Source organism: Erithacus rubecula (assembly GCF_903797595.1).
Source record: "Erithacus rubecula genome assembly, contig: SUPER_Z_unloc_2, whole genome shotgun sequence".
NCBI classification, from domain to species: Eukaryota; Metazoa; Chordata; class Aves; order Passeriformes; family Muscicapidae; genus Erithacus; species Erithacus rubecula.
This window is the reverse complement of record NW_027635860.1, coordinates 10,807,923-10,880,011: the sequence shown is the minus strand read 5'-3', so window position 1 is coordinate 10,880,011 and position 72,089 is coordinate 10,807,923. Positions and strand designations below refer to the sequence as shown.

Genomic DNA, 72,089 nt, shown 5'->3' with positions numbered 1-72,089 from the left:
GTTGATAGGACAAGGGCACAGGTAGTCTTTTCCTCAGTTCCTTTTGTGGCTGACATAAACAGTGAAAGGAATAGGAGAGTTCACATCATTAACAAGTGGCTCAAGGGTTGGTTGTCATCGGCAAAATTTCAGATTTTTTTATCATGGGGCAACTTTTATGGCATCTGCTCTGCTGGAACCAGATGGAATCCATCTCTTAGTTAAGGGCAAAAGGTTTCTAGCTCATGAACTGGCAGACCTTGTTGAGAGGGTTTTAAACCAGGTTTGAAGAGGGAAGAGGATGCAGCTGGGCTGTCTGAAAGCAGGCCCAAGGGGGATAAGATTGAGTTAGGGGTGAAATCAGTAGCCCAGCTGATGTGCATGTACACCAATGTACACAGCTTGGGTAATAAACAAGAAGAGCTGGAGGCCATGGTACAACAGCAGAGCTATGATGTAGTTGCCATCACAGAAACAGGGTGGGATGACTTACACAGCTGTAGCCCTGCACTGGATGGCTACAAGCTCTTAAGAAGAGACCGGAAAAGGAGAAGATGAGGAGAGGTGGCCCTTCATATTAGGGAGGCTTTTGATGCCATGGATGTTGAGACTGATGATGATGGAGTTGAATGCCTGTTGGTAAGAATTAAGGGGAAGGATAACAAGTCTGACATCCTACTGGGAGTCTGTTATCATCCACCCAACCAGGAAGAAGAGGTGGACAACCTATTCTACAAACAGCTGGAGAATGTTTCCAGATCACCAGCCCTTGTTCTTGTAGGTGATTTTAACCTGCTGGGCATCTGCTAAAAATGTAATACAGCAGAAAAAAAAGGCAGTCCAGGAAATTTTTAGAATGTATAGAGGACAACTTTTTGACGTAGCTGGTGGGTGAGCCTACGAGGGGAGAGACTATGTTAGATCTGTTGTTTGCAAATAGAGATGGATTGGTGGGAGATACCATGGTTGGAGGTTGCTTGGGGCATAGTGATTATGACATTATAGAATTTTCAATGTTTGGTGGTATCAGGAAGAACATCAGTAAGACTTGTACTTGGCTTCTGGTGGGCAGACTTTGGCCTACTTAGGAGACTTATTCAGAGAGTTCCTTAGGAAGCAGCCCTTAAAAACAAAGCAGTTCAGGAAAGGTGTGTATGCTTCAAAACAGAGATCTTGAGGGTACAGGAACAAACCTGTGCTGAAAGGTGAGTCGATGAGGCAAACGTCCAGCTTGAATGGGCAAGGAGGTTTTGGAGGAACTTGGGAACAAAAAGAGAATGTATCATCTTTGGAAGGAGGGTCAAGTCTCTCAAGAAGTATTTAAGGGAGTTGCTAGAGCACATAGGAAAAAAATTAGGGAGGCCAAAGCTCTGTTTGAACTAAAAACGGCGATTTCTGTAAAAGATAATAAGAAACGTTTTTACAAATATATTTATGGTAAAAGGAAGGGTAAGTCCAACCTTTGTTCTTTATTGGATGAGGGAGGGAGATTTGTAAGTGCAGATGAGGAGAAGGCAGAGGTACTTAATGTCTTCTTTGCTCAGTCTTTAATGGGAAGACAGCTTGTCCTCAGGACAACTGTCCTCCTGGGATGGTAGATGGTGTCAGCAAGTAGAATGGTCCCCCTGTTAAACAGGTGGAGGCAGTCAGAGAACTGCTGAGCAACTCAGATGTTCATAAATCTAGGGGACCAGATGGAATCCCACCCAGGTTGATGAGAGAACTGGCAGATGAGGTTGCGAAGCCACTCTCCATCATTTACCAACAGTCCTGGGTCATTGGCAAGGTTCCAGATGACTGGAAACTGGCCAATGTGACACCCATTCATAAAAAGGGTGGGAAAGATCATCCTGGTAACTATAGGCCAGCTAGCCTGACCTCAGTACCTGATAAGGTTATGGAACAGTTTATACTGAGTGCCATCACACAGCACTTACAGGATGGCCAGGGTATCAGACCCAGCCAGCATGGGTTTAGGAGGGGTAGGTCATGTTTGACAAACCTGATCTCCTTTTACAAACAAGCTGATCCATCTGGTGAATGCAGGAAGGGCTGTGGATGTTGGGTACTTGGACTTCAGCAAGGCCTTTCCCACTGTCTCCCACAGTGTACTCCTGGAAAAGCTGGCAGCCCATGGCTTGGGCAGGAACAGTCTTTGCTGGGTTGAGAACTGGCTGGATGGCCGAGCCCAGAGAGGGGTGGTGAATGGTGCTGCATCCAGCTGGTGACCAGTCACCAGTGGTGTCCCCCCAGGGGTCTGTGTTGGGGCCTGTTCTGTTCAGTGTTTTTATTGATGACATGAATGAGGGAATTGAGTCTTTCATTATAAGCTGGGAGAGTGTGTTGATCTACTGGAAGGTACGAGATCTCTGCAGAGTAACCTGGAATGGTTGGATGGATGGGCAGAGTCCAATGAGATGAAGTTTAACAAGTCCAAGTGTTGAGTCCTGCATTTTGGCCATAACCCCCTGCAGTGTTATAAGCTGAGGATGATGCGGCTGGACAGTGCCCAGGCAGGAAGGGACATGGGGGTACTGGCCGACAGTTGACTGAACATGAGGCAGGAATGTGCCCTGGTGGCCACAAAGGCCAAGGGCATCCTGGCCTGTATCAGGAATAGTGTGGCCAGCAGGAGCAGGGAGGTCATTCTTCCCCTGTACTCAGCACTGAGTGAGGCTGTACTTTGAGTGCTGTGTCTAGTTCTGGGCCACTCAGTTCAGGGAGGATGCTGAGATGCTTGAGCACATCCAGAGGAGAGCAATGAGGCTGGTGAGGGGCTTGGAACACAAACCCTGTGAGGAACGGCTGAGGGAGTTGGTGTTGTTTAGCCTGGAGAAAAGGAGACTCAGAGGTAACCTTATCACTCTCTACAACTTCCTGAAAGGTGGTTGTAGTCAGGTGGGGGTTGGTCTCTTTCACCAGGCAACAACTGACAGAACAAGAGGACACAGTCTCAAGCTGTCCCAGGGGAGATACAGGTTGAATATCAGGAAACAGTTTTTCATGGAAAGAATGATAAAGTACTGGAATGCTCTGCCCAGGGAGGTAGTGGAGTCACTATCCCCGGACGCGTTTAAAAAAAGAGTGGATATGGCACATGGTGCCATGGTTTAGTTGAGGTGTTAGGGCATGGGTTGGACTTGATGGTATTGAAGGTCTCTTCCAACCTAGTAATTCTGTGAATTCTCTGAAATTAAATTAATTTCCCTAAGTCTGTTTTACCCATGACAGTAACCAGCAAGTGATCGGTACCTTTCTTTATCTCACCCCCTGAAGCCTTTCATTGTATATTGTCTCCTCTGTCCAGCTGATAAGGAGAGTGAGTGGGTGAGTTTGTTGGGTATCTGGCATTCAGACAAAATCAAATCACCACATACTTTTATGGGAATTCTTTCTTCTTCCCACTATAAAGAATCCCTTAGCTATATGGCTGCCCCTATACTGACAAGGAAGTGTATATAGATAGCAAAGGGACTGGACTGGCTGAACAAGGACATTTGCAATGTTAGGACAGTATGGTAATATACATCACATGTGTTAAGAAAAGAGTACAATAAGCAGTTGTGTTGGGTTGGTGTGGCCAGAAATGTGTATTCTATCACAATCTGTTGAAGCTGCATGGGGTAGTGATTCATTATCTCCGTGGCATAAATTATCCGATAATGGGCCATCTTTAAGACTAGGTGGGGCAATCACCTTTATCTTTCCCATAACCTATCCTTCCTCCAGGAAGATATCGTTTGCTAATGGGCCACTAAGTCCCCCTGTATCACTGATAAAATTACATCATCTCATTGGGAGATGCTCCAGTCAGGGGGTGGAATCAAGTCTTTCCAGATAAAAAACTGAGATTTTGGTCAACAAGATACCATCTTTCCACTGGATTCCAGAGGAGAACTGGACCTTTTCCACATCATCCCTGGACTTTCAGAGGAAAACTACACCCTTCTACAGGAGCACTACTTCAACTGAACCACATCTGCCACTGCAGGAGGACTGCAGCTACCATTTAATGGGACTGACCCTGACTGAAAGGGTGTCAGGTTATATTCTGACTCTGTCAGGGTTGGGATTGCTCTTTGTAATACTGCATTTCTATTCTAATTTTCCTAGTAAAGAACTGTTATTCCTAATTCCCATATATTTGCCTGAGAGCTCCTTAATTCAAAATTATAATAATAATTTGGAGGGAGGGGGTTTACATTCTCCATTTCAAAGAGGATCTTCTGCCTTTATTGGCAGACACCTGTCCTTCAAACCAGGACAGCAGTCAGACAGTGATAGCAATAATTAGGTTATTTTGGAGAAAACACAGAGGAGAATATGAAAGAGTTGTACTATAAGTGACTTGAAATAGGTGAGAAATGACTGCTTACTTTAGTCCAACACAGTAATAATCAAAAGAGCATACTAGATGGCAGGTTCAAAGCAAAAACAATACTAGGGGAAAAAAAGCATGTTTTTTGCGAAATATCTTACAATTAAGCTGTGGAGTTCCTTGCTCCAGAATTCCGCAGATGCTAGAAATCAATGATTTTGAAAAAACACTCTTTTTTTTGAAGCCCTTTCCAGAAAAGATCATTGACTGTTAATACATGTGAATGTACCTCAAAGTACTCTGCAAATTACTGAAAGCAGGTCTAAGGAAGAACCCTTGCAATCTTTAACACCATGATACATATTTTTAGTGATTGCCGAAGAAGTAATGGATATCTTGGACTTTAAAAACTGAGTAAACACCAGCCTGAAAGTATTTCAAACTATCTTGAGAAAAGTAGAAGAATAGGAAATGACAACAGAATGACAGCAGCCTGGATGTAGCAATTGGAGTAACTATATTGAAGACATAATTGTGATTGGGTGGAACAAAACTATGGAAATTGTGTGTAAGATGATGAATAGTGAGAAAGAGAAGGCAGTGTAACAAGCTGGAATTCCGTCATAGGAATCAAGACTGCAGGCATAAGCAGAACCAGGAGACAGGCAAATTGTTTAAGCTACAAGATGATGTTTAAGATACAAGATGATGTTCCACCATGGCTACATTAAGGATATATGGACATGAATGTCAGTTTTTTTAGGATATCTGGTCAAGGACCTTTTTTAGTGCAGCAAATGAGAAAAGAAGGAAGTCATACATAGGAACATAGAGGGACACAAACCTGACCACCAAATGATAAGGAAGGTAGTGATGACAATCAGGTCTGGTTAGCCACATTAATTGATGAGGAGACATATGAGGGCACAGGAATGTTTATTTATATTTTACTGGGAATTGGTTGGTTGGCAAACCAAAGGAACAGTTGTAAGCCAGGAAGTAAAATATACTGATGCACACCGGACTAAGCAAACATGTCAACAGTGACAGTTAATTAACCTTGCCAGTAAACTAACCTAGCTGCTGAGCTGTCATAAAGCTACAGCCACCACTTTGTTGAAAACTCAACTGGAGTCTTCAGTTGGTCAGTCTGCAAACCCAGGGGTCCCCTGGTCATTCTGCAGAAGGGGTCCTCTGCTTGTTCTGCAAATCCAGGAGTCCTGAACCATGTGGAGTGAGGGAATCAACAAAGTTGTGGAGGGACAAGCCGGGAAAGGGAGAGCAAGGAGGAACAAAGATAGACAAAGAGGATTAAAAGGAGTCCAGTTGTCTGTAAAGTAGTGCCACTCAGTACATTCACCTGGCTTAGTCCTGCACCTGATGGCCACAGTCTGTTTCATCTTCTCACATCTTCTTATTAAAAATTCTCTTATCCTCCTCTGTACATTATCGTTTCCCCTGTCCATGCATGTGCATGCTGCAAGAACTCAGTGCCAGGTACCTGGGGCGACCTGCACATGCCCATGTATGAATGGAATGTCAATGGAAAGCCACTGGAGCAAACCTGGAAATGTAGGTGTCCCTGGCCTGTGGCAGCAGAGACTGGGGTGAGGAGGGGGATCCCAGCAAAAGCTACAAAGCAAGAAGGGGTGTCCCCTGTCACAGGCTGGAATAGCGCCTGTTTCCAAAACATATGCTGGATGGCACTTGCATGAGTGACCAAGGTCAACCCTGGTGGCTGGAGCAGGATCACAGGTCACAGGAGACAGAAGGTTAATATGATCAAAACAAAGAATTAACCCAGAGAAAAAGTGGTTTTATGAAACCTGCTTTGAAGATCTAAATCTATATCCCTGTATTGGTTCCACTATTTCCCACTGATATATTGAAAGTCCCCTTTTTTTTTCCCCAAAACAAGCAAAATTAGTTTCCCAGTTTTAAAATACACTTTAGTTTAAGGGAAGGCACCTTTTGAACTTGAAATAAGCTTCATTAAGATAATCATGATTAAAATAAAAAACAATTTGCAGGTATCATATAATTTCAGTTTGAAAAACAATGCTATTAGATATTTTTAATGTTTACTCTGGGCCTCAGAGAGTCTACAGAACAGGAAGAGTAACAACTATTTCAACTCAAATTTGTTGCAAATTACTTAACTGATCATGAGGAAGAACTTACAAGCCAGACACTGAGAGATTATTAAAACCACTTTTATTAATCAACCCTTATTAAACAATTCAAATACCAATTCAGCCATCACCTGAGAAATGTGAGAAACTAAATTAACTTCTAGAACTCAGGGAGCCATGCTTCCAAATTTATAAGCAATCATTTAAACACAAGTGCTTAACAAATGGAACCAAATTAGAACAGGGGAAAACTGAAAAAAACCAATAATGATTTGGAAAATAACTAGAAAATCTTCATCAGTCACAAAGCACATACAATAACCTTAACCATACTATCATAATCTTGCCTCATCCCTACTCTAGACACACTACTTCTCCTGTAGCCTTCCCAGTTTTTTAGGTTCTGGAGACTCCAGCAGATTAGTACACTATAAACATTCCCCATTTGAATTGCACTTTGGGCTAGGTCATTGAACAGATACATTTTTGGTGCCTTCATCTTTCCCCAACGAATCAAGATTAAGCAAGTTAGGCAAGGTGCAAGAGGGGAAAGTGAGGCAGTGGTCAGGCATTCAGTCTCACAGAGGAAGCAGCTGGGACCTTTCATAGCTGTGGTTGGGTTTTTTTTCCCATTTCTCTCTGCTCATGGATTCAGAGGAGGACGACTGCCACTGCTAGCCCCCACCACCCCTGCCTCCCAATGCTGGAGCCACCTTTTCTGCTGCCAGATCCCCCACACTGCTGCCTTCTCACTTCGCACTTCAGCCTGCTATCTCCAAGCACCCTGCTGAGTACCAGAACCGATACTGTGAGCAAAAGTCTCTCCTCCATCCCTTTCCCATCTGGGACTCCGCTATCACCCCCAGCACTCCTGCGGCTGTGCAGGATCTGCCCCTGCACAGCACTGGTGACTGCAGGGCAGGGAAGGGAGCCTGCAGCCAAGGACTGGGACTGGGTAACTGCTCTGTTTGTTGCGATTTCATAGTTGTCGTTGCTTTGTCTTGTTAGATATACTAGTAAAAAACTGTTATTCCTACCCTGATATCTTTGCCTGAAAGCCCCTTAATTTCAAAATTATACTAATTCAGAGGGAAGGGGTTTATTAGCTCTGTTTCAAGGGAAGGCTCTGCTCTTCCCTAGCACACCTGTCCTTTCAAACCAAGACAGGTCCTTTCTGAAAAGTCACTTTCTCTGTTGGTGCTTATGCCTTCCTGTTCTCCATATTGTTCATACTGGCCTCAAAATTTAATACAAGCATATTTATTAAAATTGAACACTCATCACCTCCCACTCTCACATCAGTTACTTGGGGAAAATTTGTTTAATAGATATCATATGACAGTTAGTTTTCCAGGAACATGTTCTGGGCATATTGGTATTGTGACATACCTCTTTTCTGTCAGACGCAGCATGTATTGCAGCACACTCTACAGCCAAAAGAAACTTCATGTTCAGCTGACTGAAGGCACTTTGAGTTGAAAGAATTTCTATCCTCCCTACTCTGTAGACTGCTGAAGTCCAGAGTTAGTATTAAAAACAGTATTTTGGGGTCTTTAACTGAAATTAACTGATACATGTAAATGGATTTTTTCATAGCAGAGACTGTCATACATCTTTATTACAGCTCTTTCCTACAACGCAGTAAAAACTCCCACCAAAAGGATTTAATCTCTTCAATACCAAGAAACTTATATTTAGACCAATGGATGCTTTGAATCAGACCTTTTAGCATTTTCCCAGTTGCTTCCCAGGGAGGACTATTTAGAAAGTAATCAGGGAGATACTTAGGGAAGACACTATGTGTATTGTTCAAAAGTCACTGTTTACAACACCAAAGGACACTATTACTGAATGCTGAAGTGCCAGATAATACTGATTTCTGCTTCCTTCATAACAACTTTGACTCCTTAAGACTAATCAAAATTTTATTTTGAAACTAAGAATTGAGAAAAGCATAGTCCATTATAATGTGCTAACCACAATGTACATAAGCTAAAATACACTAAAAACAATGCATTCACACATCCAGTATCTTACTTTTTTCACTTCCAATGAACAACTTAAAATCAGAGTTTCTTTTATATTTCACTCAGCACATCAAATCTGAAAAACAGAGCCCTCATGAAATATGGGTGGAATTCAGAGGTTAAGAATTAAGTGCAAGCCCAAATGAAGAACAAATCTTCTGTTACACTGTTACTGTTTCACTGAAAAGCATTAAAAATAGATAATTCATGTGAGTAACCTAGACCCAACAATAAAATGGGTAAAATCCAGATTCTTGCTCTAAAGAATCTGGATAATATAAATATAAAATATAAATAAATAATATAAATATAAATATAAAAACAATACAATTTTTAATAATTCTATTAACCTAAATGAGCTTTATTGGGGTATTTTTCAGACCAGTTTATGAACTCAAATAAAGAGATTGAGAAGGTAACTCAAGTGTACAACCATCTTACTGCTTGCAGACACTCCAACCACCTATTTTGCCCAATCACTGCAGTGCTCCCAATGGCACTTATGTACTTTCTTTACAGCACATGAAATTTTTCCTGAAGGCTACAGCATCAACTGAATAGCAGCATTCAGATGTTACTCCCTGACTGTTGTCCATAGCAATCAGAAAGCATTTTGAAAAGATTATCACTAGTCACTATCAACATGGACCCATCTCTTTCAGGATCAGAGCAAACCAATGATGCTGCATTAATTTCCATTCTCACACTGACGACCTCCGACTCCTGAAGCCTTGCAAACACACCTTTACCTCTCCACTACTGAAGAGCTAACAGACTCAGTCAGGTCAAATGAATACTGCCAGTACAGTCTTTATTTTCTACAAAATTCAAGAATCATGGCACAACTAAATCTAGCACCACTTTGACCTTCTCATGAGTATTACTTAGCTCTGGTTTACACCAAAGAAAAAAACAGCTTTTAAATCAAGTTACCATTACATACTTCCATTCTAAATAAACATCAAATTGCTCCTAGAAAATTCAGCTCAGTGATTTTTAAGTAGAGATCTACATATTTGCAAGAATTTGTAATCTTTTATCCAGCAAAGTAACTATATCTGTTAATAGAAACAAAATATTTTCAAACTCACAGGTTGGTGTGTTACAATTTTAAGGTCCTGTTCAATTTTTTATAGTTACTAGTATTTTAAACAAGGAGTACTAAGTTGCTTTTGGAAGGATGCACTGGGAGATGGCACAAATTCCACTATAAGTACTTAAAATCATGGTCCTTGGGAACTGCTGTTATGATGTCAGAACTTGAAGAGTGTATCCGACCATGAGCAAGATATGAAACCTGCTTCATTGTATTATTTATTCCCATTTATACATTACTAAACTTCTGCAATACTCTTGAATCAAAAATGACACTGCCCTTGAGTAACAGGTTATGTAGACTTATACATATATCTCTCTATAGGCTTATTGATATATATATATATATATATAGGTATCTCAAGCTAAAAGTCTATTGCTGAAACAGAACTTCATGAAGCTTCTGAGAGCCACATTTAAAAACAAGCTGATGACCAATCATTTTATTATTTGAATACAGTGGTGAATATCACAAATAAAGTATTGAAACAAAGATTCGTATGAGTTAGTTATTCATATTTAATACAAATCCATGTGGGAAAATCAGTAATGTAATACTGAAGGAAGAAGTGGATTTAATTTAACCTTTGCATTCTAACTTTAGGCGATTGGATAACTGCAATCTGTTTTGCAGGATTACCCTGTACAGTACAACACTTTTATTTTTACTTCTCAAAAGCTACGCCTTTTTTTCCCCTTTTCTATTTTTTAAGCACTCTCCAGGTGCAAAGGCATTAGGAAAGTTCCATGTTCATTTGTATAGGACTAATATAGCCACAATTTTCCAATGTTTTTCTTAGTGAGAGGAACGTTAATGTTTTTACAAAAAAATTGGTGGGTGAAGATATGGATGTTAATATCTTTGAAACTGGTGTTCATGTCTTTACTAACTTTGGGCAACAGGTTTGTCGCAGAGCCCAGACAGCGAGGTTCCTGACGGAGACAAGGGTCTGCACAAGGCTGATCCTCTGATCTTTGGGGTAAAATGACAGTAGGTTCAAGCGGGATATGTGGTAGGTGGTTTGGGAAGGCTGTACCTTCCTAGTACTTAGCAATGGGAAAAGGGAGCAGCCGGCGGGCGAGCGGGAGCTTGCGAAACTGCGAGAGAGAAAATCCCGAGGGCGTGCGCCTCGGTGGAGTCTCCCCCTTTATTCGAAAAAGGGTTGAAGGACTCCTCTTTTTGGATATAAACCTCTGGCGTTTGCGGAATTCTACTGACATCAGGCAGGACACACTTCTGGCTAATCACTTCGATTTCCCCGCTAACTCTTTTCTCCTGCCACGTCAGCTGCTGCACCTTCCTCACAATTACTTCCGCGTTCTGTTGCCCCCGTCCTTTGCCTTCTGCTAGGGCGGTGAAGCAGCGCTAAAAATCAATCTGATCGCTTCCCTATAACCACCGAGAATCCTGCCCGGCAGACAAAATGGATGCTTGCCCTTTAATCTATGCATCGACCCTGCTTCGCGGGCAGCAGCCCTCAGGGAACGACGGGCGATTCCTCCCTGGAAGCGCATCCCAAGCCCGGCTCCCGTCTGTGGGACGGCGCAGGGCAATGGCGCTCGGCACCGCTCGGGCAAGCCCGGCGCCCTTCGGGCCGCTTCGGTCCCGCTCGTTGTCTCTCGGGCTCGCGCCGGGGCGGGGCTTCCCCGCGGCGCTGCCGGCGCAGCGGGAGCGCGCGCGGGGCCTGGCTGCTCTGTGAGCCGTGCACGGTAACGGGGTCCCACCGTCAAGGGCGGGTCGCGGAAAGGAGTGGAGCGGGCCCTGGGGGAATAGAAGCTGTCGCTGTGTTGCGCAGCGGTCCCGCAATCAGTCTGTGTGTCTATATCTGTGTGTCAGTGTCTGCGTGATTTGGGTTTAGAAACCATGACGTGATTTTTTTCACTCTCGCATCCGTAGTGAAATCTTCTGATCCTTACGCTTCTTTAAAGCTGGTTTTAATTGTTAAATAAAGCTTCACTATGTTTGGAGATGGGTGGGACGAAGATTTGATTTGCGATAACAATATCACACCAATCACAAGTATTTGTCGTGCCTGTATTTTCGGTAATAACACTGATTTTCTCTAGACCATTAAAGTTTGGTCTTTTACGTCGGTCGCGTCAGCAGTGGCTGGGATGCCCCCAGGCATTTTTTATTTTCTCTGTTCTAAACCCAGCGGGCAGCATGGCCGGTTCTGGGAGCAGCCTGCGGCAGGACATGGTTTCGCAGCTGCACGGCTTGGCCGCCGCGGGAGACGCGCCCGGGCTGAGGGCGCTGCTGGCGCGCGCCCCCTCGCTGGTCAATGCGGCCGCGGGCAGCGGCTGGACCGCCCTCATGTTCGCCGCCAGAAATGGACACCTCGAGGCCGTGCAGGCCCTTCTTCAAGAAGGGTAAGCCGTTTAGTACACCGCATTCAAGAGCTCTTTTCACCCGCAATTTTTGCCCTTATCAGTTTTGTCTCAGAACTCTAAGCCTCTCTAAAGTTATTCCTTTGATATTCACGTTTCATAGAGGCCAACAGAATAGGACAAAGTTTTCACCTTAATTCCTACCACTGTGTTGAATATAAATTTTGTGTGTTTGATTTTTACACTAAAACTTTTTTCTCTAAACTTTATTTTTAATCTTTATTAGTGTACAATATTTACCGACTCTTCAGTGGGACATGATAGACTCACCTTTTCCAAAGTTATTTCAAATGGAAAGTTTTTTCAAACTAAGTTAGAATCAAATGTGTTTAACTGAGTTAAACATTAATCAAGCCTAAGCTGCTCCTTTCTGAGAAAAGTTATCTTACAGAGAAAAGCAAGTTTAGTTCATTCTGTAGTTAATTAATAACTTCAAGCACAGCATTCCACAGCCTCCAGTAATCATCCCACCTGTTTTTGATTTTTTTTCAGTCATACCCAAGACCTGTAGCCTCTTCTGGGGCTCAGAGTGGGGCCTTTTAGGTGAAACACTGGTTTCTACTACAATCAGTACATTCCAGTACATAAAGGAGAATCTCAGTGCCAGATGTACTGAGGAATCTTTTGACATGCTGGGGAATTTATCAGTTGGTAAACAGGCTAATAGTTTTTTAAGTTATGCATGTCATTAAAAAAAAAAAAAAAAAGTGAAAATTGCTTTTGAATGTTCTTTTCATGGTTGCTCTCTCAAGCAATATTTCATGAGATGATGCTGTGGCCTCACTAGTCTCCTTTTAGTTAATGCTTAGAGTAATTTTTTGACAGTTACATTCATTATATAAACATGACTGTCTGTGAAGATAATATTTCATAACACTACAGAGAATAGTTCTAGAAATGTAGTCAGTTGTTTTTTTATCCCAGAATTGTCAAATCATAGAATATCCTAAGCTGAAAGGGACACACAAGGATTAAGTCCGACTCAGAGTCCTGCACAGCACTGTCTTCAAGGATCACACCATGTGCCTGAGGGCACTGTGCAAAAACTTCTTGAGCTCTGTCAGGCTTGGTGCTGTGACCACTGCCCTGGGGAGCCTGCTCCAGTACCCAGCTTCTCTCTGGATAAAGAACATTTTCCTGATAGCCTACCTAAACCTCCCCTGGGAGAGCTTCATGCCATTGCCTTGAGTCCTTTTACTGGTCATGAGAGGAGTTGCTTTAGCAGCAAAAACTTGTACTTTTTGAATAGTTTGCTAAAATGTTATCAAATTCCTTCAAAAACTACTGAGTTTAATATAAAATCTCAAAATGGTCTTGTCTGTTGTACAGTTACCTGTGTATCAGCAACAGCTAATATTACTGGCATTCTCTGGTTGTAAAAACTGATGTGTGTAGTATTTATTTCATTATTTGTACTTGAGAGTAACATTTCTCTTTTACTTACTGATTTAGGTTATTTTGACCTCGCAATCAACCTCAGGCTCTTTAGGATTTGGGTTTCTCTTTGGTTTTAGTATTTAAATGTGTATGATGAGGCAACACTCCCTTATCTGTTTCACTTCACAGACATCTGGGTAACTAAAAGAACCCTACAGGAACCGACTTCTGTCAGTTGACAGAGGCTGTATTCTTGATTCTAATTTTATGGTAAATCATCAAATATCCTGAGTTAGAAGGGTCCCACAAGAATCAACTCCTGCAGCTGCACAGAACATCCCAAGAGTCCCACCATGTGCCCATGTGCCTGAGACCATTGTCTAAACACTCCTTGAGATCTGGCTTCATGTCACTGGTCACAAGAGTGAAAAGATCAGTACTTGCACCTCTGCCTTCCCTCATGAGGATGTTGGAGACCCCAGTGAAATCTCTCTTTTTCTCCAGGCTGAACAAGCCAATTGACCTCAATAAAATATTTTTTTGTAAATGTTTTGTTGCTGCTTCTGGTAGGTTCTAGAAAGTAATGCTTGTTGGTTTTTTGGGGTTTTTTGGGGTTTTTTTACCATTTTGATTACTATGTGGAAGTTATGTGTAAAGATTATCTTAGTATAGCCAGAGTGTCTAGAAGTTCTTGTACCTTAATAATGTCAGATGTATATGCTGTAAGTAAGAATAATACAGCATTATTAAGAACCCTTAATGAACTTATTTGCTCCTGTAATCTCAGCTCTTTTCTTTTTCTTTAGGTGTGACCGATCCATCATTAATAAATCAAGGCAGACAGCTCTGGACATTGCTAAATTTTGGGGGTACAAACACATAGCTAATTTGTTGGCAAATGTGAAAGGTGATCAGAAACCTAGTTTTTTGTCAAATGATGTAAAAGAATATGAAAATTATTTTGGTGTGACACTTCTGGATAGAAGGAGTGATAAAAGAACAGATTCCAAGTGGCTAAGTAAAAAACAAAGCCATCCAGACACAGTATACATCCTCTTCTCAAATCTAAGTCCCTTGGTTACTTCGGGTGGGGGAAGAGAGAGCTCACAGCAAGAAGAAGTAAAGCTTTGCAGGCTGTACCACAAGGATGTAGAACAGTACATGAACCAAACTGAAGAATTTACCTTGATTTTTCTTGGAGTGGAGCTTCAGTTTAATGTGAACCTGATGGCTGCTTGCCATGGAAGAGTTCAGCAAGAAGATGAAGAAGATGGGTTAGTTGCTTGGTTTGCTCTTAGCATAGATTCTGCTTCTGCTGAAAAATTTAAAGAGAAGCATGAGGGTTGTTACTTTCTTCACCCGCCGATGCCAGCACTACTGCAGTTACCTGAAAAAGAAGCTGGTAAGATGCATAAAATGCAGCAAGTACAAAAATGTATAGTCAGAAAAATACGCTTTGGTGTTCCCTGAGGTATAATTCAAAGAAAAGAGAAACCACTGCCAAGAAATCGTGTGTTTTCAATGGCTTTAGAAATATTTTTATTTTAAAAGCCTAGTAGTGCTTTTATAAAGAATTTCGTATGTAAGAACATGTGCATTTACAAAGGACTTATTTCTGCAATGACAGCATTAGACTCTAAAACCTGTTGATCATCATGGGTTTTAAACAGTAAGTGTTCATGCATGAATATTATTAACATAAAGCAAAGGGAAAAATCTGTCTTTACTGAGTTTTTTTCATTACTGAGTAATGAAATTATTAATAATTACAAGAGATGAGAGCCTAAGTCTTTTATAACAGTGTGTTGGATACTCATCTGACGAGGAAGTGTAGAAAAGTTAGGATGCCAAATTAAATTAGTTTTAGTAAGGACATTAACAACGAATGTTATTAGTGACTGCTGTTTTAGTGGTTTTGTTTTTACATAAGGATAAAGGGAAAGCTTGACTCGTACCTTAAGTTTAATGGAACCATACATTATTACATCAATATCTGTAGCCCTGAAACAGTAATCTGGAAAAGACTTGATACATGTAGTTTTGGCAGTTTGCCAAAAGAAAAGAGAGATAGGATACATTGATCTGGATAAATTTGTTTCTGAATGTGTCTAAATTGCTCTGTAGCTCTTTAATACCATGTTCTATTGCATTTTCTGTGCTGCAAGGTAAAAGGTCTGCATAACTCATACTGCTCGACTTCTCTTGTAGCCATGATTATAATTCAAACCACACTCCGACTTAGATTTTTTGTGTTAAACTTCACTGCTTGATTTTCCTATGCTGTTAAAAGCTTAACATGAACCAGTATTTGATTTTGGGCATTTTCAATGTATTGTTTTAAAGGAGTAATAGCCCAGGCGAGATCTGTTCTAGCATGGCACAACCGCTACCGATTCTGCCCAACATGTGGGAGTGCAACCAAGATTGAAGAAGGGGGTTACAAGAAAACTTGCTTAAAAGAAGATTGTCCCAGTCTCCAAGGAGTTCACAACACATCATATCCAAGAGTTGGTGAGAATATTCGCTCAGAAGGGGCTTGCTTATATTATATGCATGCAAATGAACTTATTTCTAGTTATTTCAGCTGCTTACTTCTTACTTAGGTTATATGTATCTCAGCTGTTTAAGGATTAAGTAGTTCAGGCTTCTCTTTCCTGCACTAGTCTGTGATACAGGATTGCTGTGACAATGCAAGCCTTGTTTCAACAATCAAAATCAATTAGGAATTCGAACAGTATAAATGAGATATCAGCAGTATATAAGGCATCACATTTTACTTTTTTACTTAAAACTAGATAACAATAAAAAGGGGAAAAGATCATGAGTTGATAGGGTTGCTTAGACCAATAGGAAAAAATACTAAGTTAGAAAGAAAAAGACACATACAATGACCAGAAATGAGAAAATTTATCAAAGTCCAACATCATGTAAGAAACTGATAGCAAAGAATAAACAAAGTCAAAGGTGGGAAGTAGTCAGTATTTAGTCAGTATTTGTATTGTCAGTGAAGTGTCTAGTTATTTGTTTAGTCAGAAAGACATTCTTCAGACCTCTGTGGTGAAGAGAAGGTAATAATAAATGAGTTTGCTGCAGAAACTGTTGATACATGCTGGATGCATAGCTAGGTTAGTACTGCTGGTGCTCTAAGAAGATTGTGTGCTTTGGTTACAGGTAATTCCTCCTACAGGTAATTTCCCACAGGTAATTTCAAGCCTTGGCTAGTAAACTGTTTCTACTAAGCATGTATGTTGCACAACCAAATAAGGAGCTACCTTGCATTGAGAGAAAACCCAAAGGGAAACAAAATAACAGCTTCCTCTGGGCATGCACACAATTATGATTTCAGTATTATTTTTGTCTTTATGTGCATTGGTGTGGAACAGACTGGAAGTTTTTACTGCATTTACATCCCTCAAATGTTGGAATATATTCGTTTCATGTCCTTTGTAGATCCTGTTGTGATAATGCAAGTTATCCATCCAGATGGGAACCATTGCCTTTTAGGTAGGCAAAAGAGGTTTCCCCCAGGAATGTTTACCTGCCTTGCTGGATTTGTCGAACCTGGTAATTTTATTTTCCTTTATCAAATGTATTTTCTCAATAAGAGTATTACACTTTTACAGGGAAATGTAATTCATGTTATCTCAAAGTTTTTTGCTTCCTGATAGATGAGTTGCTACAAGAAATATGCTTATTCTGTACTTTGCAGCTGTTGATTTTTTTAAAAAATGACAAAAATCAACTTGAGAAAATAAAAACACTAAAGTGTTTTCATATCATAGTCTTAAATCGCTACTTAAATTTAAAAAATAATTTTAAAACACATCACCTTGGTTGGTGATACTTAGCAAAGGATTTTAGCATTGGAAAAGTAAGTGTTAAAGTGAACATGAAGTTAAGCATATGCTTATGTGTTTACAGCCAGATTGATTCTATTTACATAATTACATAATTCTGAAAGAAAGAAAAATAGATATTTCAATAGCTATGTCAAGCAATAATAGTTAAAATTAGTTGCAGTTGTAAGTACCTGCAGAACAACCTGCAAAAACTTCTTATATTTGGAATAGATCTTTATCGCTAGTGAAATTATAGTGAATAAATATATTCATTAAATGTGTGCGGATTGTCATATAGTGATAATATCAACAAATCTATTCAGTTATCATTTGGAGTAAGTCTAGGTATTTATTTCTGATGGATGAACTGTGTCCTTTAATTACTCTGTAATCAGTGGTTATAGCACAATACATGTGTGCAGCTGTAGGCTGGTAACCATCATCATTCCACATCCATCCATCCACAGTTTTCTGTGGATATGGATGCAAAGCTTTCCATTGAAATTTCAATTTACAGTATTTTCTGCACATGTTAAGGCAATGAAGAATGAGTCAGGCAAAAGGAATAATACCATGCAGAAATGTGAGCAAGTATTCTAAATCTCTGTTTTCCTGCTATTGTAATTCTAAATACTGATTTTTTGGTTGTAGTTACATGGTGTTATAATCACACTGAAAATCCAGAAATAAGCACGGTGCTAGATACAAATGAATAGGTCAATGTTTCAAGAATAATTATAGTAATTATGCATTTTCCACCTAATTTTTTACATTTTAGGCCTACTGATAATGGTTTGTATGTATGATGAATTATCAATTCAGGAAATAAATGTTGCTATGGAAAAATTACGCACTTTATTTTCAAAGTTCCATTTTTTTTTTATGTTGACTGTTTTACCTTATTGGACTTCTGTGTCTTTGCCAAGGTCTTTGCCCTGATCTGTGAGCTAGATCTTTAGAGATAATTGCCTTGGGCAGTTTCAAATCTTTTGAGTCAATTCAAAGCACAGCATATGATTGTTGGAACTGATTGTTCTTTGCCCTTTTTGATTAGGCGAAACCATAGAAGATGCTGTTCGAAGAGAAGTAGAGGAGGAGGCTGGAATCAAAGTTTCCCATGTTCAGTACATCTCTTGTCAGCCATGGCCAATGCCCTCCTCCCTAATGATTGGCTGCTTAGCTTTTGCAGTGTCCACAGAAATTAAAGTTGACAAGAATGAAATAGAGGATGCCCGCTGGTTCACTAGAGAACAGGTAAAGTTCAATTTCATTTTCTTCTTCTATTGATTAGTCTCTTGATTAGAGTCTATTGATTAGACCGTTTTGGTTCTGGCATAAAAAAGATTGCTTGCATATCAGTTTTCATGGGTTTTCTCATAGGCAACTTAGGAGCTAAGCTTTTAATAACACTGGACATCTGCCTGGCAATTCCAAGTGTTTTGACTGTAAGTCAACTTGAAGACAAAGTTAGTCACCTGCAATCTCAGTGTGTTTCTCTTAACACTGGAAGCATTATTTTAAATGATTATCAGTTCCAAATACAACTAGTTATATGCAGAGTGACATAAAGCTGGAAATAAATATACTTCAAAAATGTGCTAAAAGTGTATTCACATATTACTTGCAACTGCTTCAGAAGATAAAAAACCGCATCTCTTTTAGCACTACATGAAAAAATTAAAAGAATAATTTTTGTCACAGTTTAGAGCACTGTCTGATGGTGTGTCCTGGTTTGGGACAAAATTAGAGGAAATAGTCTCCCAAAGGAGCCCCCCAGGAAACAAACCCCCCAGAACTCCTCCCCCTCCCACTACCGGGTTCGGGAAAGAACTTCCTCCGAGGGAAAAGTGGAAAAAAACTTGTTTATTTTATCAAACACACAAAAAAGAAACACTCCACAACACCAGGAAAAAAAAGGCACGGATGGCAAAGGAATTTGTCACCCGTCTGAGTAGGTGTAACTCTCAGAGCAGCTCCGATGTCGGGGAGGGCAGAACGCGTATGTCTTGCCACAACCGAGTCCAGGATCTTCTTGATGTTTCAGACCGGGTGGAGTCCAACTCGGGTTCGGGTGATATTTCCTAGCTAATAAGGAAAGAAAAATGCAAAAAGCAGCAAAAAAGCCAAGCAAAAGCAGGGAAGTGGCGGGGGAGAAAAGCAGCCAAGCGAGCAGCAAGCAGCTACCAAGCAGCCAAGCAGCGAAAGCCAGCAGTGGGGAGGGAGGGGGAAGGCCAGCGGGGAGGAGCACAGCAACCCCCAGCTAGCGGCGCCGGCAAGACACTAGCCAAAACAAACCTTCTAAGCATGGACAACACACGATTTGGGGATAACATCAACCCACGACATGGCGCCATAAAAAGGCTTCACAAAAACCTTAAATAGTATACTAGTAGTCTCCACAGTTCTGTTAGGAAAAAGGTATCCTTTGGGGTACATTAAGCTCAAAAATGTTGTAATTCACACAATGTGCATCTATCTTGGAGAATCTCTTAGTAACTCTTTAGTAGGTATAGCAATGGTAGACTGATAAATCATTGTAGGAAGATAATTTCTGCATAATACAATGTTAGATTCTATATAGTTTCTAATGCCGTCTTCTAAAGATATGAAAATCTGTTTTCATTGCAGGTTGTGGAAGTTATCATTAAAGGAAACCAGCATTCTTTCTTTGTACCACCAAATCGAGCAATTGCACACCAGTTGATAAAACATTGGATTGGAATGAATGCTAATCTTTAATTCAAATAATTGATTTCTTTAAGTTACTTCTTCTATTGAATGATTAGTTAGGAATAAATTAGAACTGTTTGTCTTGTGAATATGTAGCCAAGTGATTTTCTGAGCCTTTACATTGGTTCCAGAGCTCACCTATGCAAATTTTTGTAGGTGTTTTCCAACCTGAATTAGATTTGGACAAAACCCAATAATTATCCCAAGCAAGCAAGGAAGCAATAAATAAGTAGAATTGCTGCCTTGTTCAGTACAGGCTGTGCTTTTTGTTGTAAAATGAAATTATTATGCCTTTTGCTCTTACACTTTTTATGTTTCATTTGGTCTTCTCCCACTGGAAGGAGTGACAGCATTACAAAGAGGGCTGTCTGACCTTGCCTGCTGTTTGAATTCTCTACTTACATCTTCGTACTTGGCCTTAATTATTTCTTTCTCATTTTTACCTATCTCCATTCTTTAAATTTGACTTGTCACAGAAATCTGCATTCAGTACTGAAAGCCTTACCAGCCATAGTTGTTTTAAGGTTAATGGCATATGTAAATAGTGAATATGTGGTACTTTGTATCTTTTACATTAATGACCTAACTCATATTAATACTGTAAGCAGAGCATTTACTCATCCATTCTGACTGGGCCTGCACTAACCCAATTGCATGTCAGCCTGAATTTAAAGGTATAACACAATACTTTGTTTTTGAAAAGAATGTTGGAGAACCATCCTCGAAAGCCTAAATAGTAGTGTTTTTATAAGATAATAATGTAGTTACTGATGCTAGGCAATGAGTAATTTCATTCTCTGATAATTAAAAATGAAGTTATAAAGTAAGGGAGAAGGAAGAACAAGGCATATTTCAAAATATGCACATAGTTCTTTATGGAAATAGAGATGCTAAGATTGTTACTGCTATTAAGAATCTTGCAGTTGAAAGAAGTATATTAACTGCAGCTATAAGACTGGGATAGCAATATGTTGATTAAAATATTTATTTATGTGGTTTTAATGCTAGAGTTCAGATTTGTGCCTTAATTTATCAAGTTATTTAAGATAATGTTAATATTTTAAAAATAAAAGTATACTGTTTTATTATTAATTTCATTATGTAATACTTCATAGTCTGACATTCTGCAGTCATTGCAGTGATGTCAAAAGAAATGTAAACAATCTGAGGAAAATGCAATTATAGTGGCAAATGTAAACTTACTGTTACATGATTTGTTTATTTGGAGTAATTTAAATTGTTTTTAACAGTGAATGGTGTTGCATTTTTTTCCAAAATTCTCAGCAACCTGGAATCAGTAAAACTGTTGTACAAATCCTGATAGTTTTTTTTGTCTCCCATCTATGTTGCACTGTGCTCAGTGGTTTTCATGGTTTTTTGGTAAGGTATTACCTAAGCAGTACTTTAAGCATTCCTGACAGACTTGGAGTATTTGATATATTGTGTTGCTTCATTCTCTCCCTTTTTTCAGCCATACCTATGAATAAAGACAATCAGGTTATCTCTTGGGTGTCTGGCAAGGAGAAGGAAACAATACACTGCTTCTCTTAAAAATTGCTTTTACAGAGAAGGCAAGTTGTGGAAAGCTGTCATAGGCCATACATACCAGCAGGACTTCATGGTAACAGTGGCATTAATCAGCTACAGGTTGCTCATAGAGTAAAGGTGAATATTGGAAAGTATGCAAAAAGTGGTGGAAGCTAGGCAGTGAAAGGAAGTTTCAGCTCATACTGTGGTGATTACATTTAGAGAGATGAGCAACAAAGGAATGAGGAGCAGATGAAAGAGGGAAGATAAATCACAGAGCAAATATAGGTAGCTTACAAGTAAGTAGTTAATCACTTTGAGGTAATTAAATGTACATGACTAAGACCAATTGGAATGCTACTTTTTTGTGTAGAAAATTATGGTTCTAACAGTGAATCTCCAAATACAATATCCCTAACCTGACTAATTTTTTTTTTTTTTTGAGAATCTGTATAACAGTATATATCTGCAATTACAATGCTAGTAAGTAAACTGAAAAATCTTACTTTCCTACATGAAGAAAAACAGAAAAAAAATCTTATGACAAAGGGAACAATGCTTAAATAATCTCTGATTTTGAGAGTTATATTTTATGGATCTTTCAAATCTAATAACTTCAGTGTGTCAATGATTTTGATCTTTATACATTTTCAAAATCTAAGGCAGGCTTTTGAAAAAGCTTTTAAACTATTGTTTTTTTTTTTCCTCACCTATATAAGAACTGTTTGCAGGGAAGAATAGAAATCTCTCTTGCTTAAGAAAACTACTTAGATACATGTAATCCATTTAAGGATTTTTTTTTTTTTGTGGTTTTTTATTGCTTAATTTGCCCTGTTTGTAGGTCAGGGTTTGAATTTTAGTTTGAAGATTCCTATATATTTTCTGAAGGACAGTTACTGTTTGCAGTTTACAAAACAAATGTCAAATTGAAGAGCCAAATGCTGTGGTTGTCTGGCAACTATAGCAGTTTAAGAAAGTGCCAAATTAAATTTAGAAGCAATTGAACAGAGTGTAGTGGTTCTGACTGGAGTATTGTGTGGGCAACACCTCCAGAAGATCTCAGTTGTTTGATTTACCCAAAAGATAGCAGCAGTTTTGGAAGCAGGCTGTTTCTTGCCACAAAGTTAATGCCACACATTAAGAGAATATTGTTACTTACAAAACTGGTCTTTTCTGCACTGTGAAAAATGATCTCTCTCTTTTCTCCCTTGCTTGTACAAGGCTATCAGACCAAAAAGAGTACTCATGACATCAGATGTACAAGGCAGAAAATTCTGGAGATGCCTTTTATCCCAGTTTGCCTTTGTACTAAAGAGAACTACCTTCTATTCAGTACATAATTTGAAAATATTGCCTATTTTATCTATTTTTATAATTTATAGATATTAGAAATATCTATTTGATACACAAACCAAAATGGATTGAACACAAACCAAAATGGATTCTTTTAATGAAACTCTCTTCTCATACAATGTAATGGCATTTTATGTTAGTACTGGTTATCGTATTTTTACCAGCTTTGCATTTGTCTCAATAAACATACTTCTTTTAACTTGTTTTTCATTCTGGGTGTATGTAAACATGTGCAAAGTGTCATCATTCCAGTGCTGATTCTATAATTTGAATATTGTGTTTTCTATGGGAGCATTGGCAAGTCAGTAAATGATTACGTTGAAGTCTGGAACATGTGAGAGAGGAACGGGTGGATGTCAACAGGGTGATTAAAGGTAGACCAGTCATGATGCTTCATGGAATTAGATATACTAATCAGATTCTGAGCTTAGCAGACAGAAATAGAAAAAAGAAGTGGAACAAGACTGTGAACACTGCTCCCTCTTTTATCTTTAATTTTAATTAGGTAATCTGATTGATTAAGACTTTTCAGACAAAGCCAACATTTTGTAGCTGCTGGGCAACTGAGTTGTTTTTATTACCTGCTTTAGCTGTAAAGAGTTAAATAACTGGTAGTCCTTCGTTGCTACAGTGATTTGAAAGATATGTATATACTACATATCATTGCTGACTGGGTTTGACAGTACAGAAGGGGATAAATCTAAAGAAAGGAAAAAATTGAACTTGTTATCCTGTTAAGCTTTAGCAAGACAGCCAACCCGTCCTTCATGAGCTTAGAAAAGCAAACTGTTCTCAGACAGTCCATAACAGCAAGCATCTGAGGAAAATGTATATTGGCTTGTGGCAATGGTAAGTGTAAACCTTTTTTCTTTAAATTAGACTATTTTAGCTAGTATTCTGTAGCTATTAATTGTCACAATTTGTCAGAGCTTTTATTAAATATGAGAATTCTGCAGATTTTTTTCACAGTGAGAAAATAGGCTTTTACTAAATGATAGATATTTAAGCTGGGTGTTTGATTCCTAAGACTGTATAGGTTATCTTATTTTAGCATATAAATACTATAAATTTAGTGGTATATAATTTTGGAAATTAAAGCCTACCTGTATGAACTTGCATTTGTTGGAAGTATTCTGCAACCAGTATTTCACACTGGAATATGAGGAATGCTATGATAAGACTACAGAATTAGTAGTCAAGAAGGAGTATTACATGTTAAGAAGCTTGCATTTTCATTTTTCAGCACTTAAATAAGCCTGGATAGTAATTTTTTTCTCTCCTCCCATTTCATCCTCCTACAAACTAAGCTAGCTTTGGTGAAGTACATTCTTATTGCTTTCTAAGGAGAGAAGCATTCTAACATTCAGCTAAGAAATGAAGGTATTTTCTCAAGACCTCTGCCAAAGCTAAAAAAGAGTATATTAAATAAGTGCCTCAAATTCATTTGTCATTCTAAATCTAAATTACCCTTACTTATTTTGTGTAAATTGCTCATCTGGAGAAAGTGACCCTGGGAAGTGCATAGTCAGAAAATAGGGTGTCTTAGTTTTCCCATTTTACACACCAGAAATCAAATCCTAGAAGTTAGGATAGGCTGACAGGTTTTGCCCCTATTGCATTTTATAAAAACTGAAGATTTTTCATACATAATTATTATTTATAGTCCCAAATATTTTGAAAATAAAACTACCTCATTTTCAAAGTGCAATTTTATAGTGTGCAATTACTGTGCCAGGGATTTTTGGTGGGTTGAGTTTCAAGTATAAGCAAGTACTTTGAATTTACCTGATTTCTGTTAAGATGGATGAAGTTCTGAACCTCAAATGGGAATTCACGGACTGAGAAAGAATTACAGTATTTCACTGACAGTAACATCTTTGTCTATAGAAACTATGGTTCATTATTGGAAAAAATGGTTGTTATAGTTGTTAATATTAATGTGTGTTATAGAGAGATTTCTACTAATTTCATTATCAATTGCTGCATCACATTTGGAGGGTATTTCCCATACCTGCTGTAATTTTTGGTACTGACAAAGCACAAATTCCACAGATAGCACTCTAAATATCATAATGAAAAACTCACTGACAGGAACAGGCTAATCCAGCTGCTTCTCAGTTTAGGAGGTTTTCCTTTGGTCTCTAAAATAGGAATAGCAGAGGTCCAACAATGTAAATAGAAATGGCAGTTTATTGATTTATAAAACACATTTTCAGAGCTTTTGATAAAGAAAAGTTATTTTCTGGAGTAGAAAAGAGATGTCATGGACAATAAATTCTGTTCTCTGTTTATAAATATGTTTTTACTTATAATGAATACATGAACATCTATTGTAGTAAAGTTGAAATATCCATTATTTAGTAATTGTGTTATAATCATGGAATGTTTTATAGACCATTTACAGCACAGAGACACGTTACAGTACCTGTTTGTTGCAATGTAAGGCAGCTCACATTTTAAAATTAAGGTAAAATGAAATATGTTGCCACAGAAATTAAATATCTCCAACATCTAAAATAAATGTTTATATTTATTAATATATTATTTTGTCTTTTGTTGCAAAAGCTCAAAATAATTAACCAAAAAGTAAGATTGCTTAATAAGTAGGCAGAAGCTTTACAGGAAATGAGTTTTGCGTATGAATTTGCAGACTTTAAGAGCTGAAACTTGTGACTTCACTTCTCCCTAAAAGGGCAGAAATTCTTGTGTGTATACAGCCCATGACTGCTAATCTGTGTTTGAATACAACTTTGATGGTATCTGCATTCTCAGTGCTGAGTTAAAATAATCTTGAAACCATTTGGCTGGCTGCTATTTTAGTAGCATTTTCTAAATCTGAAGTGAAGAGTATCCTGCCTGCAGCTTTAATATATTGGAGAGAATAATATACCTATAATTTCTTTTCAAAGCATTCATCAAAATCTATTCAACACTTCATGTTGTGCCCATTTCTACTGGTAGAAAATTCAAAACTAATGCAGAATCTGGTTAAGTGGAGTTTGCTTTTCCTCAGTTTGCTGATTTATGGCATATGTGATAATCATAGCTGTTCAGGCAGTAACCTTACTTCTGAATCAGAACTGAAGAAATATTGACTGGTGTTTGCAATCTTTTCGTGGTTTGAAAAAAGAGGATGTTGATTTGCTCATTAAAAGTGGCCCAGAACAATTAATGAAGTGAAATTGTTGATTGATGGGTCCCAGTACAATACCTGTTGCAGGTTGATTTCACTGACCCATGTTTTTTCCGTTTCATTTGGATGCTCTGCTCTCAGAGGTAAGTGGATACTGGCATATATCCACTGAGTTCAATTTGATTGGAACCTGATCATTTGCAGACACAGAGTTCACATTTTTATTAATTTTACAAAGTGCTATGTGGTACTGTTCCAGTCCCTGTAAATGGCTGCCTGCTTCCTTTTCTCTAGATATTTTGCAGACTGTTTTAAAGACCAGTCTTTTCAGGAAAATACATGTGTGAAACTATAAGCAAGTGAAAATAGGATCCATTCCAGCTGAGACAAAGTGAAAAACACTGCTAAGACACTCATTTTTAATGGCACACTTTGTATGTGTTTCATTCTTTGATATGAAATATGTTTTGCAGTACTTCTGAAATGTGTGTTCAGAAATTATTCAGGTAAAATTCTAGTGGAAGCTTGATAAAAGGACAGAACTAGAAGGTTCTTCAATAAGATGTACTTCAATGAGATAAGTAAAAAGTAAATCAATTATGAGCTCTTTTTGCCTACTGTCTGTGAAACTCAAAACTCTCCTATACAACTCATCCTGATGACATTGTAAATTATCTGTGTGGTATCTACCCCAATGTATGAAATCTAAAGTAGGAAATGTGCCACAGACCACAATCAGTTCAGGAAATAAAAAGAAGAAATCAAGTAGTAAACTTTAGCATATGCCTAGAGATATTTGAGAATCACAGACAATTTTTGGATAATTCCATTTAGAGTTACTATGGTTTTAACTGTGTCAGTATGCACTGTGGGGCACTGAAACAGGTCCCTCAGAGAAGTTGCCCCATCCCTGGAGGTGCTCAAGGCCAAGCTGGATGGAGCTTTGAGCAACTTGGTCTAGTGGAAGGTGTCTCTGTCCATGGCAGGGTTGTTGGGATTAGATGATCTTCCAGCATAAGCCATTGAAAATTCAAACTTTAGTAATTAGAGAAGAAGAACTAAGCAGTGAGAGACTGCACCACACATGGCTGGTAACTTGAGAAGCAGTCAGAGTAATGATTACGATGGAATAGAAGAATATTGTGAAATAAAAAGAGACAAAATAGAAATAAATGAGAATGAAATTTAGTGTTATTAAGTTCATCTAGGGAAACAGGTACAAAACCTGGATTCTGTATCAAAAGAGTGGAAACAGATCAGAAGGGTTTAATGTTGAAACACAGAAGGATAGAGAAGTAAAATATTCTAGTTTGAGAGATGTATGCTGTGACATCGTTCTAAAGTCTATGCACACTGTAGAATTCAGTAGGTGTAGTATTCAGTGAGGTGCCACTGAATATATTGATAGCAAAATCTTCTACAACATAGGGTACTGAATTACAAGAAAGAGACTGTCTAAAAGGATAATTTATATTATCCTGAAAGAACTTAAAATATTTTACAAATTTATTATGTCATCACAGCATTCCAGTTCGGCATTAGCAGTTATATCCTGCATATTTTCCTTTCCTTTTTTTCTTTGTCTTTTCTGACAGTCTCATCTGTATAAGTTTGCTGAATATGGTTGTTTAGAAAATGAAAGAACACACATATTTTCATGTAAAATCACCACAATATAAATATATAAACATTAAGTAAAATAATTCCTGTATTTTCAAATTTACTTCCAAGTAAGTCAAGCACTAATCTATGTAGTAAGAATCATATAAAGAATTATGTCAATGGACATTGGCTTCCATCCAGGCAAATTCCAAATGTCTCTATTCCCAGCTAAACTAATTTGGCTCGTGTTCATCTAGTATCCTGCTGTGGACAAAATAGTTTCTAAGGCAAGTTCCTTACCATGCAGTCTTGATGCATATAACTAATCCTTACTCAGGTCAATAGGTCTACTCATGAGAAGGATTGAAGGTGATGGGACTCCTAATTCTCTTATCACACCTCAGCCTGGGGACCAATGACACAAGAATAAAAAAAGACAATGTGTGGGTAAAAGAAATGGAAAGCAAAGAACAGGTGCCTCTTCTGATATGGTAGACCTTAGAGAAGAATGGAGAAACTAACATATGGAAATGTAGTATGGGCAGAAAAACTATTTGCATCCTAAAGTTGTTTTCAATGGGTTTTTTTGAAATTTAAGGTATCAGGAATTTAACACACTACAGGTACCATAAAAGTAATATATAAATACTATAATTAATATTCAGGAATTGATAGAATTAATCATAACAACCTTAGAGCTGGAAAAATTAATCACAAGGGAATAGTGCAAATAATGATTATAATTTTGATCTACTTAATATAGAAATTATTTTTAAAAATGCAGCCTAATCATCCTGCTAACCTATATCATAAAGTTCATCTTCATCATCAATAAAGCAAAATCTGTAATCCTACCTCTGTAAACAACCATGACTTGTGGGTATTTCTGCTGGTGGTTTTACAGCTGCTTGCTCAGAGTTTTAAATTTTAGGAGATATTAGATAATTTCCCAAAACCCTGTCACATAGAGAATCAACACTATCTACCTTCAGTACTTTCATGACATCAAATACACATAAAATTGAATAGTAGTATAGCTACTTACCATCTCAGACAGAAAATTCCTGCGAAGTCAAGTTATATTCTACCATTACAAAACCTGGAAAAACTGGACATTTCAACTATGAGGAAAAACTGAAATGAATATGATTTTCTTTATAACTGATCCACAGTCCTTTCTATCTCCTTAATACTCAAGCATCTCTCTTGCAGTGATTCTTTCTGGTATTTAGGGTAGATTTTAATCTTCAATCCAAGTACACCTTATCCCCAAAGCCATCATAATTCAAATCCATTGCTAACTTGATTACACTGATTACAGATATGCCTAAAATTAATTCCTAAAAATAAGGCCTTAAACACTTCATGTAAAAATGTGTCTCTGTCCTTATCTTGCATTCAGCATTCAGTAAAATTTGAAATTTGTTTAAAGATGTAAAGATTTGAAAAATCTGTGGTGCGTACAACTGTAAAAGTAATCATCAAATGTAAAGAGAAACTGAAGTAAAACAGGCAGTGTTTTTGATCTGCAGATAGTTTTTAACAGCATTTGAAAAGTGACAATAGAAATTACATTTCCTATATTGAGATTAACCATTTCATTACTGACTATAGAAAAGGGGAAAAACCCCATGTGCAGCTTCCAGGGACTGAAGATTTTCCAGCCCCGGGCTGCTACGAGAGTCCAGATAGCTCAGAGAACTCTCGAGGCAGAGCTGCAGCCACTTGCTGGCAGAGACAGAGACTCAGACCTGTTGCAGAAGTTCCAAAGGTACCTTTATTTCTTCGAAGGGGGGGTCTGCACGCAAAGTCCGATTATACAATATAATAAGGGGTTTTTATAGCTTTCTGGAGGATTGAATTCCTAACCAATAAAAACTACAAATTACAAACTAACCAATTACCTTAAAATGATAAGTAAGAAAGGACCAATCACTTAACAACTTTAAAAACCAATAGGAATCCTAGGAGATAACAAGTTTTGGTAAGGAGAAGGGGAGCATCCTCTAAGGGCTTTCTTTGTCTTCAGGGCACCAGGGGGCCCTATTTGGGGGAAGTAACATCTTCCACATACATGGAATTCCTGGAGAAAAATTAGAAGTAATATAGCAAAAAGTAGTTGGAAATACAACAATGAAGGTTAAGAAGGTGAAGGGAAGGAACTGAATGTGTAGCATCTTCCTTTAGCTAAATGGAGGAAATTCCTAGAAGTAAAAACATTTTCTCAATTGCACCTTAATGAAATATAACTGAAACCTCAACCGTAACACTCATATTAGGGTTCTCTTAGTTCCTAAAGTTATGAATATGTACATCAATCTGCAGATCTTACATATGACACCTCAAATATGAGGTTGCTACTCATAGCATACTTATATATGTAACTCTTTCAGAGAATATTGACTTTTATGTGGAATTTCTAGGCACTCCCTCATGCTCTACACTACAAATAGGTGTCAGTCCTAGTTCTTGCCTCCGTGTCCGTTATAGGCTTGTATTTGATTTTAAGATCATACTTAATATTGAGAACAGAATTTAGTTGGTGGGTTTGGTTGTCTATCAGGCTTTGACTAAAGACTCCTGGAAAAAGCAGAGGTGTATACATATATTCATACTGAAACTGAGAGTGCAAATATTCAAAGTGCCTGCTGTAAAATAAGTACACCACTTTTGCAGTCTACTTGTATTGTCTTCCAAAAAGACAGAGGAGAATTGCTTGCATTTTACAGCCATTAAATGAATGTACACTGGCATATTCAGTCATTCAGACCTCACACAATTTTAAATTTTTCATAAGTAGAAATGACCGTGTCTTGAAAAAATTTCTTCTCAGTTGTTTGGCTAGCTGTGTATTGTGGCATACAGTGACATGTAACGTGTCAATATAATGATTTTTAAAGTTTTATCTTTATAATAAGATTTATAGATCTTCATTATACCAGGTAAGTCTGTGGCCTTAAAAATCCAGTCACACTCTTTTCACAATGATGTATTGCATGTTCTGATAAGCAAACATTAAAAGACTATTATGGCTAATAACACTTCTAATTAGTTTATTTTTTCCAGTCTGTTGATTTCCAAGACCATTCCTATGATTATGTATCAGTGTTCAAATACTTCACAAGAGAAGAAAACATTTTATTACCCATTTATTTTATTACACATATAAATAAGATTGAATTTGAAATGAATGTTTAAAACAAAATATAATCTCTAAAAATCTGAACCAGATAAAATCATACACGGTAAAAGGTCACCCATGGCTCAAAGCTTCCACAGACTTTAAAGGGTATTGGTTCAGGCCCTATAACTGAGACCGTGAGATCTCAATTCTAAGCGATTATTTGAAAATCTTCAGAAGTTGTTCCTAAATAATAAAAGAAGAAATAAATTAATTAGTACCCTCTATTTTTATTATAAGTTATAATAAAACAAGCTGGAAAACCTTAGAGGGCAAAACTATTCCAGAGAAGCTTTCTCATTATCCAATGTTTTCCCTCCCACACAGAAAACTAGAACACAGATGACCTTGGTTCATAGAAATGAGTAGAAAGAAAAGAAAAAGCTGCAAGAGCAGAAAGAGCTCTGATTCCAGAGAATGTAAGTTTGCAGAAATATTTAATACAAAGTAAAATAAACAGAAACATATGTGGCTATTTTTAATTTACTCATCAAAACAGAAATTCACCTTTGTGCCCAAAGCTGTTTATCAGATATTTACCCACTTAAGTGTGGGTAAATACAGGTAGTGTCTTGGTGAGGCTTTTAATTTTAATTAAACTGCTCTCCTGGCAATTTCTGGCTTTCTAATTATATGGTTGTTCAATTGCCCCAAAATGTCATATTCTTGGTGTAAATCTCAGTGTTGTCTTAGTTTAATAACTTGTTCTAATCCTGTTTAGGTAGATGTCACTATCACACTGTTTCTCTGTAATGCATATTACCTGTTCTGAAAAAAAAACAAAGCAAGACAGAATTTACAGAATTTTATGTCTTGTGAATGCCATGAAATCTTGTCTAATACAGCCAAGAAACATTATTTTATTCTACATAGATCAGGTGGCTGTGACTCATCTCCTGGCAATGAGCAACTGACCTGCTCTGTGATTGTGATCATATTAATTAATCCCTTTGTTTGCTCCTCTGTAACTGGATTATAAAAAACAATTTTCATGGAATTTACCCAAGCTGCAAGCAGGCAGTGGGATGTTGATTGATCCAGTGTGTTTACAGGAACAAAATATATACTGGGAGAAGTAATAAAATTTAAAATGTGTTTCTTATTATAAGCAAATAGAATACCTTATCCCCTAACAAAAGCAAACATTTATTTTTTTAAAAAGTGCAGATATTCTGAATTTCTCAAATCAGAGTGAATTAATATAGTCCACCCTGTTTATCTGATTTCACATTACTCATCAGATAACTATGACAAAAAAGTTAATATTGAAAAAAAAAAAATAATGTGGAAAATACACTAGATCTTAAAGACAGTATAGGCATTTTCTATAAAAACTGTCTCAAAGCTAATTACACATTTATGGTACTGCTTACCAAATCATAGGAAAATGTTTTTTCTTTTTTTTTTTTCGCCTTACATTAGATGCACAGTTGTCACCCATTTGTAAATGCCAGCAAAGTATAGGAAGCCTTGAAAATAAAGCACATGAGGCTCTGTCTCACTTCACAGAGCCACTGGATGTAAAAGGTGCTGAAGCAAATGGAAAAGATCATGAAAACAAGAATCAGAGTAGCTCAGATGCTTCTGAAGAGAGAGACCTAGATAATGTATCAGACAGTGAAAAAGAAGGGAAGAAGGAAAAGAACTGCCCTCCTAAAATGTTCTCACCTCAGCAAGATGAAATCCTAGCTACAGTAACTTTCAGTGAGTCAGAGGGCTCATCCAAAGGAAAAATTACACTGTGGGGCAAGCCAGATTCTTCAGACTCCATTAGCGTGGCCATTGGAAAAATTTCTGCAGAAGTAAAATATGGCTCCTTTAATGTGAAAGTAGAAATTAAGAATATTTCTTTGTTTGATTCTGGAACAAAAGTTGTGGATAAAAAAGGGAAAAGTTCAAAGAACAAGAAGCATCATGAAAGACAATGCCAGAAAAGTCAGTGTTCAAAATGTTCAAAGTACCAGTGCCCTTCAACTGACCATTCAGCAGAACACAGGGGGAAACATAAAGCATCCTCTAAACATAAAATTCAAACTGCCATCAATGAAAGTGCCTCCCTGGAAATGAACATTGAAACAAAAGACATTCAGGTGGAATATCACAGCAGAAAGAAAAATCTGAATGTTAGCATCAAAGCTGGTGAGCAGGCGCAGAGTAAGCCACTCAACAAGGAGCGCAGAGATACATATTGGAGTGAAACAGATTATCCTGTTACAGAGGCACCGTGTAACACAGACTGTGGCTCATCATTTAGCTTTAATGATAAATCAGATTATGCATTTTCAGATGGATATACACTTCTTCCCCCCCCCTAAAGAATTTGCTGATTGTGACAAAATGCATCTGGGTACAATTGCAGAAGGCATATCTTCGTATCCTGTTAATAGTGGAAAGGAATCTGACAATCTTACTACAGACTTGAGTATTTGGGGGGAAGAAAATTGTTTCTGTAAACTTAACACAGAGGACTATGAAGACCACACCAATGAAAAGGAAGATTTTTCAAAGGATCAAAAACTCTTCTCAAAAATAAATAATACTAATTGTCATATAGCTATTAATACCTTGCATAATCCAAACAATGGGAAAGAATATGTTAGTAAGAGAAATGTATTAGGTCAAGAAAAAAATAACTGTGACAAACACAGAGACGCAGGCCCAAAAACAGCAAGAAGGAAGTCTTTCCCAGATACTATCCTGGATGTACCATCACCAGTTCACCCTAGAAGGGATTCTGGCTTTTACTCGCTGCCATCCTTGAATGTATTGCTTAAGGAGACAAAAGCAGGAGATGTCTATAACAGGAACTCGCATATTCCTACCAAATATAAGGAACTTTGTAAGTGTCCTGACTTGACCTCCTCTCTGACAGAGCTTTGCAAGTATTCCAATTTGACATCCTCACTGAGAAATTTGAGAAGTCTTAAGTCTTCATATCAGTATGCCTTCACATCATTTGATCATAACACTACAATTTATCCATCTGAGCCTGAAGAAGACGTCTCTCTAGATGGCACTTGTTTACTGAATGATTATGCAGACTGTGTAGGGCAAGATGAAGAAACAGAAGAAACATTAATGGAGAGTCTTCATTCCAGCGTTACTATACATGACAAAAAAGAAAATGGTCATGAAGAGCCTCTGGGAAACCTACCCATGTGGAAAGAAGAGTCTGGGTGTACTGAAGCTGTAGATAAAGAAAAATCAGAGTATGACTCTATAGAAAAGCATATTGAATGGCAAAACAAAGCTTACCTGGTAGAAGCCTCTCCACTTTCTGCAAGCCCTTTGGGTGAATTTGTTAATGACAAAGAAAGTACTAATTATGCATCTACAGAAAGTATCCCAAAACAATGTTCAGTTTTACAGTTAAATATTCACTCACCTTATGCAGAGTCTGAGGTAACAAATAAAAGGAGAGACTCAGTACTAACTGACCCTCCAGTGATAACTGGAGAAGTAGAAGGAAGACTTGTTCAAGGCAACACTACATTGATACCAGAATGTTTTGGCTCTGCAGTAAAGAAAGAACCTAACCTTACCTGCAGTATACAAGAAGAATCCTTGCTGTCATCCTTGTTGTCAGATTGCAAAAAGCATGGCATGAATAAAGCATTGGAAAGCCTTGCTGAGGTACAGAACATATCTGGAGATATCCTTGTTGAATCTGATTGTCATAATAATTCAGCACAGCCTTCCATATTATCTACCTCTTCACTATGCACAGAAAGGAAAGAGAAATTCACAGAATGTTCAAGCATTAAGCAAAGATTGGAGAACTTTTGCATGAAACAGTCAATTGATGACAGTTTAAGGAAAGAGCCTGGAGCAAATCAACTATCTCTGTTAGTCAAGTCCAACTCTGAAGAAATTGAGTCAAATTTTAAAGTGAAAGAAGATTATTATGAGAATGCAGATATCTCATCATCAGTAAAACAGATTAGTCAGAAAGGTAGGTTCTACAAGACTTTTCAAGTTAGTATCACTTACACACTTTTGCATATGAGCTTTTGTGACATCTCTTTTCTTGGAAAATAAATGTATATTAAAAGTTTACAATGATGCTGTTGTGGTATATGTTTGGCCATGGGGTTATAAAATGCAGATATTCTGCTGAGGATTCTAAGAACCATCTTGTAGACCCAAGAAACTTAAATTTAATATAATAATAGTAAACTAATGCAGCTTTGATCAAGATGTTTCCTAAATTAAACTGCCCACCCATCCTATACATCTAGTGAGAGAAGCAAATACTGTAGCAAGAAGTAATAGTAAAAGCAGTTGCTATGTGGTGTAAATTCAGAGCATATCTGTGTTTAAAACTACATACATCTGGCTTTCAAATCCATTTGATCAATATGAATGCTGAGTGTATATGAATACTAAGTACATCTCAGTCTTAATTCTGGCTGAACATTCTCATACCTATTATCTCACTTTGGCCCTCTTTCGATCCAGAGTCATATTTTGATTTTCCGTCATTCCTAGCAATGCTGGTCTTACCTTAAATGAATAAACATGTACATCCAGAATAAATTTTACAACTCATTAATATGAATTAAAATCCACTTTTAGTTTGAGAATACCAGCCTACTTTGCCAAGACATTGGGCAGTGTGGGATTTATGGAGTTTAGTAACCCAGTGACACAAGAAAGCAAAGAGTGGGAACATCTAGAAAAAGAAGAGATGTCACTGTGGTGAACAGGGTGGGGGGAAAGGCAATCTAGAAGTGTCTGGGGACCTCATGATTATATCGAAGAGGAAAAGACCCATGCAATGGGCACTACAAGGGCACTGCAGGAAATAGGTTTCCTAACTCAGCAATAGTCTGGGATAGTGCCCTGGTATGCTCTTGCATCACCTTTTTCTGTGATGAAGATCTGGCTGAAGCCAGAAAAAGGCTGTACAGCCATGAGTGTACCAATGAGTGTACCAGAATCCTCCAGGGAGCATCTGGACCTTGGACTTTCTCCCTATATTCCCTTGCCAGTGGCTACAGTCACACTTTCAGAACAGAATATAACACAAGATCTGTTTTACAATTGTTTTATGTTAAGAAATAACACAAGTTTATTCTGACTTAACTAGAAAGAAATCTAAACCAGGAAAATCTTCATGCATTTCTTGCAAGATTATTAGTGTTCAAATAGGAGTGTGTATATCTGCCTATTGACCACTTAAAAAAATATATGATGTTAAACAAGATCCATGAGCAATTTGCAAGTTTCTGAATTAAAAAATGGCTATATAGGTATTTAACTAGAGATACTTCTACTTCTCACTGCATAAAGGCTTCAATTAATCTAAAATATATACTTTCTGAATATTTTCAGTATTATTTGGTATCTTCATTTATATGTTTGTTAGATTATTCTTGTATTTAGCGCAAATACTGAATAGTAAAATTACTTATACAAGTTGTGTCACATATTTCTCATAAACATCTGGTTATAACTTAGATTTGAAATCAGAGATGAATAAAACCAGAAAGTTACCTTTGAAGAACGACACCAGAGCAAGTGACAGCTCCCAGGAAGATGCAATAGACCAGTGGGCCAGAAGACGGAAACAGTTCAAAGATAGTAAAAAATGCAGTTCAACTGGAGGAAGTTCCATAAACAGCACAATCACTGAGGGATCAAGTGAGTACTTTGGTATTATACTTGGGATCTTTTCCCTTTGTGTGACTAGTACTATGACAGGGATTTTAGCTAAGGAAGTTGATCTCCATTTCACTATCTGCATATCTGTGTTAGTCATCATGAGTAACATGAAACATCCTTTCTCCTTGGTTAAGCAAGCAATCTGACTGAAAAAAAAGTTGATTCTACCATGCATAGTCATTGTAGAACACGTTCAAATAATGTGCTCAAATAATATTAAGACAAATTCTAGGCACAAACGTGTAATCACATGGCAGCAGGATTGAGGTTATAACAAAAATCATAATCCTGATATCTACTTATGTCAAAGCCATGTTGAGCTGGGAGTCTTTTCTCACAAAGGTAACCACCTGCACCAGTTTTAATGTAGGCTTGTTACCTAGACTGTTATTCAGTGTGACTCATAACAGTCTCTTTAAGAAATCTATCACCTTGCCACAGGAAAATTCACCAGCTTAAACTTCATGGGAAGGAGTTTTTACAATGAACTGCTTAGTGAATTTACATTTCAAGCAGATGGAGCCACTAAGCAAGGATTGCACCATCTACAGCGAACATATGTGGTACTTGTTACTTGACACGGCCTCACCTCCTATTTAGCTACTTTAGTAATACAAGAAATACTTTGTAGAGATGAAGAAATGTGCACTTACCTGTGGAAATATTTTGTGCTATGATGACTACTTTTGGTATAAGAAATTTTATTTTAGATATATAACCTCCTCTTTGAAGAAGGGAAAATGCAAACCTATAGAAGACTTTGAATCTAAGACTTCAGTTCAGGTCCAATAGATGATAAACTGTATGTTCTATGCCTGTAGCAAAGAGATAAATCCTACATCAATAGAGTCTCAATTCAATGCCTAAGCACAGATGTCAGTTGCCAGCTGGGATACCAAGAGGGACCTGAGGTATGCGAACCAGCAGGGAACCCAAGCCTTTTGGAAGTAGTAATTGAACAGCAAGCAGGATACCTGAGGTACCTAATATGGCACACGACACCTATGCTCAGGTAACTGAGCCAATCCCTAAGGTTTTAATGACTGTTAACAAAAAAGCAGACATGACTGATATATCACAGGAAAATAAAGAAACTCTTTGTTGGTAGCAGTTTTCATTGCTTGTCCCTAAAACAGATTGTAGGCCATTGTATTAAGACTAGAAAGTTAACATGTCCACCTGAGCTCAAAAAAACCTAATGGATGCTATACATACCAGGGTAAACTGTTTCTTGAGTTCAACAGTAATGTCTCTTGAATACAAAGCTGGACCGTAAATTTTACTAAGTCAGGCACGTGTTGGTTTCATAGAAAAAGCATATATGTATTTTTAAGAAATCAAGTCAAAAAAGAGCAAGTTGCAATACCTAGAATTGCTTTCCTTGAGACATAGTTTGGCCTAGCATATAGCATAAACCTAGGGTGGTCTCCAAAGCAGATGACTGGGCAGACAATTCTGTCAGAGATTCTCTGTTTTAGATGTTTTGTTACAGTCCTGAGACTTTTGTTGCTTTTAGTTTGACTGTTTCCCTGTGTTGGCAGACTTGAGACAACTCTGACTGACATGTGGAAGAAGCAGCTCCTTACATTCTTACTTCCAGCATCTGGGAAGAATTTAATCGCTCTTGTTTGTGACACCCCCAATTTAACATCTGTTCTGAAAACTGAAGGAGAAAAGAAATGCTTTGGCATAGTTCCATACTGTCAGTGTGGCAGTGCGTATAGTTTTGCCTCTTTTTCTCATTTTAACCTGCTCTAACTCTACTACAATTATAAAAATTTAGCATTAAACTGGCAAAATGCTGTGCTGTATTGAGTTGTCTGATGCTAGTCTTGGTTCGAATTTATGGCAGGAAGGCATTACTACCATAGTATGGCATTCATAATAGCCAAGGTGAAATGAGTTTTTAGCATATCAGCATAGTAGTATTTATTTCTTTATCTGTTTGCTATTAGCTTCTTATACAGTTAAGCATGTAATCTCATACTTTCTGCATATATGGGAGAGCCCAATGGATGTGGAGCATTTGTCTAGATAGACACAGCTGAGTACATTTTCTAAGTGATGAAAAGACTGTCACTTAGATTCAGGAAGTGACTTCCCTAAGAAATATGAGTTTAAATAAAGTTAAATTTTTATCTTCTCTGTTTTTAAACTGGGAATTATTTTACATCAAACATAGGATAAACAAAGCAAACAGATCCTGCCTCCTGCATTAAATCTAGCTGCATTATACTAGGCATTTCATACTGAAAGGTACGTGATGGGTTTTTCCTCTCAGAAAATCTATATTTTCAGTCTTTCTGTTAGTACAGCATCTGATGATGTATATTTATATATGACTTTCACCATTCAGTCTTAACTTCAAAGTTCCAGCTCCTGGGATGATGTCAGACACAGCTTTTTTATTTACATTCAGCTTGCTGCTTATAACCTGTCACAGCCAGCTGCCTGACATTCTTTTGCCTTGAGAGCCCTCAACTTTAGCAGAGAACTAGAGCACTCCTCCATCTCTGTGCAAACTCATTTCAAGACATTGTGAGTGTAAATTATTATAAAATATGAATTTGAAAATCCTCAGGGTAACACATCATGCAGACATTCAACAGACTATGAAGGAACTAGCCAGGAGCTCTATGGAAAAAGAAAAAAAAAAAAAAACAACTAACAAACAAAAACAAAAACAAACAAAAAAACCCCACCAAACTATTATTTCCTCACTTCCTTTTTAAAAAGACTTCACATGTCTGGAAGAGCTAAGATTAAGCAAACAGAAAACACGGTCATCAATACCCCTGTCATGGAGGATGCTTTTCATCTTCTCTTTTGTCTTCTGATATGCACTGAAGTCATACTAAATTTCTAGATTTGATTTCCTAATCAAATGAGTCACGTAAAATAGCTTAAGAACTAGCTAAAGCCAGATTTGTCTTAAGGAGTTGCAGCTCCTGTTTTGACCACTTGCATTAAGACTTCACTTCTTACTCAAATTCAGCGTGCATTAGCCTCCATTATTGTGATCCTATATTTGGAAATCCTTGCAGACTTCTCCTTTGACAGCACCAAAATTGAGAACTCAGTAAAAACATTATACACAGTTCATTAAGAAGCTTTTGGTGCTTCTGCCAGGATGAGGTTTCTTATTTTTCATGCTTTTTGCCTCCTGACATTGTTTTTATATGTTTTATCATCATGACAGTAAATTCAGAGGACACTCGATCAGTAGATCTGGGGCTATATTCTGAAAATGAGGACAGAGGTTTTTACACAGAAAACTTTCATTCTGCTTCCTGGGTTTTCAGAGGAGATGACGTCTCTCCAGATAACAGTCCTAGATGTCTCAGCAAAAGACCTAGACCAGTGGCAAGTAAGTTGGCTAAAGCAACAGGTAATAAATGTAAAAAAAAAATTATTTATTTTGGGCACTCTGATTATTTCAGGGGAATGAGATTTTGGAGAAGATGCTAGTCACTTATGCTAAAGACAGGAATAGGAGCAACCTAAGAATCTAAAAGATTATTTTAAAAAGAAATAGTTCATATTTAACTATTGTCTTGCAAAATATCATCATTACTTGACAAGCTGGTAAAAGTTTGTAACTAAATCTGATGATATAAGGGTGAAGACAATGTAATTGCAATTGCTTCTTCAAACATGGCAAGATAATATAGATGTTTATGGTCATAAAGTATTATAATGGACATAAAATCTGTTTTACATGCAACTTTCAGACATAATTGATCCAGAAAGAAAATGGTCATTTGCTATGACGGTTGTTCTATTTGTAGTTTAAATCTGTGTAAATAGATATAATAAATAACTTTTTATGGGGGATGGAAGGTTTTACTTCACTTCTCAGATGTTAGTCTTAGTTCAAAGAACTTAGTTCAAAGAACTAAGACAAACTGAAACACCCCTGTAGCTTTCCAAGAAATTGTTCTTTTTTGGAAGTCATAAATCCTTTGTTTGATATCATAAATCAGAATATGAGAGAAAATAAATGTCTTCTATAAATCTTCTGATATGAAAAATTCCCCTTAACACACATGAGAATATTCTGGGAAATTATTTTGGTCACTTCTTCTCTCAGGGGAGAGCTCAGAACTTCAGCAATATAGTTAAAGTCAGTATTGAAGTATCTACTTTGGACAGATAACATCAATTGGCCTTCTAGTAAAGCAACATTTAAAGCAATTTTTGTCTTCCAAATAGTGCAGAATTTGAAGACACATAACTCTCATAAATTCCTATTGAATTGACCTCCATTAAAAAAAAAAAAAAAACACACAGTAAAGTAGACAAATGATCAAAACCAGACTCCAAGAAATCAAATTTACACTGAAACCCTTCTAAAGCATAGGATTTGTGAAAGAACAAAGCCATTTAAGATAGAATAATAATAAAATTAGACCTTGAGAAAAATATAGAAGTAGGCAATTGGATCCTGATCTTCCTTTTTATTGAGGCTGATCCCTTTATGTTCAATTCTGCTGAGTTGAAAGAGATTTCAGCCCCTCTTGGAAGAAGATTCCAATGTGGCTAGGGAGGTTAGACTACAGGACTGGAAGGCAGTAAGGGAGTGTGGAGTGGAAGGATAAACAAAAGCCGAAGGAGCAACTATCCAAAAAATAGAGGCCTTCTGAAACATAAAAGGAATGGAACTACAAGAAACAGATTTAAAGCCATTTGAGAAGTGTTTGAGAAACAAAAATACTTTCTATTTGAAGCACAGAGGTCTGACACAGAGAGCACGAGTCTTTTCCTCTCCCAGAACACCATCAGTAGAGTGGAATACCTGAATGCTTCAGCTGTACGTTAAAAAGTCCAGGCACTTAGTTTAAACTGCTGTCTGCCAGTGCCTTAACATGAGTGATATTTGATCTGTTGCAGTGTGAGGTGTGTCACTGTCTGAGGACCAACACTAAAGAGCCAGGAGTGATACTGAAAGCACCCCAAAAGTTTGTAGAATCAGTAACACTTAGTGTCTACAAAAAGTTTTAAAACAGATGGCTGCTTATTAAATTGAATGTGTAGATAAACAAAGCATCTTTCTTCCTATTTCCAGTTCGAGAAAGAACAGTGAAGATTGCTAAAGGTATTGGCAATTATCCTTGGGGTTTCAGGATCCAGTTCTCAAAGCCTATCCTTGTGACTGAAGTTGACACAAGTAAGTTGTGTTTATACTGGTTAATTTCTCCTGTGGAAATATATAAAAGATAAATAAATAATACTATATTATATACACTGATATAATGATATTATATATATCTACATGATATAATATGATCTACAGACCTTAATAATGGCATTGGCACTTCCACTCAGGAATGAAATCTTGGGAGTCACCACTGAAAGGTCTCTGAAATCATTGGCTCTGTGCATAATGTCAGCTTAGAAATCTGGCTAAAAGCTGACTCAGTCAGCTACAGCAGAGAGAATGAGCCACAAGTCTGACATTTTACTGCTACCTACGACGTCGTCTCATCCAAATCTAGAGCACTGCTTGCATCTCAGGACAGGCACAGTAGAATTAGAAAAACAGTGGAAGGTACAGGAGACTGTGATAGATTCTCACTTTAAAAAGAAGATACTGTGCAAAATCCCATCATCCCATACAGAGAAGGCTAGTGCATGTCTTCTGGCATGGCATTTGAGAATAACTCTGTGACTACTACCAGCCTTATGTATTAGATTGCCCATCATCCTGACAACACTGGAAAAGCCTGGGAATTCAGCAGCCTATGAGTTCATAAGTTCATTACCTAAATAAAATCATACATATGATAGCTCTGACACTTACCAATTTATCCCTACTAGTGAACAGTAAGTATAGCAACTCACATTTCATATCACTCTTTTATTTGTATGTTGTTAAAGCAACACAGTTGCTTTAAAATAGTGACATTTTTAAAAAATGGAGCTTTTTCAGACAAGCTTGTAGTAAAATTATGTTTTTTCAAAATATAACTCATTTCATTGGGAAGCAATTCTTTCCTGTGAGAGTGATGAGGTGCTGGCACAGGTTGCCCAGAGGGAGTGTGGATGCCCCATCCCTTCAAAAGTTCAAGGCAGGGTTAAATGGGACTTTGAGCAACCTGGTCCAGTGGAAGGGGATTGGAACTAGATGATCTTTATGGTCCTTTTCAATTAAACCATTCTATGGTTAAAACCATTCTATGATTCTATAATGAATATTTTAATAATATTTTACAGACCACTTACATTCATAAAGACTGGTATGGCATGCTCCAGGCCAGAACAACCCAAAATGTTCTGACATATGAAATTATTTTTGCAAATGTCAGAACATTTTTGCAAATACACATGAGGGTGGACTGGGGCTTTATTGTGCCTGTTTATTAATAAGCTTTTACTAATCTCATCCCTACAATTTCTATGCATTCTCAGAAATGTACTGAAGGATCACATTTACTGCATCGTAAGGTACAAAATCTTTAAAAGCATAAATTAAGCATTAAGGACATGGAATAATACTTTCCAAAATCATTCTTTCACAGTACATTAGGAATGTTTCTTTATAAATGAGAAGGTAAATACTGTATCTGAGAAATTTGCAGCTGGGTTTTAAGTAACTGCCTATTGGTGTCCTCATTCATATATTCATATGTTCTATTTGTGCATTCATATGTTCCATGAATAGAACATATTATTGTCACAGTCTGAGGTGTCTCCTTAGACCTGAGATCACCTCTGGGGGACATGCAGGTGGTCTGGACCCTAACTCTTTCCTATGCCCATGGATGAGAGGCTGCAGGAGGCTGTTCTTAGAGGTTTTCATGGTTGGTTATTGTTTCTTATCTCAGGAATGCTTTGTCCAGTGAACAGCAGTCTGCTCGCCAGACGTCCAGGGCAGAATCTGCCTGGTAGAGGCAGGACTTATCTTTTATATTCTAAATTACATACTAGGTATTTACAAATTACTCCCAATACAATACAATCTTGTAACATGTTCCAGCTCTGTCCACATCCAATCTAAAAGTGCCAGCATGTCACCCAGCATGGATGACACAGAGAAGAAGGAGGAAGAAGTACGCACACCCCAAATTCTCCATCTTGGCCACGTGTCCCTTATCACAAACATTCTAGAAATCTGCTAATTCTACATTTTAACAGTCTAATTTACACTCTATTTATTTTTGCAGCTTGCATTTCTTCTCTCAATGTTGGTAAATTGTTCCAAGGAGCTAAATCCAGCCCCTGTGACACCTAGGTCTCATTCGAGGGTCTTTGGAGGCCCTGCCAGGGGGGTCTTAAAACTCTCAGGGAAGCCAGAGGAATAGTCTGGATTCCCACATATTATCACCTCCATAGTTTGTTTCCATTCCTGCCTGGCATGTATCTGAGCATTATTTTATTATAAATGCATGTGCTTTGCAATGGTTAACAAATAAACAAAAATGATGCATTAAAAATCTGATTGGGTCCTTTCTTCACTGGGACCTTTTTAACTTATCATGTAATTTCTTCCTAAAGCCAAAAATCCTCAAAATGCTTTATCCAAATTCTATTAACTCGCTTAGACAAATATCTTTATAGAAGGTACTCTTCTGGGGCAAAATTCAAATCTTACCAGAAAAATAGAATTTTTTTTTTCTTACTGACACTACTGAGCTTTGCATCAGATCTTTCTTTGTACTTCAGGCCATAACTCTCAGATACTGAAATGTCTATTTGCATCTCATAGCATTTAAATCCTAATTTCTCCACAGCCAGTGATTATCTAGGCTGCACCAGTATTCAAATCCTGAAGCTTCATTTACAGATGAGTAACAGGTTGGTCAGTAAAACTTGTTTCACCTCCAAGTAGACATCATGAAGGCCCTAAAACATAATCCTTGATTGGTTGAACAGATACTAGTTTTGCTAGAAAAGTGTGATGATATAGGCATGCTTCATATCTTAGAGCTAAATAAATTTTTGTGTTTGTCTTTTGGTTTCGGAGGGTTTTTTTGTTTTGTTTCTTTTTTTTTTTTTTTTTTTTTTTTTTTTTTTTTTTCTTTTTTCTTTTTTGTTTTTTCTTTTTTCTTTTTTCTTTTTTCTTTTTTTTCCTTTTTTCTCCTCATTTCTTTTTCTATTCCTTTTCATTTTTTCTTTTTCAATTCTTGCAATTCCAGATAGTGCAGCTGAAGAAGCAGGGCTTCAAGTTGGAGATATTCTGATAGCAGTCAATGGAACTGATGTCACCAGCATGCCACATTCAGAAGCTGCCAATCTGGCAAGGAAAGGTAATTCAGAGATCACAATAAATTAAATGAATGGGTCAGTTTTCCTGTTCAACACTCCAATGACATCCAGACAAACGGGGTGATATACGCAACAGAAATCTCAATTAATCGTTTAACACATTGCTGTTTCATGAAGTAGTCATACAGTATTGCTGAGGTCACTTTTTTGTCTAGACATTGATTTCTAGACACTTCAGAAATTTATTCCCCATAGAGCATGGGACAGTAATGCTTTTGGCTCTGCTGCTATAAGTAAAGTGACTCAGAAAGTCCTGAAAGTGATTGCAGAGACACAAATGCCTTTTTTATGTCTTATACTTCCTCAGGGAGAGACTTCACATTTTCCTTCTCTTTCTCTGTTGCCAAGACCTGCAGTCTAGTCAAGAGATCAGACAGTCTATTTCATAAGGCATCCTTTTGCATCACCACAGGAATAGAGTCAGGGATATTAGTCATCTGTATTCTTCCCAGAATTGTGATTACTAAAACCCAAAGATAACCACGTTTGCATCCTGAAAATTAATTTACTGCTATTCCCTTATTTGCCCCAGATAAAGTTTTGACTAAGGCTCATGGGAAATTCAATAAATTAAAATATTTTTACAAGACAGTGATAAATTTAACTTGACTCATACCATGTTCTTTAATTATAGAGGTGCTATTCAACTGTTGTATTTAAGAGAATGTTGAGTGTTTTAGTAGAAAAATCTCTGATTACTGGTATTTTTAACTCCTCAGAGAACACTTCCTGGATTAATTCTTGGCACACCAAGCATTCCCAAAGTCAAGCGTCTCCCAAAAAAAAGCCCAGCAACTGTTTTGCAGATGAAAGTGTGTCATAGTCACATTTCTCAATCCACCTTCAGGCATTACCACCTGCTCCTTAGTGTTAATACAATCAGAATTTCAGGCCTTTGGGATCAAAATCATAGACATATTGATACTGTCAGAAAATATTGTGATGTTGCATCTCATTGATGAAGACAATATATTTTTTTAAATCTTGTAATCAATCATCTATTTTGCGTGCTTACCTTTTTGCAAATTACAAATAGATGCTTTAGCACAGGTTAGCTTCCAAGAGCCACCTTCCTCAGTGAGGGGCACAGGAAAGGTTAGAATACTCCCAGGCATGGAAAAGAAAGAATTCTCAAGAGCATATGTAACATAACAGAGACTGGAGGTGCTCTAAGACCATTTTCACCAATTTTTAGTTAAACCTCAATTTAGGTACAGCCATTTGAGCAATGAAATTCAATTACTTCTCGTAACTGGTAAAACAGACAAGTACCAAAGATGCTGCTTGCAAAGATAGGTTACAAAAAAAAATTTTAGAGGTCTCTTCAGATAGCTGGCTCCATTACTAGTTCTCAATGCAAAATTAGTTTCATTCCTGAATTTGTGTTAGAAGAAGGCCAAATATCACTTGATTTAACGTGCTTTCTTGGCTATTCTTCTCCTTGCTGGTTCTAGAATCTTCTTTGGGAGGACATAGGCATGGTATAGCACCTTCCTGCTCCTTACCCTACATGAGTATTCAGAAATATTGACATGTTTATAGTTTTGACTTATGTCTCCACATGTAATATTTTAGGTCCTGATATCCTGACTATGATAGTGGGATCAGACATCAGCCGTTACCCCAACACCCCCAAACCCACCTGCCGAGGATATCTGCACAAACGAACACAATCAGCAATACTGAAGGGCTGGAGAAAGAGGTGGTTTGTGCTGAAACATAATGGTTACCTACACTATTACAAACACAAGAAGGTAAGGAGAGTGGCTGGTGGCGAATCAAACTGTGTCCTGAATTATGAACTGCAGCAGTTTTGCACTCAAATTTACAGATCATTATCTTGACTTATGGTATTCACAATGTAACATCAGTGCTACAGGGTTTTGCATGAGGTGTATAAAGGAGGCTTGTTGAGTGCTCTTCTACAGTTCTTTATCCACCTGACATTTCCAGCAGAATAGCTGGAATTGCTCTGCACCTGTCATGGTACACACAACAAAACAGTCTGGCCAGTGCTTTATTTCAGCACTAGCTATTCTGTTTTCAAAACAAAATCAAGAAAAGAACTTCACACTAAAAAGATACAAATGTGTAGGAACATTGTTTTGGAGAAATTTAATTTTATCATAACCAGATCTGTCATCAAACTCCTGAAATGTAAAAATGGATATCTGGTTATACTTTTAAACATTTTCCAGTTTTTGATCAATTAAACATCACAAAGGCAGAGTGTTAGATAAATTGGAGTGAGGATTGGAGTGAGGATTATGCCCCATAATCTTATATTCACTAAGATTTGATTGCATTTTCACTTCTTTCTTCCTATGAGGTTGCTTTTAATTCATTTGTTCCTCAACTATCTTACTTGCTGCACTAAGAAAATAAATATTTCAATCATGCAAACTGTGTCTATTTGCTTTTTCTTAAAAAGAGTAAATAAATTTAAAGCACTGTATAAATATTTTATAGCAATAGCTAATTACTGCTTATTTTCTTGCATTATCCAAGACTAGTGCCCTTCAATTACTTTTTAAATTATTTTTAATTTTTTTTTTCTCTGTGTCTCTGGACTCCAAAGAATACATTTCAGAATACTGAGATATTGAGGCACTATTTTTGCAGATGAAAACACAAGGATTTTCTTCACTACATAATATGCTTGCAGAGTATACTCTGAAGAGTCATTTAGTATGAGAGAGAGAAAGATACTTATATACAGTTCTTCACTACAGAGAGATCTAATGCCCAAATGAAATAAGAGGGGTCTCAAGTGTATTCACTGGCATTTCTTTCTTTTGGTATGATTTCTCTCAGGATGTAAGAAGAGGACTATTCATCCCACTTTTTTTTCTAAGGGAATTAAAAATAATGTTTTTTGTTTAACACAGCTTTAATGTTATATTCCAGCTGGATGATTAAATTGCAAGATTATGTTCCAGGCCTTGCCTTATTCTGGAGGAATTTTTTTTCCACTTACTGTATCTAAAAGATTCTTTGAAATACTTAACTGAAGGAAGAATAATTCAGGAAGGAAAAAAAACTGGATGAGCTATGACTATACAGCAAAATAACCATACTAATCAATTTACTCATCTTCTTCCAGTTTTTAAGAACATCAACTTATATTAGTGTATTTCCAGTGACTCCAGCAAGGCCATGCCTGATTTTCAGTTATGTAAGAAGACAACTAGGCTCTTTATTTAAGTCTGAAATGTAGCATATAATGTTTTGTATTGGAGAAAGGATGATTCATCTCTGCTTTAGTCCATATGAACAAAAACAGAGAGCTAGATTTCCTCATCATTGCAATCTACAACCAGAAATTATCCATCTTGAATTCTTTTCTTCCTGCCTACATTATAAAGAAGATTTCTAGATTTTTTACATTTGACTCTCCCATGTAACTGCTGCTTTTTGAGTAATCTCTAGCCAATCACACAGTGGTGAAGTGATAGCTGTTGCAAAATATTCAGTCACTTCACACACAAGATTGCTTTCTTTTCCCTCAAATAGAAGCTGCCAACAGATGTCCTTGACTCTACAATCCAAATAAGTAGCTAAAATATATTTTTCACCTCAGTGGTTGTAGCTGTGTTTGCCACCTCAGAGCAGAGGTGTTAGAACCTTGGTTTTGATAAATGATTTACAACACTTTTGCCTACACTTGGCAACCATGGAGTTCTACTATATATTCTACATATCTGATCCCCTGTTGTCCAGAACACTGGATCTTCTCAAACATGGTATTTCCTTATTTTTCAACATGCCCAGTGTTTTTCTTTTAAAAGGAAGATATCTGGAAATTATAAGACAGACATAAATGTACACTTAAATCCTTCCATAAGGCAACTAAAAGAAGACAACACATTTTTTCAGGGAAAACTGAAAATACATCAGCATAGTCACACACTGATCCTTTCTTTACAGATAGCAACGCTTGCTCCTCTAAAAAGTGCTTTTTGCTGCTTATCACAGTAAAGGGGATGCAAAGTCACCACAAAATGTTTGTGGTGAAGACTTCAGTGTTGGACAAATAAGTCTTAATCAGCTTTACATGAGACCAATAATATAGAAAAAACAATCTACTTCACAGCAGCAAAGCATTATTCAACATATTAAATCTCTGAGCTGTCATCAGCAAGTCACTTTTAGAACATGACAGCTAACTTGAAAACCTTAAAATATATTGCAGTCTTCAGGATAAAAAAATACTGGTCTTGTGACTTCATTAAAGAAAAGAAATGTAATTTCTGGAACCCAGGAAAAACTGTGACATTAAGGGGTTTAAAGACTATAGAGCATACATTAATTTATCATGGGGACATACCTGCTAGAGTGCTAACAGTGTTGAGGGCTTAATAGGAAAACACAAGGGTTAAGAAAGCATTATAGTTAGAAACTTGTTTCCCAAAATTCCTAATTTCAAATATCCATCCTGTAAGGAGTTCAACAAATTTAAAACTGGCTTTATCAAAACACTAAAAATGTCAGTGAAAGACAGAATTTCCTCCTTTTAATTCATCATTGCTTTCTTGCTAAGTAAGACTAGATAAATAAAACACATGTATAAGCTTCATAAGCTTTAATTATCTCCTCTCTGGTTTTTATCTTGCAGTGGTTTTGTGAATTATTTCCAGCCACTTGGACATAAGTAGACCCTGTAAAGAGGATAGTGAGAGACAGAACTAATTACCTGAAAGGAAATTAATAATTAAATACCATTGTGGTTATCATCTAGAAGGAGCTCTAAAGAGGCCTGTCTTCAACAGGAAATTGTTATTAACGTATATTCATGGCAGACTTCCTTTTCAGAAGTCAGAGATTGACTAATTCTAGTCAAACCATCTCTATCTGGTTCTTGTATTACTTTTGTCATTTATTCCATTTCACTGTGCAATTCCCTCAGCTAAGAATGATGTAGAACTATAGTAGTTAGAAATTAATATCTAAAGAATATGGGTTTGTTGCCAGCATTTTGTATGGACTCCAAGTAGGAAAGTCAAAAGAAAAAGCTGTGATAGAATGAAGTAGGAGCAGTTACATCAGAAGGAATAGTCAAGTTGGATAATACTACCATGACAGCAGAAAAGAGCATGCTTTAGTGATTCAGCTGTAGTGAGAGACTGAATTGTGAATAAAAAGAAAATCAACTTTCACTTGTAGCCCCAAGTCTCTGCGAAATGGCCTTCATGATAGTTCATGCTCCTAATGCTCTGAAACACATTACAAGAAAACTGCAACATATACTTCTGAGAAGCACTCTTCCTGTGGCAGCACTGAAGGACAGGAATGTGCTCTTTCTCAGTCTTCATTGTAATCATATATAATAATGTCACTTTAAAAAAGAGAATTATGTTTTGCGTTTCTTAAGCTCACAAGTTAAATGCCTCTAGAAGCCCTTAAGCTTCCCACACTGGATACTAGATGCCAGACAAAGTATCTTAAAGCTGAGGGGACGGTAGTGAGAACAAAGACATACATTTCTTACCATCCAAAACAATTAGACCCTGACCGGTAAATAGCTATTGCATCACCTAAATTAATGTCATTAGATGTCATATCCCTGTAGATTCCAGTAGAATGGAAGACAGAAGGAAAAAAATGCTTTTGAATTATTTTCATGTGTGTGATATAAAGAGTCGAATTATTCCACCAAGAAAGAAATTCCCTGCCTGCCACGTGCAGAACCTTCACGGCATTTCAATCTAAATATTCAGTCCTTTGTTCTCTTGAATAAGCCCCTGTGTTCACTTCTAAGCCTAATCACTTTATATAAAAGGCTTAGCTAGAAATAGATTTAGGTCTGAGCCATTACTCATAGAAATAGAGCTTCTATTTGTTCTTCATTCTTGCTTGGAGACATATTACCATAGTCTGGAAGCTGTCACATTAAACAGAGCTTGTGCATATTCTGATTTTTTTATGCTTTCCCGATTCCCATTGCTTCAGAATATATTTTTCAGTCAACATTTAAGAACCTGCTGAATCCACTGTCTCCTATACATCCTCTGTATTATTTCTATTGAGAAATGAGAAATTATGCTAGCTGATTATGTGCATGTTAAAATTGGCTTAAAAGATTGCATACCCCGACCCAGAGAAAGGCATACACAGATACATTATTTGGTCTGATTCAAATTGTTCAAAATTCTAACTGAGTCAATAGCTCTCCCTGTGAAACTTGGTCCTACAAATCATTCATTATCTTTTGTGCAATTAATTGCAAAAAATTACTCAGCCTCAAGAAAACAACGAACTGGACCAACTGGAATGTGAAGATTAATCATTCCATGAGTACTTTATCTGACAGCCAGTGCTGTTTGGTGTAGGATAATTAGTTCTTCAAATCAGAGAAGCTATTAAATCTTTTTCCCACATTGTTTTGTTCTTCAGTATGTTTCTATTCCCTCTAGTGTATATGGAAATTATTTAAAGCAAAACAAAATTAAAAACTAAGTAAATTCATCCCTACTGGCAAAAAAATGTCATATGAACTGTTTTGGAGTCTAGAGCTCCCTATTCACTGACATATGCAAGCACTTTCCTCAAGGGCAGAGGAAATAGATGAAAGGGAAAAAAAAAAGTCTTGGTTTCTTCTCTGTATTGATGTACCCATCTCAAATCAGCTTTTTTTACTCAAAGAAGGAGTAAATGTAAACAGGCTTTAGCTGTAAATTCCCTAAAGAACAAAAAAAAATGAGCCTACCACAAAATACAGTGATTAGAAAAAAAGACATTGGGAGAAGAAGATTTTAGTAATATACTAAGCAAGCATCATCAGACCTCAAGGGGAAACTGGTCAGAGAAAATCAGAAAATAATAGAGGTGAAAATGCCAGGAAGGGTTATGGATGCATCAGATATGATGGAGAAAACTAGGCAAATAAGAAATAAGAAAAAAGGAAAAAAATGTTCAGTTTCCTGTCTCAGTTAAGATATGTCTATTTTAAGAACACTGGGGCACATCCAAGAGGATATTTTTGAAACATAGTCAACAATTTGGTCATACTACTACTGACCTGAAACCAATTTGATCCAGTGACCTCAGGACAACTTCCTCACACTTCCTACTGCCAAACTAGCCAGACTTCAATTTCTGCTTTCTAGCACTGTTTAGTTTTCATATTGTCTCTTAGATTCCTTCTAGGACTTGATATTATTTTATGTAAAGTTACTTTCAATATCTCTTACTGGTAGTTGCAGACCCTTTTGTGTCCTACTTTCAAGTTCTTTTCGTAATTATTCCTGTTGTTACCTTTTTTTTTTGGCTGCTAATATAATGAAATTTGCATATATTTCCTCAGCTGCTTCCTAATGTTACATTAAAAAATATATTCCATATAAGCAAATATAACTGCTTGAACAAAATTTTAATTCAATGAAACACTCAGAAAATACTATGAATGGTATTACTGAAATTCTGGAATTACATGTACTGAATAAAATAGGACTACAGGCAATACCTTAATGAGCATTTGATACAATATTGGAAGGAGGCATCTAATTTTTTATTTTTATTTCTTGGGGATTTCAGTTTCTCATCATTATACATTGTTTAATACTCTAAATTCTTTTTTAAAGAAACATTTAACCTAAAGCTCAGATCATTTTAGGAAAACCAGCAGCATTGGAATGGTTACTTCAGATGTTTTCCCTGTTCATAGAATAGCATTTGCCAAAGAAGCACCTGCTTCCTGCCTTCTACCTAGAGAATTTCATCCATGTTTGATAGTGAAGATGGCCTAGAATTCATTAAGTAGATGATCACAACCTTGAGAAAAGAAAAAAATATTTTTCTAATTTATTGCAGAATGGGACAGTAATGGCTAAAATCTCAGTTAGTTAGTTAATTTAAAATCTGTACAAAACATATGTTCTTCTCAAGCAGAATCACATAGGTATATCAGGTTCCACAATGGCAGTACCATCAATGACCTGAACTTCAGTCTCAGGCATAAGAAATTACACTTTTTTTTTGTTTGTTTTTACAATATACATTTGCCGCTTTTTGTAGCAAAGGGATATTTGCCACAGGAATGATCTCTTACTCGTGAAAACCACATGAATGAAAAAACACCCATTACAAACATGCAGATGTGGCACATAGGCCATGGCAGTAGCAGTGAACAAGATGGTATTTGGCAGGATCATTATGGAGGTGTTTTCCAGCCTTAACAATTCTATGATTCTCTGGTCTGGATTATCAGAATTAGGGGAGCACGGCTCTCTGTCATTCAGTGAAGGGCATCTGGTATCTTTTTAAATCCCTCCAATCCGTCTTATTCCCTTCCTAGATGTATTTGAAACACAGTGGACATAAATAATCCTCAGCCACAGAACATCTATTTATATACTCATTCTAGACATCACAGAAAATGTTTACAAAGTATTTTTATAGGGATGTACAGTAACAGTGGTCAGTCATTTCAGTATCTAAAGTCACCATTGCTTTCAAGACCATGGACAGGATCCTACTGAATTATACCTCCTTGGCACAGCACTGGCTGTGCTTTGCTGTAGGAATGGGATTTGGACCCGAATACATGTTTTGGTTACGCTATCTTCACAATGTTATTTTGTGTCTAAAGGCATTATAAGCAAAGTAGTCACACAGCACTGACAATTTGCATGATTGCCTTCATCTTCAGTTTTACCTTAAAAAACTTTAGTTTGGCAGTAAAAAATATATTGGTTCTAAATTTTAGGCATCTTTCTTTCTAATTGCAGGATGAAGGGAAGTGCAGACCTTTGGAAGTAACAAAGCTGGAAGGAGCAGAAATTGGTGTCGATACAAGTCTGGGTAAACCATTTGTTTTTAAATGTATACCTCAGGCTGGAAACAGGATTTTCTACTTCTGTGCAACTTCCAACCAAGAAATGAAGAGGTAAGTGATCTTTTATTTTAACAGCATCTGTTTTGTTATTCCAATGTGGAAAGGAGGTTGAATCTTTGGAGGATGTTCACAATACCTATCTTGATCCTTAGGAAAAAAAATTAAAAATCTATCAGCAACTGAAGGGAAGATAATGTTTCTATTTCTCAACTGCAGAAGGTTCAAAAATTATTTTTCTGTTTCGTAGTTTTTTTCCGTTAAATAAAATCTTTAATGTTCATGTTTTGTTACCCCCCTGAATTATTGATTTATCCTGCGAACAAAAACTTCACCCCTATTCTCATGCCTTCTCTCCCACTGTTATATGAAATGGAAGTGTAAATTTTCCTATGGGTGTAAACTTGCTTATTAGTCTCTCTTCTGGCCAACAAGGACAGTGCTAGTAATAAGTACAATCCCCCTTCATCTCCTTTCTGTTATTTGTTATTCTGTTACATTTTCATGTTAGTATTTTAAAATGCAAATGTGCCACAAAAGCATGTTGGTTCTGAAAAGAGGCAATGTCTTCAGTTTGACACAGAATTTAAAAATGCTATTTTGCATTTCCCAAAGACAACAGCTGACAAAGCAAAGAGACTAAAATCACCCATAATAAGAGTAATGGAATAATGACTTTCATAAAGTACTAAAATCAAGTCTTATTTTCCTCTTTGTGAAAAATAAAGCTGTGAATTAAGTTGGCAGTTTGGTATTCATACACCCATTTTTTTATATCTTACTACTTATCATAACCTACCATTGTCATAGCAGAACATTTTCTATTTCTAAATACCATTCATAGCTCAACAGAATGACTTTGCCAACAAATAGCTTGCTGTATTGAGTAGTTTCCAGTTTAAGGATCTTTATGTTTCCCATGAATTCATTATCTGCATTATGACAAAGACAAGGAGAGTAATTATTTAGCCTGACAAGTTGAACTATATTTTGAGCTATATATTTTGATATATAGATTCCCTTTTCTGCAATATTGCCTTTATTTATTACAATGTGTTATACAGCAAGCTATGAGACATATTTTTGAGAGTCAGCAATGTTTATTTAGATTTAATCCACTGATTTTCTGACTTAAAGCCTTGAATATGCCCTGAAAATTGTGCATTCCTTTAGATGCTGCATATGTCAGCAAGAATTAAAGAGGCAGTGAAATCTATTTGTTCTGATCTACCAAACTAATTTATTCCCACTTTTTGTCATATTATAGGTGGCTGGAGGCTATGGATAAAGCAGTGCATCCCATCCATCAGGTAATGCTGTATTTAGGTGAGAAGCATGTGTACAGCAGACTCTGCAGAAGACAGAGAGAGCAGCTGTGTTTGTACACGGTCAGGTCCAGACAACAACATGGAAGCTGCACACTTTTCTTCTACTGGGCTATGAATCATTCCAAATCTAAGAGCCACATACAGAATTATGACTCAGCTTTGCTTTGCTGCCATATGATGGAATTAATCAAAATGCTCCCTCTCCAGATATCAGCAGTTTTAAACTGGTTTAGAAACATAATATGAAACTAGTGTAGCAGGCAGAAAGCAAGGGTAGAGATGACTCCCACAAACACGTGTTAAGCCTTAGGTAATATCGTTCAGGGTAAAAGAAGAGAAGAGCCATATCTTCTTAAGTATTACCCACATTTCTGCCTTGACTGCAGGCAACCCACTTCTTCAAACAGAATATTGGGTGACAATGAGGCATGATTGCTGAGATCTTATTTTCTGTGTTTTCACAGAAATAAAGTAAGATAAGTATGTTGATAAAAATTGACTTATGCATCTCTTTACACTGTTTTGCTCTCTGCTGGCCCCTGTGGCTGGGGAAAATACAGCCATAATTGATTGGGAGGGGAGGGTAACTTTTTTTGTGTGTTACTGCTGAATGCAGCATCCTGCTGACAGACACAGCATTTTCTCTGAAACCCAGAAAACAGATGGTGAATTTTGTCTTGCTGGATTATATACAGTGAAAACTACTAAAGTCAAGAAATCAACAAGGCAATTTTTTAAAAAAAAGCTTCATACATCTGTGAAGTAATCCTATTTGTACCTACAAAACATGTACTGAAAAATAAAAGAGATGCAGAAAAGCCAAATCATTATTTTAAAAGAGTAGACATTTGGATGTTTTGTTTCAGATATACATTTATTTCATTTTCAGCATTGAATCTGGTTGTAACTTGACCCCAGTAGCAGCTCAGCCTCACACAGCTGCCCACCCTCTAGATCCCAGTGTAACACAGGGAGAGAATCAGGAGACTAAAAGTAAAAAGACTAGTGGGTTGAAATAAAGACATTTTAATAGGTAAAGCAAAACCCACACACAGAGGACGAGCAAACCAAGGGGATTCATTTACCCGTTCCCGTGGCTGGGCAGGTGTCTAGCCACCCCCATCAGGGCCCCATCACATGTAAGGGGTACTCAGGAAGATAAACATCATCACTCCAAACTTTCCCCCACTTCCTTGTTCTTCCCCAAGTTTCATATGCTGAGCACGTTTTATGGTCTGAGATATCCTTGTAGTAATTTAGGGTCACCTGTCCTGGCTGAGTTCCCTCCCAACCCTTTGTGCATCCCAGCCTCCTCACTGGTGGGGTGAAGGGCAGAAAGCCCTTGGGTTCAGTTCAAGCCCTCCTCAGCAATAACTAAAACATCCCTGTGTTGTCAACACTGTTTTCAGCACAAAACCCAAACATACTCCCAAACTAGCTACTGTGAAGAAAATTATTCCAGCCAAAGCCAGCACAACTTTTCAAAAGATTTTCAAAAAAGCTTAATCTCTTGGCAGAAGACTAGAGCTTGTGTCTTTTCATGCCGGCATGTCCTTCTTGATTTTTTACCAGAACATTTCATCATGCTTACTTTGCAGAACCATGTGTGGGTAGATGTCACACTGCATAACACTACACTCCCACCATTGGCTATCAAGAACCCTGAGTGCCTAGGGCTTCTCCACCAACTAGACAGGAGCAAAGATGTCTGGATTCAGCACTACTGCATTCTGAAGGATGGCTGTTTGTACTTTTATGCCACTCTGCGGTCTACACCTGCCCAAGGTAGGGATGGCTGCTAGATTTTCATTAATAATTGAAATAGAAATTTGCAACTGCAGTTTCAAGTAGAACTTTTACCATTAATGAGAGTTTATCAGGAAATTCATGCTATTCCATTAAGGTGAATGAAGAAAAACCAGAGTCAGTCTCTATTTATTTACTAACCACCTCGTTCCTGACCCTAGTCTTTTTTCATTTTCCTCTCGCTTTTTTTTTTTTTTCTTGCTGAAATTGAGTTATTCTGCACACATTACCTCAAGAGCAGTTATCAGAAACAAGATCCACCCTTCTAAAGCACTTTATGATGGGTTAAGGCAGTCCTGTTGATGTCCTCCTGAAAGCTTAGAAATCCTGCATGTTAGGAAGCATACGCAGTTATCATGATCTCTGACTGGTTGCTTGAAGCTACCAGGTTTTTACATGGCCTTGTTAAAGCTATTCTAGGCCTCAACATGCAGAACGTCTCTGGTGGTTCAGGATGTGGCCACAGTCTTTTTCAGCTAAGCTCCCATCTAGGAGCTCTCCCAACAGCAGGAGAGGGTGGCTGCCCACTCTCCAAGCAGCAAAATGATGCTACTGAGGTCAACTGCAAGCAGAGCTCACTTCACAACCAGAGGGTGGACAACTGAGGACCTGGAAATGCTTTCTCCCTATGTTAAGGAAGCTGGGAGTCAGAAGAACCAGAAAGAAAATAATCTTGTTTTTGATTGCTAGCCAGTCTTCAGATCAAAAGGGGAAAACTTTTGTTAGGGCTTATGCTATTATGATCAGGCAGAATGGGCTCCACTTCATATCATGCTTCACTCATACTTTTGAAATGACCAGGGATTTCCTTTTCACACAGAGAAAAGCAGTGAATTAACAGAAAGGCAAAAATTAAATTTTATGCATTTTTGACCCTTAATCCTATGCTTCTACTGCCAAGTATTTTCTTTTGGTGTTTAAATATTCAACTACATGAAAATTATTCTATATGGTAGTGGTTTTTTCTTGTTACTGCATTTTTTTTCCATTTTCTCGACATAGTCCATCATTCTCAATGCTAGCACATTACCTTGGTGCTGTTGTGCCTAAATGTGATACTCCCCAAAAATAATACCCTGTTCTGCAGATCTTTCTGACTATTCATCATGTATGTATAAAGTGAACTTACACCTTAAGTTGCACTAAAGTTAAGTCTGGAGGAAAAAATAAATAAAAAGAACAAAACCAAAAAACAGTTAAAATGAAAATATCCAGAGGATCCTGTCTAATGCCTCCCCTTCCCAGCTGGCTAATGTGATCTGTAATGACATCTCAGTTACTCATGGCAGGAGGAGTAACCAAATTTGATTTTACGATTTTTTTTTCATGTTTAAATTCATATTGCTTTAGTTTTAAAGGGAAAGAAAAAGAAAATATCAGCAACAAGAGCCCCCCTTCCCCTGAAGAACTTTACAGTGGCTGGAGGGAACTTCACTAATGGCGGTCAAAAGCTAAGAAAAAATATTTTGTCATATCTTATTTAAGGAAAACAAAATATATCTTTATTACTCATCATTTGATGGGTAGGAATCCTGTTTAACACTGTTTTGAAATCGATTTTCATAACAGAAAAAGAAACTGAACTTTCAGATTTTTAAATGTAAGGTCTGTAAGACTCTGTGAATACACCAATCTGAAAATCCAATTTGCCAGATTTGTTGGTATGCTTGTAATTGGTAGTAATTCTATAAATGGTATCTGCAACAGACATAATGCATGCTCTTTTATTCTGTCCAGGTGGCCTGTACCTACAGGGCTATATTGTGAGTGAACAATCCCTGGGCTCAAAGAGATCTGTAATTGAACTCAGACCTCCATCTGAAGAATTTAAGACTTTTTACTTATGTGCAGAGAATGTAAATGAAAACAAAAGGTAAACCAAACATTTTTTGTTTGTCTTTTTTTTCCCAGTTTATTTATCAGATTTTAGGAGACCAGAAGCTCTGTAGCTTGGGAGATCTAGTGACAACTGTGCAGCGTGTTTTCATTTTTCCCCTTAGACTTCCCTTTAGCAGTAGTCCTAGTCAAACTGCAGTAAAACATATCCTGGAACATCAGTCATCAGTTCTGCTCTTTTCAGTACTGCAACAGCAGCAAGGCCAGCTTGAAGAGCTTTGGGAGTAAACCTGGTTAAACTGCCTTTCACAATTATGTGTGGGTGATAACACAGAACACAAAAACTGTGGCACTTCTCATTAGTTAGAAGAGAGTGTGTATCCTCCTCATTGCCAAGAGTTATTGACTTCTATCAATGACCATTTGAATGTAATTAATTAAAGCAAATTGGACAACGAAAACGCATTCTGAAGGTAAATTCTCTCACCATAATCCAGTCAAATTCCACATCTGTCAGTGGGAGTTTTAACCTAAAGCCTGTTAATTACACTACCTGGACTTCAATTTAATGAACAAAAGACAAAGCTTTTCAGTATGCTGGAAAATTGCTGTTAAGCTATACTGTTGTTGTAGCCAACTCCTCCACCTTCTGCATGTCTCCACTCCACTGATTATGAATACACACAGTAACAGAGTTGAACATATCCCACTTATTAAAGGTGTGTTTCAAAGGACAGAAAAATGTATACATAACACTTGATCAGGGACAATTGTTGGTCTTCATTTCTTCTAGGTGGATTACAGCTTTGAAAGCTTCAATTAATAAATGGTTACCGCTGCACCAGGCAATCCAAGATTTCATGAGCAGACCACTGGAGGAGACAAGGATGTGAGAAGGAAGCTCAGTTTTTCCCGTTTCTGTTTTGCATTTAGAATTCATGCTATATTTTATGAGTCATCTGAAGAGGTACTCTAGTAGCAGCTAATTTTTAGCATTGCTATACATTAAGAACTTTTGTAAGCATTAGTAAATAAATGCAAAGCAATGTTGCCTTCCTTGTCTGTATTTTTTGTTTCTACTTCAACTCAACTAATCATAGAGTTTACTTTACAGCCGTGACCTGGCATATATCCCACATACATTTTGTACTCCCTGCTGGGGGCTTTTGTGGGTTTATTGGGGTTTTTTTTGGGTTTTGGGGGATTTTTTGCAAGCACAGTCTTTGCAAAGTGTTCTACTTTTTCACCTAGATGATTCATATGTGGATTTGCCTACAAGTTTCTAGGTGTTGTGGTGCTTAAGATTGAGACAAGTTGGGTTTACAGCTTGAGGGGTTGAAGGGTTAGCAGCTACATACTATTACATGGAATAAATCTGTACATTTTTGTTGTGCTATTGCATATTCTATCTAAAGTCAATCATTTTATAATGATTTTGATTGGTCACCTGTCATCCCACCACAGCACATTTGTGAACAAAAATCAATTAAAGAATCAAAGGATGCTGCTTCCTCTGAAGTTAGCAGTAAGAGACAGCAGCATGAAACTGCATCAGGGATATGAGAATTAGACATCTGTGGTTATTACGGCTGGTCATAAACACAGTATTTCACGTAATTGTCTAGCATTTAAGTTATTCCTCCTATTAATAAATCTAGATATTCAGATTCCAAGCCTATCAAAACACTAATTCAAGTAAAACTGGAAAGATTATTTCAAAGATGCACTCAATACAACCAAAAAAATATTGCCATTCTGTGAAATTTTAACTAAAAAAGATGTGATACTTGCTTTTATTATGATCTTTAGATCTTAAGATTGTTTGAACACAGTAGAAACTCAGCTACTCACTTGCTGTTATAATTAGCTTGGAAAATATCAATTGCAGTGCAGGAAAAAAAAAAGCTAAAAAGCAAGCGCTGCTCTCCTAGCTACCACAAATGTATCTTTTTAAGAAACATTCATTAGCTTTTCATGCTTGAAGCAATAGTAGTTCAAACAGTGTTGTTAAACTATTTGAATTGTGGCCTCAAATTGAAATCACTACAGTGATTTGAGTGTTTTGTTTTAAAAATAAGAATGGTTAGTTAAACAGTGCAAGCAAGTTTTTGAAAACAGGCACCCAACCCCAGATATGTTACCATGTTTGCTTTGTATAAATCTATCCTGTGACGTAAAATGTATGACTGCATTTGAAAAAAAGTCATCATAGCCATATTCTACATACTATAGTATTTTAAAATTTTGTGTTCAGAAATGAAATTTAAATTTTTGTTACAACTCTGAGAATAAATAATGAAATAGCTATGAATTACTTCCTTTTCTTACTCTTTTTCACAATGAAGGAAATAAAACTTATTTACTTATTAATATGTTATTTACTTGAGACTAATAGCTTTCCCTGGGGAATAGTTATCCAATTCAGAGTGACAGTTCAGAGCTAGGAAGGAGAAAAGCAAGCAAACAAACAAACAAACAAAAAAACAACAACAACTAATTCAAACAAAATTAAACACAACAAATGTGTTTTCCTTTAGAAACAGTAGGAAGTCCTGGAAAGGGCTATGTAACTAGAAGGGTCTGGAGTACAAATCCTATAAGGAATAGCTGAGGGAGCTGGGAATGTTTAGCCTAGAGAAAGAATGATTCTATGATTTAAAAATTCAGTGTAATGAGTAAAATTAGGATTTCTCAAATTACCATAAACTTCAAAAAATGTTGAAAAAGAAAACCAGAACTATCAAGTTTTGGAACAATGTAGTTTTTAACCCAGGGAATTTGAGGATGGCATGCTTTCTACATTTCTCTGACTCAAGGTTTGTTCCTTTCTGTTCTCCTGGCAAGAGACCAGAGTAGCCTATGGCTGTTGCTATTTTCCTGGGAAGTAGCTACAGACCCCAAGGAGATTGGCTGCCATCCACTCCTTGTTGTACCACTTCATCACCTTTTTGTGGTAGAAAGACCAAAGGCATTCAGAAAAGTATACTGAGATTTTTCTCAACATGTATCAATAACATGAAAATTATCACCAGGGAAATTTGTAAATTCTTGAGCTAAACTACCATAGCTGATTCTACTGTGATTTTCACCAGGTCTTCACATCACTCTTTGCACAATATTTCCAGCACTAATTATAGCTCGCTTAGCTTAGCTTACATGTGATCTACAGGACAAGAGTTAATCAAGGTCATCAAGTCAGCCATGTTTAAAAAAAAAAAACAGAAGTAGGAGGTTAGTTCTACATCCTTTCCTTACATAACACAACCAGAAGTTATTTATTTTAGCAAAACAATAATGCATGCATCTCTTGTTGCTAGTGCATGTCCCTTCCCAAGAATGTCTCTTTAGGAGTAGCCAGACTGCTCACTTTACCCTTCACTAACCTGTACATTTAATCCAAATACATTTCATATCAGAGGATGTGTTATTTTTATCTTCCAAGGGCGAAGAGAAATGGTAAAGTTATGGGTAAGTTTAAAAAAGTAAAAAAACCTGGATCTCTTAGGCAGGGAAAGGCTGAGGGATTGGATGAGGTTTGATGGAGAAATTGCAGCTGTTCAATTGCAAAAAGACCCTTCCACCTTTTTAAGAGCAAACATATCCTTAACCAGAACTAAAGTTACTGGATGGCATAGGTGGTGGAATGGAGAAATAATTTCTAATTCTTGTAACAGGTATTTATTTATTTATTTCACAAGTAATCTTCAACATGCACTATTTCAGTACTACGCAGCCTACGTTTAGTTATTTGAGATCATTATAATGGAAAGTTTTAAGGCCAAATAAATAAACAATGAAAAGGTAGGGTAAAGCAACAAGGAGAACAGTCACATCTATTCCCTTCCTGGGTAACTTCACCACAGCATAAAGCACATTGTAATTTTACCAGAAAAAATACTTTTTCTCTAGTTTTTACGACATAATGCATGCAGTCTGAGGATTGAGCTATGAAATCTGCAAGATACTCCAAATCCAGTCCTGACAAGATTTATTCATCTCTCTGTTTAAAAATAAACATATGATTACAAGTTAGGAGCATGCCTGTGGTGCTTAGCACTTTAAATTCTCTTATTTGCAGCTGCAATTTATATCTTGTTTATTACATGTGACTTTAATCCATAAAGCAAGCACAATTAATTAGGAGTTGAAATAAAAAGTAAAAATGTTCACGTTTAAAATGTGTTAGAAATTATTCTGGATGCAAACAAGTAAAGCAGCTATCTCATTATTTCATCTGTAGTTTATAAAAGATATTTTAAGCAATTCTCATGTTTAGTCATTTTTCAGCATCAAAATTCTCAATTTTCTCATATATATAGCAGTTATCCTATAATAAACCATTTTTTACCTTAATAACACTAAAATCATAAACAAAAGTATTTGTTTGTTTAAAAAACCAAAAACATCCAAACTAAAACACTTTCAGTGATACCTATAGCACAAACAGAACACGTGAACCTGTGGACTTAAAGCACATCAGTGTTTTGTTAATAAAAAATATCCACACACTGGGCTTGCACTGCTATGTAAAAATGTGTTACTTATTCATTCTATCTCCAGTTGCAGCAATAAATGGCAAAAACTGCTGACCTGTTTTTACCCCCAGGTGTTTGTTACTATCCTCACCTAAGGGACAGACACATATTAAAATGCCACATTTTATGAGCCATAAATGTGCAATAATTTCTCATTTTCGCTAATGAAAATTCAGCTGGCAGAGTTTAAATGACTGCTGACAGCTTAATCTTTATGTGAAAAAATACTGGAGAACAATGAGAAAAACCTGATCACAGCAAAAACGCTGCCTCTGTCCTGGGAAAAGAAAGCCTATTTTGGTGTCCCACTCAAAAAAAGACAGAAAAACACTCCTTGTCTGAAAGAACATGAAGAAAAACACTAGCTTTTCCAGTCTTCAAGTTATTTCACTAATGTCAACAGATTACCATGGTCTTAATTCTTACTTAGAATGCTTTAAATTGAAACTCAGGAAAGTAGATTGGAAATATATCTGAAGAACTAGGAAAAGAAAGCCTCCAGAAATTAGATAAATCTTAAATAATACAACAGAAGAAACAAAACTAAACAATAAACACTTAAATAAATAAATAACCACCAAAAAAATCAAACCGTCCTGCCAGAAAAAAAAAAATAATAAAACTCCCCCAGAGGTACATATTTTTCTATGAGACAGAACAGAATTTTCAGTTTGCCACCAAAGAAATAATAGTCAATCCAAATCCAGATTTCTTCAAAGGCTGAGGAAGTTTAGATTTCAAACTTTATTTAAAGTTCCCCTTTGGAATCTAAGTTTTAGTTCCCTTCTAAGCTTTTGTTGCAATTTCTTCAAAAGAAGTGCAGCTTGGGTGAGTTACTTCATTGCTATCTCAGGGGTCAGCAAAGCTTTGCAGTCACTGTATTGTCAGTATCCTGCTTATGGCTCATTTGTTTTTAAGAAGACTTTATAATTATTGCTAGGTATATCTGCTTTCAAGGTTTTCTTTGCACTATAAAAGATAACTGTTGAAAGCAGAATGTTCCACTAACAGAGTATGATATGATACTGAGAAGAAATGGGGTAGTTTCTTGAAGCATGGTTTATTCAGATGGTTTTCTGCCCTCCAAATTGAACTATTTTTCTGCCTGCTCAGCAGGAAATATGTACAAGGTTCTGCAACAGGAAAATCACAGATGGTCACCAAGGCATTTTTTAAAGGGATGAATTATTTAGCTGGAAAGACTTCGAGGCCACAAAAATATTTTTGGGAAGTGTGTAACTCCCTTTTGTAGTAGGTTTTTGAAGGGTAAGGGCACTGGGGTTAGTTTTTCCACCTTCATTCTCCCAGACACTGGAATCTGAACCACTAGAAGCTGAAAGTTGTTTTAGTGAGAAATTATTTTTAATTTTTCACATTAATCCACTTTTCAAACACAGTGATGATGAGATGCTCATTAGCAAAAAGCTGAAACACGCAGCACTCTGGAACAGAAATCTAACTAACACCCAGACTTTGCTGATGCGTGAGCTCATGGCCACTCCCTCTGTCAGCACCACAACCACTCACAAGACAACACACTAATTTTATCTAAATTAAGAGGAAGGACAAATCTTCTCAAGGGCTATTGATGCCAACCAAGCCAGATATTTACTAAAAAAAAACATGCTGACAGAGCCAGGCAAGGAATTCATTTTTCTGGGGAAAAGATGCTGCTTTCATCTAAAGGCTTCATCATTTAGGAGAAAGTGTCCTGTTAACAATAAAATACACAAGAAAAAATATCTCAAGTTACTTCTTAATACTGTAGGACAGCTAAAATTTTTGAAGATTATATTTCATGGGGAGTAATTTGCATGTTCAGTTAGATTAGCTGTAGCAATGTATAATATCATATCTATATTTCTCATTTGTAACAGTATTTTCCCAATTTTACATTGCTGAGAAGATCTGTTATCTAGCACTATCTGAAAATTGTTTTCATTAAAGCAAGCAGCAGTTACTGTGATTTGGAAAAATATTTGGAAAAGTGAAATAAGAGATTATATATTTAAATAAAAATAAATGGTAAAAGGCTTTTTACATTTTAAAATAATACATTATTTAAATATAAATTAATTTCTACATTTCTAAATGAAAACACCTGGAACAAAGGAAGACGTCATGAAAGAAATTTCAAATGTACTTTCTCTTCTGTTTAGGAATGAAAACATTCAAAATGCAGTTACTAAGAAGTAAATTTATTAATATTGAGTCAGTACTAAAAGATCTGCAATATACAATCAATTGCAGATTTTTTTTTTTTCTTTAAATCTTTTGTTGGATTTTGGCCTGGGCTTTTCTGTAAACAACATCATTGTTCCTTTATTCTTCCTTTAAAATTATTTCTTTGAATTTTTTTCGTGTGAGGAAATCTGGCATCATGTATGTGTTGACCAAATCACTCAGTGAAAAAACCATTTGCTGGTAGCCCAGTGCAGGTTGTTTGAGTGCTGGAAGCAAAGATCCAGTGTGCCCTTGTGCAGCACCACAGGAAAGAGCCAGCACACCTGCTTGCACTCTGTGCTCCTGGTGAAATAGATCACAAGTTATGATTCACAAACAAGTGTGAAAAACAAACTAGATTTTTACCAATGAAACCGACTTCTCTCTACATAATTAGCAAAGTAATCTGATTAAAGAAAGGATTGAAGCAGTGAGAACTACCAGAAAGCAAATTTTCAAGTTTTCAGTCTGCAAGAACTCAAGGAGAAGACCTAGACAACAATACACTCATGATCCTCTATCAAGGAGACAGCATGAAAGCAAAAATAATATTAGCAAGAGCTAAGTGAGAAGGTAGAAGAAAAAAATTAACTTAGTCACCAGTAACTAAATGAAGAGCAGCAATATACACATATGACAATCCATTCCAAAAGAGTGAATCACAGTAGATACAGCAGGGGCAGGGAAATCTAATTCTAACTTTGAACCTTACCAGGCACAATACAAGCTTGCACTGATTGGAAATAAGAAGAAACACACATAATCCCTGTGCAATTGATTTTGAGCCTGCTATGCCTTCATGATTGTCAATATCTGTGCTAGCAAAGCAAAAGTTTAGATATGTCTGCAACAGTTACACTGTGCCGTGCATTGAGGATATGTTCACTGCTGCAAAGCCTGCTCATCTGCAGTTACTCTGTTCTATCAATAGGTCATTGCCAATTTCATCATAATTGCAAGACAACTACAGCATAATCCCAACATTACCAACAAATTGTAACAAGAGAGAAGAGAATATGGCCAGATGTTTTTAAAAATCATTCCAAGGACAATCTGTGGGAAGAAATGTAGGCTGTATAGGACAAGACTGATGCTTTGAGCTGATTGCAAGTGTGGATTTCATCCACATCATGGCAGTTTAAGCATTAAGCATATATTCAATGCTAAAAAAAGAGTAAGAACAGTCATCTCTCTCCATCAAGCAGGAAGATGGATCAAGGGTCTCGATTTGAATCCAGGATTCTCAACAAGTGAACAGAATGGGATCAGTAAGACCCTCTCCCCACAGACACACAAACAAAAATGCAGGACTGACAGAAGAAGTCGTGCATGAAGAGCCCTTACAGAGAGCTCTAATTAGTGATTTGCTAGATAGCAATTGGTTGCTAGAATCAATGAGAAGAAAAGTCTACTCTTGAAGAGTTTTAGAAGCATATTCTCACATTCAGATAAGAGCAGTGTACAGATGAATAGCAGCTGTATATCCTTTGTTACAGAGTGCTATTCAGCTTTTATAGGGAACTTACTTTGACATCAGGTTTGGAGATGAAATTTTAATCTTTGTTATCAGCTACTGAGATTTGTCAGGAGCATAGTTCCAGCTTCAGAGACATCAGATCAAAGGCAAAGGATGAAAAATAGAATTTAAAAAGTCATATTTCCATGCCATTAGCTTTTCTAATTTCTTGGGTTTTGATTGGTAGAATGAAGCAGATATTGTATTATCAGGTTTTTTTTACAGAACAGTGTTACTTTCAGGTCCACGTAGCAATGACATAAAATAATTTTTTATTTTTACCTCCCACCGTCTTGATTTTTTTTAGTATATTATTATATGTATTGTTCTAGTAACCATAAATAGCAAGTTCTTTCCCAGCAGTATAATAGCCTGTAACTACTACTCAGAGCTGCCTCCAAATACATAAGCTGGCTGTGATCTATTAAGAATAGCTTAGTAACAGCTCCAAAGAAGCAGCAATTCTCGATCTAGTGGTAAAAATAAATATGCAAAAACTGATCAATATGCAAACTAGCCTAAGGGTCCACACTGCACATGCTGACCCCCAGGCTGCTGCAGACAAGCTGGCTCAGATCACCAGGGCAATGTGACTGGGTGTTGTGGTCGTGCTGCAAGGTGACAAGCTTGCTCAGGTATGTCTCAGTTTTGGTGTGTTGCACATGCAGGTTTTGCACCAAGTTGGCTGAGGCTTAACAGTCTGGAACATGTAAGCCCCTGTTGATATAAAATGAAAGGTTGCAAACTTCCCTGTGCAGTGCATTATATCCACTATGTATTGAAAATATACTTCCTGTTAATAGAAAGAGTGGTGGTTTCGTTTAAAAGTTTGAGTTGCTCCTTCTAGGAATAAAAAAAAAGGGAAAAAAAAAAGAAAAGAAAACCCTTCCAGAAGAAAAACTCAGCTTCAAAGAACACAAAGGATTTGCTAGGGGCTATGCAAAGAAGCAAAGGTATCTTTCAGATGCACTAAGATGTCTTCCAGCAAGCCAGCTTCAAGGTGGCTTGCTTCTGAACCCAGTAGCATCTCCATCGCCTTTGCCTAGGGTATCTCAGTAAGGAAACAACAAACTGTTCTGGCCCTGTGTTCAGGAGGAGCAAGCAAGAAGGTGTGACAAAAAAAGCAATTGTTTTTGGACTTCGTGTATCAACTTCATTAGACCAAGGCTTAAACCATCCCTCCCTGATCACTTTTTAATCAAACAGCGCTGGTGACATTGAAAGGAGTGCTGCAAATGTGTTTTGCAGCTGCTTTGCTGTCCAGCTGATGGAACTGTCAGAACCGAAAGCATGAAATAAGAACTAGAGTTTTAACAGCTTTATATCCTTGATGGACCAAGAGTAGAAAAGGCATAGTGACACTCTTACAGCCTTCAGTAACACAAACACACAACAGATTCACAAACCCAGATTATTGCCTTTTTTTTGCCCTCTGTTTCCCTGGCACATAAGATCCAATGGAAAAGGGAGTGGAAGGAAACCCAAACAAACTGAGAACAGAGACTACAGGCAAAGCAAATAAACCAGAATAGCTCCTTGGACAAAATTAATTTTAAGGGTTTGATTCAGATTTGACAGATACAGGCAGCCATCCAGACCAAAGGATAAAATAAAAAGCACCAGCCAGACTCTAGGGAGACAAAGAAAGGAGATAAAAAGGAAGGAGCATGACGAGCAGAAACAGACCAGGGAAAAGAAGGGAAAAAGTAATAAATGGGGAATTTTTGGAGTGGAGCAAGACAATGAAGTATGATGCCAGTGAAGACACACAGGAAAGTGGAGGTGTAGGCTTAGACTATAGTGTCTAAAGTTCCTTAGTAAAGCTGCAGAAATGCGAAGTAAGCAAATAGTAACTCATGAGAACTGTATGCACAGCACAGACATCTTCAAAAGTTTTGGCAGTGATGGGGTAGAATAATATTGCATTTTGACAGATTCTCCTTGCTTGAGGGAAACTGCCATGTTTGTTGAATAGTGGTTACCACTAAAATCTGAAAAACTGGTAACCTTCCTCTGTACAGCAAGCCTGCAAAAATAGCTATTAATACTGTAGCCTATTTAACCTAAATAAGCTAACTAACTTAAATAGTGTCTCAAATATTTGAATTCTTCTTTCATCTTCCACATGACCTTGGAGTGCCGCTGTGAATATATGAAGATGACAGCAGCAGAGTTACAGAACAAACCATTTGGTGCAGAAAGCTGTGGTCAACAAGCCTGGTAAAAGTGTCTGACTTGCTGTCCTGGGCTGATGTTATGATGCTTTGTTTCCCCAATCGTGTGTGCTGTTTATGCCTGGGATTATGTTTGCTGCTTTCAGAATTGACCCTGAAAGTTAAGGTCTGTTTTGTCTATTTAGCTGGTGCCCCTCCCCCTCGTCTGAGTTTAGGGAAACTTTGCTGGGGTTTTTTTTGCTGCTGCTTTTCTTCCTTGGCTGCTGCTTTGCTTGCTTGTCTTGGCTCACTGGCTTTGCTTTTGCTTTTTCCTTATCAGTTTAGCTAGGCAGTCCAATTTCCTTCTCTGGATTGTTTTATTTTCTTTCCTTCTCCCCTTTTCCTGAATACCATCCAAACCTGTTGCGGACCCAGACCTGAGGAGCACCCGGAGTCTGCATTTTCGTGATAAGCTTCAGCTCTTCCCAGCGCCGGAGACTTTCTGAGTTTGTTCATCCTCTCAGACTGGTAAAAGAGTTTTATTTTTAGTCATCTGTGGTTGGTTTTATTCTTGTGTTGTGGAGTGGATTTTTGTTTGCTAAATAAACAGGTTCTTTCCACTTTTCCTCTGAGGAAATTCTTCTCGAACCCGGTGGTGGGGGGAGGAGTCGTGGGGGTTTGTTTTTGGGGGCTTCCTTCCGGAGGTTTTCTCCTAATTTGTCCTAAACCAGGATACATGCTCTGCAGATAAGCATTTTTTCCCAGTAATTCATATATTTAAATCATGCCTGTGTACACTCAACATTTGCCCACAGCAACCAACAAACTCAACTGTGATATCTCAGATCTATAGGCTATCTAGTTCTACCTCAGTGAGGTCTCTTTCACAACAAAGAGTTTGTATTGTGTTTTTTTGTGGTGTCTGTCCTTCCCTTCGAGGGCTAAACACAACATTAAGCCCCTTTAAAGAAGTAAACAGAAAAAGAAGTGAAATGGGTTTCTAGGTTTCTACACCTGTCGTGTGACCAGAAAGCTTTTTTTGCCATCTCTAAAATTTTATACCAAATGCATTTCACCAAAGAGCCAATTATGTTGGGTTGATGTGGCCAGAAATGTGTATTCTATCACCGTCTGTTGAAGCCTCGTGAGATAGTGATTCCTTATCTCCGTGGCACATGCTATCTGCTAATGGGCCATCTTTAAGACTAGGTAGGGCAATCATCATCATCTTTTCCACAACCCATCCTCCCTTCAGGAAGATATCATCTGCTAATAAGCCATTAAGTCCCGCTGTGTGACTGATAAAATTACATCATCCCACTGGGAGATGCTTTAGTTGGGGGGGGGGGGGGGGGGGGGGGGGGGGGCAAGCCTTTCCTACCTAGATAAAAAACTGAGATTTTGGACAGCAAGATATCTGACTTTCCACTGGATTCCAGAGGAACACCAGACCTTTCCCTGTACCTTCAGAGGAAAACTGCACCCTTCTACAGGAGCACTGCTACAACTGAACCACACCTGCCTCTGAAGGAGGACTGTAGCCACCCTTTAATGGGACTGCTACCAACACCTTGACTGACGGGGTGTCAGGTTATATTCTGACTGTGTCAGAGTTGGGATTGTTCTTTGTAATACTGTATTTCTATTTTAATTTTCCTAGTAAAAAACTGTTATTCCTAATTCCCTTATCTTTGCCTGAGAGCACCCTTCATTTCAAAATTATAATAATAATTTGGAGGGAAGGGGTTTACATTCTCCATTTCAAAAAGAATCTTCTGCCTTTATTGGCAGACACCTGTCCTTCAAATCAGGACACCAATGCAGTTGCTGTACCTATTATAGGTATCCTTTATAGGTATTTGTCTAGCTAGATACCTTTCCTTAAAAGTGGCAGAAAACAGTAGATCTGAACTTCACCTTGAAGACAAAACCATGTTAGTGAACTTAAAGAAAGCCATGCTGTGCACTCTGGCAACATGCTCCTTTCCATTTTGCCACTGGAAATTACTAGACTGCAATCAGACAACACTCCTTAGTCAGCCCTCTGCAAAATAAATCAAATCTAAAATCCCAAATGTCAAAGCACAGACACTTTGTTGGTGTCCTGCAGGAGAAACGCAAGAGTCACAACCAGGTGAAAGTGAAACTAGGCCAAAAGCACCCACCCTTTCTGTGCAGTTCAAAATGCTCACAGCACTCCTGAGCTACTGAGTGTTTCTTACGATTCATGATCCATGCATCTGACCTTATTCTATAGGGCTACAATGTTCCTGTACACTTTCTCAAGGAAAGTTTGAGTGCAGACTTCTGGCAACCACAAAAGTGATTACAGGAAACATAGGAAAAAAAAAAAACTCTGTAATCATAACCCAAATACACAAGGCAGTGAGCCTCTTCCACAGTGTATTGAACTCAGGCCTCAGTTACATGTCCATTTCAAATGTCATCCTCTTTATCTACAAATGTTATGAGTTCTGCCCAGCTTAGCCTGTGTCTCACCTTAGATTTGAATTGTAGTCATTTTTATAGATTCAAGACACTGGAGGTTTCCCCCTGTCAATATTGTGATAGCAAATGTAAAATTTCCTTTCCACTGAAGCAGGAGATAACATAACCTAGTTCAAGGCAGTATATCTTGTACCCATGACCCAGAAATACACAATAGATTTTTTGGTCTTCAAATCATCACTATATATACTTAAATCGGCATACTTTTAATACATTCTTCTTTAAAGTTTCAGACAGTATTTCCTTTACAACTTTGCTATATCAGCAATGTGCACATAATTTAAATAAGTTTGTCTTAATTATTTTGTCTTTTAAATGCATGAGGCAAGCAGCATGTATGAAAATGAAACTGAAACTGGGAAACATTAATCAACTCCTGTTTCAAAAAAGATCTTTGATTTACATATCCCTTTATCACACCAGAAGGTATTTGTGCATCAGCCAAACAGCAGAGGTTGGAAGGAATAGCATTTGTTTATTAACAGCTCTTGCAGAATCATAGGAAGACAATACTTAACAGGTTGTTTGCTTCTGGAATATGCAAAGCAGATTACCTGTACTTTTCTCATATTTATGTTCTTGCCGAATAAGCTGTGACTATTTTAAAGATATCTGTGGCAAACACTTAAGAGACAGGTTTACAGGGGTGCTGAATATCCACCCCAGCAAGAATCAACAGGACCTGCAGGCATTTGGCCTCTCTAACAGGCAGATCTACAACCTTCAGTCATTTTCCCATAGTAC

General features: G+C 37.3%; 2 protein-coding genes across 3 annotated transcripts; both read left to right on the top strand.

The window, feature by feature from the left end:
- Positions 1 to 11,748: 11,748 nt before the first annotated feature.
- NUDT12 (nudix hydrolase 12) lies at positions 11,749 to 21,201 on the top strand (the record flags this gene model as incomplete). The annotated part of the gene is made up of 6 exons (XM_079331216.1): positions 11,749 to 11,921; positions 14,123 to 14,718; positions 15,660 to 15,827; positions 16,767 to 16,880; positions 18,210 to 18,409; positions 19,784 to 21,201. 6 exons carry the CDS (start codon positions 11,749 to 11,751, stop codon positions 19,892 to 19,894), a joined length of 1,362 nt encoding a protein of 453 aa, XP_079187342.1. The 3' UTR covers positions 19,895 to 21,201.
- A 1,638-nt stretch (positions 21,202 to 22,839) lies between these two features.
- LOC306814782 (uncharacterized protein) lies at positions 22,840 to 59,466 on the top strand. Of its 2 annotated transcripts, XM_079331190.1 has the most exons (13): positions 22,840 to 23,139; positions 31,009 to 31,100; positions 32,104 to 34,633; positions 36,142 to 36,324; positions 39,545 to 39,712; positions 41,411 to 41,512; positions 44,481 to 44,591; positions 46,186 to 46,364; positions 53,337 to 53,494; positions 54,708 to 54,750; positions 56,367 to 56,553; positions 58,312 to 58,447; positions 59,204 to 59,466. In XM_079331190.1, the coding sequence occupies exons 3-13, from the start codon at positions 32,803 to 32,805 to the stop codon at positions 59,301 to 59,303; spliced, it is 3,198 nt and encodes a 1,065-aa protein (XP_079187316.1). In that variant the 5' UTR covers positions 22,840 to 23,139; positions 31,009 to 31,100; positions 32,104 to 32,802; the 3' UTR covers positions 59,304 to 59,466. The 2 variants fall into 2 exon arrangements, with proteins under 2 accessions (XP_079187316.1, XP_079187317.1); XM_079331191.1 differs by lacking the exon at positions 32,104 to 34,633.
- The last annotated feature ends 12,623 nt before the right edge of the window (positions 59,467 to 72,089 follow it).

Excerpts from the sequence above, each read along its gene's own strand:
- LOC306814782 (XM_079331190.1), top strand. The coding sequence starts at position 32,803 with ATGTTAGCATCAAAGCTGGTGAGCAGGCGCAGAGTAAGCCACTCAACA. Across the intron at positions 39,713-41,410 it reads AAGACCTAGACCAGTGGCAA|TTCGAGAAAGAACAGTGAAG; the intron begins GTAAGTTGGCTA and ends TCCTATTTCCAG. Across the intron at positions 54,751-56,366 it reads CAGTGCATCCCATCCATCAG|AACCATGTGTGGGTAGATGT; the intron begins GTAATGCTGTAT and ends CTTACTTTGCAG.